The sequence below is a fragment of the Ailuropoda melanoleuca genome, chromosome 4 (assembly GCF_002007445.2).
Source record: "Ailuropoda melanoleuca isolate Jingjing chromosome 4, ASM200744v2, whole genome shotgun sequence".
Lineage (NCBI taxonomy): Eukaryota > Metazoa > Chordata > Mammalia > Carnivora > Ursidae > Ailuropoda > Ailuropoda melanoleuca.
In genome coordinates, this window is record NC_048221.1 from 97,641,565 (window position 1) to 97,713,653 (window position 72,089).

Sequence of the window (72,089 nt, forward strand, 5' to 3'; positions counted from 1 at the left end):
ATAGGTATGCATAGTAAAGAATTACTTTATAAAGAATTTTACAAATCATTATGAAAAATGTTATCATTATAGGAAAAAAAGGGCAAAGGATATGTGCATCTATTTCAAAATGAAGAAATAACTTTTAAAAAAACCTATTAGCCTAAGAAAAATACTCAACATTGTTGGAATTGAAAAGATGCAAATTTAAACAATGGGATATTTTTCACATACAAGCAAAGATTAAAATATTAGTGCAGTCAATGTTGGTGAAGATGAAGGGGAATGGAAATATGCTGTTGAGAGTGAAGGTTATAACTTCTAAAAGGCAATTTATGATATGTAACACAATTAAATATAATCATAGGAACTCCATATTTTGAATTTAAATCTCAAAAAATAGACGAGTAAGAGCCCATTTCTAAGTCTGTTAATTACAAAAATACTGACAATAAGGAAATTTGGAAAAGCATAAATTGAAACAGATGATTTATTTTAATATATTTGGAAACATTCATGCATTGATTTCATTTACTTCTGTTTAATGACAGAAAATGAATTAATGAAATATTGAGACAAAGCAGGTTATGGAATTTCCTATACAAGTATCCCATTCTGTTCACTGGAAAACATTTACAATAACAAGTACAGAACAAATAAAAATTACTTTTTATGGATTTTTTTTTAAAGACTGGGAGGAAATATATTTAAAAAATCATGATGGGGTGATTTTTAATTACCTCTTTTTATTTTTATGAGTTTTCAGATTTTTTTTACCAGTTTGCCTCTTTTATAATTAAAATTGAATTTTATATCAAAGAGAAAAACAAGCAGACCTTGAGATCATGTATCTGTCAGAGACCAGCTTGAAAATTTCACAGAAATCATGTAATTTGCTCTACTGAGTGGTTATCAACTTATGTGGAGAAAGCATTGGAGAGGAGGACAAATACATGATTTGAGAAGGAGGGCAAGTGCTTTTATCTGAATACTTCCATGTTCTGACTTCTGCCATACATAGTTATCAGAAACACACCTTATCCTTAAAATAGTGACTACATATTTGAAGAGGTCATGTGCCTCTGACCTTGGTGCTGAATTGTCCTTGTATTATTCTAAGGCTTTGGGTGTAAATTTGATAAGCATTAGAATCACTGCAGGCGGATGTCCAATTTTGCACTCAGAGGTTCAGATTGAATAGGCTTGGGGTGGAGCCTAGAAAGATGTGTTTTTATGCTGAAAATGTTGCTTGTCACCTACTGTAGGTGCCCCATTCCCTAAGGGCACAGATGCTTCTTCAATCTATTTTAGGAATGATGAATTAAATAAGAAAAGAAGAGAGGAGAGAGAGAGAGAGAGACTGAGCTACTGACTGGAGGAAATTAGGAGACTTTTGATCTATTTGGTTTTTAAGTGATTCTGATTACTGAGAAAGAAACAGGAAGAGAAATGTGTGCACCAAAAATGCAAAACTATTTAAGTATGCTCTTGAGAAGAAAAAAACTTTTTTTTTTTAAACAGTAGACAAGAAGAAAACCAGCTGGTAAGAAGCAGCATGAATAAAGTGTTGTCAATTCTGTTCATACCATTCAGCATGCATGATTTTTCATTTTTTAAATATTTATATTGATAGACTTTTCTGATTTTTACAGAACTTTTACATCATAATTATATTAATGACTTTATGATACTTCTGTGGAGGTTTTGAAAGTTATAAAAACATATTCTGTGGTAGAATTTGGGCTTTGTGTTCACCATCTCTATTCTCACTTTTTTAGCCACTGCTAAAATGTTTTCAACTGACCAAGCAACATTTCAGATAAACAGCAAGGCCAATTATATAATTATAAGCATGTTCAGGAAACCATTACAAGAAAATGCCCAATGGCTTATATCAGGGATTGCAAAGTCCAATAGATATTGTGGCCAGAGAGACAACAGAGGTGGTGGCAGGAGCCTGGTGAAGACTGTGGCAAAATGCCCTTTCTACAGATGACAGTTGCTAATCAAACCCTTCCCACTGTTGCCATGCCCATTGTGTCTGGCTCTTCTATATTTTAAAAGCAGCAGACATCTCAATAGCTATGTGAATCCCCTAATTTTTATATTTTAAGAACTACTTAAGTGTTTAAATAAATCACAGTGTGGGCCAAGCAAACACATCAAACGTGTCCCTGGGACAGCCACCTCTGGCTTAGATCAGAGCAAATAAAAGACATTCCCTTCACTCTCCAATTTCTTCCCTCTAGAGTTTATGGAGGGAACCACTAATCATTGCAAACAAGCTCTAATTTGGCAGCTTCCGAGAAAGATCAACATTTCCCTGGGCAAGTTATTAAGAGATTTATGGGTTAGAGGACCTTAACATGCTTTACTTGGAGGAATGGGAGCAAGGAAGATAAATGAATGGGAACCAAAGACATGGATATGTAATCTGTATTTGGAAAATATCGCTTGACCTCTAAGATTCTTTCTTTTCTCTATGCCAATATCTACCCCTCCCCCAACTCCCTGCAATTGTGCCAAGCTGTCTGCAATATGCTTTTCCACATCATTTGATGAACATAGCTTGATAGTGTTAGAAAAACTGCACCCTGCTAAGATGCTATATCATATTATTTGAATTGATGAGTAAAACGAGAATTCATTATCTTCAAGGCATTGAAATGCAGCCTGGATTACTCAGCTTTGCATCATTTTAATAGGAAGTTTGCAGCATAATCTCCCTTTCAAATGTAAGATTTCTTTAGAGATTGATAAGCAATGTGCATGACATGTTTTCATGTGTGTAAATCAGTCAAAAGTAAGCCAACTGCAATATCTGAAGAACTCCATAGATTTGTCAAAAGTGAGAAGAAAGGTATTGGGGAGATATGCATTACACTTAGCTCCTCTTTTATTACATTCTAGTCTTAAACCAGTTCTGAACTTGTAGGCAGATGGCAATGGGTAATTAAAATGCTAGCAAGATTATGGAAGGTGAAAGTAACTTCTATGTCTCTGTAATGACAGACATGAAAAAAATATGCACACAGTTTGCAATGAAATGATGCAAAGATGAGGACTAAAATCAAATATGTTGCTGGGTAAAATTGCATCCATTAAGGTGCTCTCTTTTCCTTTGTGTTCCACTTGAGAAAGACACTGATTTATATCTGAGGACTAACAGGAGCAAGGCAAAATTTTTCAAAGTAAAATGGAGACATTTATTTCCGGATATTATACAAGCAGTTTGGAAACCTAACTGTTGATTGCTTGTTGTTTTTATTACTGGGGATAAAAGGTGACATACATCAAAATTGAAGGAAAATAATCACAATAACTTTTAGTACAAATTCATTAATGCCAACTTGGGAAATTATACCATTAACTCCCACAAACTAAATGTTGAAGTGGAGAAATGAGATACAATCTTTGCTTTACATTTAAGACTTTTCCCTTGCTATCTTATTTTATTTTAAAATTATTGTCAGGGCGCCTGGGTGTCTCAATTGGGGAAGTGTCTGCCTTCAGCTCAGTTCATGATCTCAGGGTCCTGGGATCGAGTCCCACATCGGGGTTCCTGCTCAGTGGAGAGCCTGCTGCTTCTCCTTCTGCCGCTCTCCCTGCTTGAGCTGTCTCACGCGCTCTCTCTCTAAAGTCTTAAAAAAAAAGAGAGAAAAATATAAAATTATTGTCAAGGTAACGCATTTTACTGATCAAATTTTGAATGCCAGGTAAGACAAAAGAAAATTAAAATCCTTTGTAATCTCATCATTCAGAATAACCATGGCTAAATTTTAAATTATTATTATTATTATTATTTTTTTAAGATTTTATTTATTTATTTGACAGAGATAGAGACAGCCAGTGAGAGAGGGAACACAAGCAAGGGGGAGTGGGAGAGGAAGAAGCAGGCCCATAGCAGAAGAGCCTGACGTGGGACTCGATCCCATAACGCCGGGATCACGCCCTGAGCCGAAGGCAGACGCTTAACCGCTGTGCCACCCAGGCGCCCCAAATTATTATTAAATTCCAAATGGGATTGCAATATTATGCACTGCTTTATAACTCAACGTTTTTCTATTTTCTTTAATTTTTATATAACCATTTAAAATTAAAACATTTTCTTCCCTTGTGTGGATGCACCACAGTTAAGTAAATACTTGTATTTTAGGTGGCTTCCAATTTGTTATAATCAAATTACTTTGAAATTTAATTTAAACATTTTAACTTTATAGCAAAATGCCAGAAATGATGCTAAAGTATTTCTTTAGGGTAGTATAAGAAGTAAAATGAGGGTTTCTGTGTTAAAAGATTAGTAGGCTATCATGGTTTTTGGTACATCATGTTAAATTACAAATTTTAAGTGTACAGTATAGTATTAATTGTATGCACAATGTTGTACAACAGATCTCTGGAACATTTCACTTTGCATGACTCAAAACTCTATGCCCATTGAAGAGCAACTTTCTATTTCACCCTCCTGCAGCCCCTGGCAACCACCATTCAGCTTTCTGCTTCTATGCATTTGACTACTTTAGATACCTCATCTCAGTGGAATCATGGCAGGACTTGCCTTTCTATGACAGGCTTATTTCACTTACCATAATGTCCCAAGGGGCATCTAGGTTGTCACATATGACTGGATTTCCTTTTAAAAGGCTTAATAATATTCCATTGCATGTATATACCATATTTTCTTTATCCATTCATCCATCAATGGATATTTAAGTGTTTCTACCCCTTAGCTATTATGAATAATGCTGCAATGAATATGGGGGTGCAAATATCTCTTTGAGATTCTGGTTTTAATTCCTTCAAGTAAATGTCCAGAAAGGAGTTTACTGTATCATAGAGTAATTCTATTTTTAAGTTTTTGAGGAACCTCAGTGTTGTTTTTCATAGCAGCTGTAATGTTTAACTTTTCCATCCATAGTGCACAAGAATTCGAGTTTCTCTACATCCTTGACAAAATTTGTTATTATTTATTTATTTATTTATTTATTTATTTAATAATGGCCATCCTATTATGGGAGTGTGAGGTGATATCTTATTGTGGCTTTTATTTGCATTTCCCTGATGACTAATGATGTTGAGCACCTTTTCACATACCTGCTTGCCATTTATAATTCTTCTTTAGAGAAACAACTGTTAAAGGACTTTGCCCATTTTTTGGTTAGATTGTTTTTGTTGTTAGCTGTGGGAGTACCAAAAATGATTGTACTGGCTCTAGTGTGACTGGCTTCATGTTCACAACGGGTGTAGGAACCTCTTAACTGGATTCTGGATTTCTGAATTGGTTTGTGTATTGTCTTTGAATTGGTATTTTCATGGGGGAAGGAGGGTCTGAGGCTTCCCATTTTGCCATCTTACTGATTTCACTTCCCAATTTTAATTTCTTTTATGTATTGAGTGTAAGTTTTTAAAGCTTCATATGTGCTGCAGTCTTTTTTCCCACTCATTGTATTTTAATTTTGTTTATATACAAATGGACATTGCTTATACAATATTCATGCAGAAATATGTTGATCTTTTCATTTATGATTTCTGCTGGTGTCATGCATAGAATGATTTCCTCCATTCCAAAGGAAAATGTTTACCCTTATTTTTAAATTGTTGACAGTATCATTTTTATTTAAACTTTTAATTGATCTGAAATTTATTCACATGTAAGGAAAATGGTAGACATTGAACTTTGCTTTCCCCAAATACAATTTAATAATAAATCAATTTATTTTTTTGATAGATTTTATGAACCATATGTACCATGCCCTAAATAATGACATATGCATGGTATTTTAATCTTCTTGAATTTGCTAAGATTTGTTTTGTGACTTAACATATGATGTATCCTAGAGAATGTTCCCTGTATGCTTGAAAGAATGTATTCTGCTGTCATTGAATGGAATGTTCTGTATATATCTCTTAGGTCAGTCTGGTCTAACACATACTTTATGTTCAATGTTTCCTTCCTAACTTTCTGTCAGAATGATATTGTGGAGGGTGGGATTTTGAAGTGCCCTGCTAGTGTTGTATTGCTATCTATTTCTTTTTCTACTTTCAGATCTGTTTGTATTTCCTTTGTACATTTAGGTGCTCCAATGTTAGGTACATAGATATTTGAAAATGTTATATCCATTTGATGGATTGACCCCTTTATCATTATATAATAATGACCTTTTTGTCTCTTGTTGTAGTCTTTGGCTTAAAGTTTATCTGCACCTGCTTTCTTTGGCTTCCATTTACATGGGATATCTTTTTCCACCCCTTCATTTTTAGTCTGTGTGTATCCTTAAAGTTGCAGTGAGTCTCTTATAAGGTGGGTCTTTTTAAAATGAATTTAGCCATTCTATGTCTTTTGAATGGAGAATTTAGTCCATTTACATTTAAAGCAGTTATTGTTAGCTATGTTCTTACTACCGCTATTTTAATTAATTTCAGGCTTTTCTGTAATTCTGTTTTGTGTTGGTCTCAGCCTATTGATAGAGATATCTAGGAATGCCTGGAGCACTTACATGGGCCTGTACTACTTGTGTCAAGTCCCAATAGACATTTCCTCGACTGGAGTCAGTGTTATGCCTGGACTGGCCCTTGTGGTTCTTGTTATGATTGCAGGATGCACTTCAGCAACAACTGTTGGGAACTTTGAAAAAACAATATTTATTGTTCATGGGTCCTGAAGGGTACGTGGCATGGCTGGGGCCACACATTTTGCAGGTAGAGAGAAAGAGGTAGCACGGACCTGGATTCTGCATTTATTGGGGTTAAGGGTGGGTGTCTAGGACTTTGCAGCCTCACTCTTTATTGATAAACTTAAAATTAAATATATATATGCACACATATATATAAACTTTCAATTTTAGTATGTTTTCCAATAAACAAAAATAATAAAATAAAAAAATTACCTGTACATTTTTAATCACTGTCAATCTTTCCACACAGATCTAATCATACTGTTAATCTATGAATATGTATGTGTTTATGATTTAATGTATGAATATATATGTTTATGCATATATGCAAATACATAATTTTAAAAATAAAATTAGGTTATTACTTTTGGGGATAGTCTGTTATGTCAGTTCAAAATTTAATCGATATTAATGGAGGCATAACAATAGTTGCTTAAACAGATTAGGAGGTGTTTTCTTTCACGTAAAGAATATCAGAGATGGATAGTTCATGTCTGGGATGATTGATGGTGCCACAGACTCTTAGGAATCTAGGATTCCTCTATCTTTTTGCTTTTCCCTCTCTATTCTCTAAGTCACAACAAAGCTGCTGAAACTCAGTAATAAAGTCTGTTTTACAGGCTAGAATTAGAGGAAAAGTGACGAGGCAAAAGGAGCTTCAGATGAAGATATATTGGTCTTTAAAAAGCTCTCCTGGAAGGTCTTCAAACAACATTCAGTTACATATCATTGGTCAGTCCTTTTAGTTTTTAGCTGGCCTTTTTGCCTGTCCAGATAAAATCAAGGTTTTATTACAGGGGGGCAATGGATTATGGAAACTGACAATTAGTCTATGCTATTTCTGTTTACCATTGAATATTTTTCTATAACTACACATTTTTTTGGCTGTATATTATCTAGTTATATGGACACTATCATTTAACCAAGTCCCTGTGTTGGACATTAGTTGTTTCAGATTCTTCACTTCTATGAAGAGGGCTGTGATGAATATCCTCATAGTTGTATTTCTGTATATCTGGGTTTATATTCTTAGAATATATTTCTAGGAGTGGAATTGCTAGATGAAAGGATATGCATCATTTTAAGCCTTTTGATGGGAATTGCCAAAAATCAGGTTTCCTATCTTTGTGCATTTATCATTTCTTGACTTGTAATTTTGGACAAAATCCCATGATTTAGGATGGTGCTTCTCAAATTTTGTCTATTGCATCTATTTCCTCCTGCCATTAAAAAAATTCTTGTCAGAGTTAATGGGAAGACCAGCACAGTTTGTGATGAAATCCCATTGAGGTAGTCTAGTTTTGATTAAACATTATGAGTAAATTATTAAATCCTACAAAGAAAAGACATCTGCATTGCCATGTACATTAGCTTGGAACATAAACAAGGCTGCAGATAAGCTGGGGAATTGTTAGTGCTCCATGGAACACACTCAATCACCACTGTAAGAAAGGAAGAGATTGGTTTTTATGACCACTAAAATAAATTTCTTGTAAATGGTAGGAGTTTATTCTATGATATACTGAGATTTGTTTTAAAAGTGTAAACAGAAACATTTAGCTTTTATCAGCACCCCCCCCCGACAGACACATACACAGACACGCATACAGAGCCATTAAATTTGTAGGTGCAGTTCAGTGCCCATAAAATATTCCCAGGGTAGCATTTTGAAAATGTGGAGTGTAAGGCTTTACAGAAAATTACATCACACCAAGATGTGACTCTGATATGAAATTCTATTAAGATGAAATCCAAAGAGAAGAATTATCCCTGTTCTGTTCTTTGAAATTAATTTTGACTAAGCTTCCAGGGCAAGAGAGAGACCTGTCCCTCTTGGTGGGTGGAGACTTTTGGTATGCCAGTAGTAGTGAAGACATGTGAAAGTGTATGTTAGAATCAGGAATCATCAAGAAAAATACAGATCACCATGTAATTAAATTAAAATTAACAAATCCTTAATTTTGGAGTAAACTGAGGAAGCAAAGTAAAACAATAATCAGACAAATAATGACTGAAATCACACGCACCATATTATAGCCTCAACAAGAGATAAACAGATAAATCCTCTCTCACTCATTTTTCCCTTTCTTTCTTTCTTTCTTTCTTTCTTTCTTTCTTTCTTTCTTTCTTTTTGTTTTTTTGTTTTAGAGAGGGAGAGAGACAGAGAAGAGGGGAGGGGCAAAGGGAGAGAGAGAATCTTAAGCAGGCTCCATGCCCAGAGCGGAGCCCAACAGGGCGGGGGCTCAGTCTCACAACCCTGAGATCAAGACCTGAGCCAAAACCAGGAGTCGGAGGCGTAATCAACCGAGCCACCCAGGTGTCCCCTCTCTCACCCATCTTTATCACTCTTGGCCTATTTATATCCCTGTCCCTTGTTATTAAAGGTATTTGGCTTAAAGATTGAAAATGTATTTGTTAGATCTGGTAAATTTAGTCATATAAAGAACCTTTTTATATATGTGGTGACTATCATTTAAATTCTAGTATTTTATTACTGGATTTTCTTTTTTTTTCTTTATATATTTCTAAAGAAATCCCCAATAAATGTCAGTTTAAAGAAATTAAGTATTTTTTTCTAATGGACAAATGTATATGAAGCTTAATCTTACCTAAATTGAAAAAGAAAGAAAAGTAGAACCTAACCAGCTTAAAAAATATTCAGTTTTATGTATGGTTCAGTGTAGGCCTTTGAAATATTTGCTTTATTTTCAGTTTTGAGGACTTGGCCTCTTGGGCTCTCTTTCCTGCATCTACTACCTGAGATCAATCTTCACATCATCTCAGTTCCAAGGACGTCAGGAGCATATGTCTTGTTTTAATGGAATATCTCCCGAGATAAACCAGAGAAATCTGAGGTGACTCTACAAGGCTGCACAGTATATGATTTTGTATATATAGAAGATTGGATGATATTAGACATTGGATAACTTATTTTTTTCTTTCAGCTTTTTAAAATTTTTTCCCCAATTTTATTGAGATATGATTGAGATGCAACACTAAGTTTAAAGTGTGTAGAATGGAAACATTTACCACTTACAAAGAAGTATAATGAATAATACAGTTAACACCTGTGCACACAACCCAGTTTGAAAAGTAAAACATTACCAATACAGTTGAATTCCTTCTACGGTATATTCACATAATGGAATAGTAAACAGCAGTAACAATAAATGAAACATAGCACAGATATCAACAAGAATGAATTTTAAAAGCATAATGTTGAAATAAAAAAATGAAGTTGCAGAAGTACTACAGTAGGCCATCATATACGTATAGCACCCTACTGTAACATATAGCATATGTGATAAACTATATATAGTGTATCATATATCATATAGTGTATATGTTTATAGACATTATATATTATATATTTATTACATGTCTACATTTCATCCAAATATATAATATGTATCCCAATATAGTATATATGTTTATAGTTTAAAATATGAGAAACAGTACTGTATATTGCTTAACTTATTACTATATACTGTATATTGTAACTTATTACTATAACTTATTACATAAGTAGGTAAACATGAAGAAATATATATCTTGCTTATAGGAATATCGCTATCACTAAAGGAAAAGTCATGTTAACAGTACTAGCTAACTACGTAATGGAATAAAAATATTTGACTGCTTTAGGTTTTAAAAGTGAATATCAGGACTGATAATTAAATTCCTAAGAGTATATTGAGAGCTAGATAACATTGCTTGCTTAACCAGTGTTAGACGTTGAAATAACAATATTTTCCCGTTGATCCTCACAATCACCCTAAGAAGGCAGGTATTACTCAGAAATCACAATCCTATTACCTTCCACCCTTTCAGCCATTTCCCCTCCCCATCCCCACTCATTCCTTTTACTTTTGCCAATGGCTCCTCCTCTCTTCGCATTCCAACCTCACCATCTGCCTGAAGGGTCCACACAGCCTTGGAATCTATTTTCAAACTTCCTATTTTCTAAAACATGTCCCAGTGCCTTGTTACCTTCATCACCTCATCATCATGAGTAAGGATAATTATTCTCTTCTTTGGGTTAATTCATAAGTACCTCTGTTTTCATCCTTATCATAGTGTTTTAGAATTATTTATGTTATGGGATCTTCTCTTAGACTGTCTTATCCTTGAGTGAATAGACTCTGTCTTTATCTCTGGACTTCTGGAAGTTAGGATTATATTTCAATTTATAATATGTGTTTGTTAAATGGAATTGACCTATTTTCCTAAAAGTCTGGTTGGTGGGTAAGAAATATTTTTCTGCAGCAAAATAGTAAAAGAAGACTTTCTTTTGGGGACATAGCTTGCAATCTTTAATAACTCAGAGCACAGGGACTTGGCTCTCAGGATACGCCCACTCTCTGCTTAGATCTGAGGAGAGGGAGGGTTGGAAGGAAGGGGGAACTGGAAGGGAATCAAGAAGTGTATATGCCATAAGCTCACCTAAAATTATCCAGTCAGAAGCTGAGAGAATGCAAAGAATTGGGAAACACTGTTGAGTGACTTATGATTAACAAGGCTACGAGAAAAGAAAAGAAATAGGAAGAAAAGTTGTTGAGACGTAATTAGACGAACACAAATTTTTTACTTTATGACTCGTGTTTTCACTTGCCTCACCTTTTTTTTTCCTGCTTTTTTGTGAATTGATGGATGTGGAGGAGGCCCACAAATAAGCTAGAAAAATCAGGGTGTCTTATAAAATAGGAAAAATTGCAATCAGACTAAAATTCACTATTGAAAAACATGAAGGCTCAAAGTTAAGAAATAGATCATCATTAATTACTTATTTAATGTTTACTACTTATTTTAAGGTTGCAAAAGATTTAAGAAATGTAAGCCCTGGTCTTTGTTCTTAAGGTGTTATCACTTTGTTAGGAAGAGAAGGCTCATTTACGTGAAATAACTAGAAAATAGCATGGAATGTTTTGGTGGTGATTCTGTGTGTTGTAGCAATCCAGAAAGAAGAAAGGCCCTGCCAAGTGTCAACGTTGCCCTAGGAATGTGTGTGAATTATTTGTTCGCTCCTCTCAATAACTGAAAAGTACAGGCCGTTTCTTGTTTATGGATGAGGACTGTTGAGTGTCCAGGAGGTTAACAAATAGTAATAAAGCAAGACCATATAAACAGTCAATAGTAAATGTCTCTCACTTGCTTAAAAAATATCATTTTTTAGAATATCACATTTCCTACCAGATCAAGTCTAAACTGCTTAAGCAGGGAATCAAAGCTCTGCTGCTGAATGTTATGCTTCGATACTTCCAGGTGGCCAAGGTTCTGTTCTTGGAGCTGTTAGTACCTTGCCCTGTCCTTGGACAAGTTGCTGCACCTTAGTTGTTTTGTTGTTGTTGTTGTGCATTGTGGTATACAATGCACAACCTAACATTAACATAACCTAAAATTAACTATTTTATTTATTTATTTATTTATTTTTTTTAAAGATTTTATTTATTTATTCGACAGAGAGAGACAGCGAGAGGTGGAACACAGGCAGGGGGAGTGGGAGAGGAAGAAGCAGGCTCCCAGCGGAGGAGCCTGATGTGGGACTCGATCCCAGAACGCCGGGATCATGCCCTGAGCCGAAGGCAGACGCTTAATGACTGCGCCAGCCAGGTGCCCTAAAATTAACCATTTTAAAAGTGAACCATTTAGTGGCATTTACTATATTCACAATGTTGTATAACCACCACCTCTATCTAGTTCCCAAACATTTTGATCACCCCAAAATAATATTCCAGACCCATCAAGCAGTTGCTTCCCATTCCTTCCTGTCCCCTGCCCCTGAGCACCACCAACTTGCTCTCTGTTTCCATGGATTTACTTATTCTGAGTATTTCATATAAGGGGAATTACACAAGATGTGATTCTTTGTGTCTGGCTTCTTTCATTTGGCACAGTGTTTGCAAGGTTCAATCCATGTTGTTGAACCTTGCAAACACTGTGCCAAATGAAAGAAGCCAGACACAAAGAATCACATCTTATGTATCCGTGCTTGTTTCCACCTTTTGGCTGTGGTGAATATTGCTGCGCACCTCAGTTCTAATTGCAACAAAATGAGTGTTACAGACTAAATGTTCTTTGTCATCACTTCCATCTCCAATAATGGTTCTATAAACCTATTTTAGGTTTGAAAACTTCTTTTTACCCCACTTGACATTAAGTAGATGACCTCAAAATGCACATTGATCTTTCTTCCTCTCAATTTTTGTTCAGTTTCTTCTTCACTATTAAATAATTCTTTCATTAAAAAATATTTATCAAAAATCCTGCTCAATATTTGAGATTAAGGCCAAAATTTACCTTTCACAATCAGGCTTTCTTGATGTTCTATCTGCAAGTGATCTCTTCCTCTCTACACTTAGGATAAATTTTTGATTAGTATTAATTTCTCCTAATGTCATTTAATATCTTGTTCACATTCAAATACCTATATTTGTTGCTAGAATATTTTTATAGCATTTTTTGGAAACCAGCATTAATTAAAATTTAAGCATTCCATTTGGCTTTTACATCTCTTTAGAGTTTTTCACCTTTTTCAAAAAAATGATGAGCTCAAGCTCCCCCAAATGCTCAGGAGATTCCTTCTTCAACAACGAAGTTCAGAGGGTTTATGTAGCTATACCTAGGTGTTTCTATTGTTATTTCTGTAAATTATTTTTAGTGTAAGAAGAACTTAATTCTGGGCCTGAATTGTAGCTCATTTTATTCCAATGGAGCAAAGATTTGTCACCTGAGGTCTATAAGTTAAATTTTTTTGATTTGTTTTTTTTAAATCCATGTACTTTGAAACTATGCAAAATTGTAAGTGCTGTGGACTTCCCAGGGAAGAGATTTATACTTTTCATTAGATTCTAAAATGGGTACTTCGTCCTATTCATTGCATCATGGGAAAATTTTGACTCTTCTTCTGAATAGCAGAAACATTTTCCAGCACTGTTGCTAGGACTTTTTATGATATTGTAGTGGCATTTTAAACTTACTTAAAACATTTTCTATCTCAACCATCCTGCTTTTTTTATTCCTGCCTACATTACTTCAAGCTCCCTTTCATCTCTGTTGGCTTTCTTGTCTCATCTGTCATCTCTTATTTTATATTTCAAATTTTATTGAGAACAAAGGGAAAAGTAGATCCTGTTTAAAATGTACTTTTGTTTTCTATAGTAAAGCTCACTCCTTCTAACGCTTCTTCATCCCTTTGAGCACTACGTTAATAATGCCTTATTTTTTCCCAATTATTTCCAGAGACTTCATGTTGATTTTTATCTGCTTCTGGGTCTGATATTTTTTTCCATATAATATGGATAATTTTCTGGAATCCCTTCATTTTTCAACTGGGTGCAGCTAGATTTTTTCTCTTCGGTTGTAAGCAGGGTTATAATACATTTAATTTGGCACTGTCCATTCAGAGGAGTGTGAATGGGCCTATGGCTCAGGGAAGTCACAATATGAATGTGTAAATATTTGTAAATTCTCTGTTTGGATTTAACCCCTAGGGTAGGTAAAATAATGGTCCCCCAAAGATGTTCACATCCTAATCCCTGGAACCTATGACTATGTTAGGTTACCTGGCAAGGGAGAATTAAAATTGCACATGGAATTATGATTGCTAATCAGCCTGCTTTAAAATAGAGAGATTATCTGGGATTATCTCAGGTAGGCCCAGTGCAGGCTTTAAAGATAGAGGAAGAGGGCCATCAACTCAAAAATTCAGGTGACTTCTAGAAGCTGGGAAAGTCAAGGAAACAGATTGTCCTCTTGTGCCCGTACAAGGAATGTAACTTTGCCAACACTACAGTTTTAGCCTAAGGAAATCTGTGTCAGACTTTTAACCTATAGGACGATGAGATAATAACATTTCTGCTGTTTTAAATCACTGAATGTAAGGCAGTTGGTTATACCAACAATACTTTGGCCTGGCCTTTACTCCAGATATACTCTGTGGCTGTGTCCAGACTTCTTCCATGTGGGAGAGGAGTCCTTCCCTAGCAAGGTAGAAAGTCATCTCGCCATTTGATTTGACACGATCACAAGAAGGACCTGATCCTCCAGCACAGCTGCTTCACAACAGTGTTATTACACTGCAAAGAAAGGAAATCTACATGTTGTGCTGTTGTGATCTCATCTGTCCTGTGGGCCAGACTCATTCTTCAGCCTTTACTAAGGTGGTAACGACTTTTGCCAATTTCCTCTCTCTGAATTTTCTTTGACACATTTTTTTTTAACATGGAATTGAGAATTTGACTTGTGGTTTTTCTTCATTTTGCACTACTCTAGAATTCCTCTATCTTTCCAGAAAGGAATGGCCCTTGTTATTTCTTCTCTCCTCCATTTTTTGATCAAGTCAATTGTAAAAATTCAATGGGGTTTTAGACTGCTCAAGTAACCCTCTTACTTAGAAGCCCCTTTTATAAAGTCTGCAGTTCTGCTTCTCATAGGATCATATTAATAGAAATTAGTGTGTAAGTAAATTCTGGGACTTCTATGGATGGAAATTTGTCCCACGCCCCCAAGTATATGTTGAAACACTAACCCTCAATGTCACTGTATTTGTAGATAGGGCCATTAGGAGGTAATTAAGGTTAAGTGAGATTAAAAGAGTGGGGCTCTAATCTGATAGGATTGGTGGCCATATAAAAACAAGAATAAATCTCTTCATGTGTATAAAGAAGATGTCACGTGAGCACACAGTGAGAATGTTACTGCCTACAAACCAAGAGAAGAGGCCCCAGAATAAAACCAACTTTGCTGGTGCCTTGATCTTAGACTTCACAGCCTCCAGACCTGTGCGAAATAAATTTCTGTTGTTTAAACCAGCTCGTCTATGGCATTTGTTGTGGTGGCCTGAGCTGACTAAGACAGGAAAACGTGGGATTTAGAGGACTGTGTTCTGGGGGCATTCTCTGCAGGGTAGGAGTATGACTGGCCTGTGTGTAGGCAAGAAAAAAGATTATTTCAAGACATTTCTTTCTGGAGATCCAAGAGGCCTCAGCATGGTAGATTCTTCAGGTTTCTGTCTTTTAGATGACACATTTTTTTCCCAAGGAAGAATTGTTCCCAAAGACTAGGCATTGTTTAGAATTTTCTACCTATGGCACTTCTCTGTCAACATATCTCAATTTTTTATAAGATTGCAGCTTTAAGGGTGCTTCTTATGATAATATTTGAAATTCTTCCATGTTGCAGGTGACTTACTTCAGCCTCTGTAGAAAATACTAAGAAAGTAAATGTTTGTCATAAGACTTCTTGCCAATGCTTTTGCAGCGTAACAAGATTGATGGATCAGGTTGAATGAGGTAGATTTTGGCTTTGAAGCCAGGCTTCATTGCTTGCCAGTTTTGCAAAATTGTTGAAGTTGTTTAACTTTTCTGGGCTTTAGATTTATCATCTCTAAAATGGGAATAACTGTTAGTTAGCATGAGGGCTAAAAGAGATAATGCATTTTAAATAATTTAGCGTAGTTCCAGGTACATATTTAGGGCTCAGTAAATGGCAGCCATATTATCTATCTAAAAGAAGCAGTTGGTATGTGTTTCACTATCCCCTTCCTCCAAATATGTCCCTCTCAGGTACAACCTCTCTTTTTTCTCACCGTGGATTCATAAACAGTCTCTTTCCTGCAAATACATAATTTGGCCACATTTAGTTAGTTCTCTCTCACACACGTTCTTGCTCTTGCTCTTTAGGACAAACCGCATTTTTTCCAGTTTTAGGGGAATACAAAACTACAGTGAGCTGTGCAATAATAAGAAATAAATATTGGTCTCTGCCCCCAGTTCCTGACAGAGGGCTCCTAAAACCCTTGTAAATTTCTAAGTGATAAGAGCCCTAGGAACATCTTTTATTTTAATTTTTGGTTTTTGACGCCAGTTCCTGACACAAGACTCTTAAAAACCTTGTGAATTCCTGAGAGATAAGAGCATGAGGAGCACCTCTGGGTGGGCTCCTGGATGGCTTCTGGGATGGGATGGATCACCAGAAAGACCAAGTCATTGTTAGAAGCTTCAAATTTGTAACCTTACCCCTCATTCTCCAGAGAGAGAAAAGGGGCTGGAAATGGAATTAATGGTTGATCATGCTTACATGAGGAAGCCTCCATAAAAATCCAAAGGTTCAGAGAGCTTCCAGATGGGTTGTACATCCACATCCCAGGAGAGTGACATACCACAACTCCTCCTGGAAGGAAGCTCGTGTGTCTGAGACTCTCTCGTATACCTTGCCCCATGTATCACTTCCGCTGACTGCTCGTCTGTATCCTTTATCATGTCCATTAATAAACTGACAGACCTGTGTTTCTTAGAGTTCGGTGAGCTGTTCTAGCAAATAATTGAATCCAAGGTGGGGATCATGGGAATTTCTGATTTGTATCCAAGTTGCACAGAAGTTGTGGGTAACCTGGGGACCTACTACTTGCGATTGGCAGTCTTGTGGGACTGAGCCCCTAACCTGTGGAATCTGATGCTTTCTCTAGGTGGATAGTGTCAGAATTGAGTTAAATTGTAGAACACACAGCTGGTGTCACAGCAAATTGCTTGGTGGGGAAACCCCTGCTCATTTGGTGTCAGAAGGTTGTAAGTGTGGTAGTTGTGTGAGAGTGAAGGGGATACATGGGAGGAAGGACTGGGTTTTCCCTGTATAAAAGCAGAGCAGAAACAACAGGAACACATCAGTGTTTTCTCTCAGCCTGGAGCAGACTTGCTGTGCTATTGTTAACGGTTCCCTGATTTTCATTTTTTTTTCCACAAAAAGACACTTTTTGACTTGGACTTTTCTTAGCTCTCTGTCTGCAATTTCTTAATTAAAAAAGCCTCCATCTTGATCTCATTTGTGAATTTTCTTAATTATCCGTTTTGTTAATGTGATTAAAACTAACAGTAATTTGACATTGTCTATAGCAATTGCTTTTGAAGGATGTATCTAAATTTTATATTTAATTTTTTATTACATTATTTATCTGTCATAACCAGAAACTGAAATATTCCATATATCCATAAACACATATTTCCAAATACTCAAAACCTTTTCTTTCAGTTTCAAGTTGCTTTTTGTTATTTTTCGTAAAATATTTCTAAAGTTTAATGTATCCTTACCTGTCCTCTTCAACAGAGTACATTTTATTAAATTTAATACTTTCCTCATGGCTGTAATTCTTTGTTATAATAAAATATTTTGATGATGTAAGGCCCTCATGGTTTTTTCAGAAGGCAGTACTCTTTATCTCTTTTCCTGCCGCCCAGATGCATTTCTTTCTTCTATTGTTACTCTTATTTCTGATCCATTTGAGGTCAGTGATACGCATAGCAAGGCTTGTTGAGAGCTTTTGGGAAAGAAATTTCCTCTCTCTTAAGAGAAGTTCAAAGGAGAAGGGAGTCTCTTTTTTTTTCAAATGTCATTTGGTAGCTGGTAAACGTGGAACCTTCATGAAGTATGGCTGAGTATGGCAGATCCTGGGGAACTTCAAGGAAATAGAACCTGAGCTAAAACCTGCCCTACTTGCATAGTTTACTCATTTCCTTGATTATTAATGACTAATTTGAATTAGGTTTTCTCCCACTTTACATCAAAAGATTTCTAACATTATTATAGGATATGGAATTTATGTCATCTGTTTTAGCTATTTGAAAAGTTCACTTTTTTCTTGATCATAAGAAAAAACTGAATGTTTTATAAGGGCTGTGTTGCCATGATACATGTGATATTTCTTCCTTTATTTAATTTTGTAGACCCAGAACTTTTCTGGAATTTCAGATGTCAGCTATCCATATCAATATCCACCAGAGTCAAGAACTGGATCATCTTATAATCATCAATACTGTTACCTAGATAATTGTCTAAGAAATAACATTTTCTAATTGTCTTTAATTACTGCCTATGTTAATAATAATTCCCAAGGAAGGACTAAAATAGGAATATCTATTCATCTAAAATCATGATATGTCTAAAATTATCCCTTAAATTTCAGCTTTCGTGAAGCTAATTTATGTGAAAACAAAGTAAATAAATGAATAAATTTAGATACACTTTGTATATAAGTGGGCACAAGAAAAAGTTGTTTGAGGAAACAAATAAGACATTGTTTCTATAGACTGTTTCATCCTGACTTGGTACAACTTCAATTTTGAATATTTCAAGACACCCTATAAAATGTTAATTTCACCCAAAATTAACTTTAAATTTCATCTCAGAAGAACAGTAAAAAACCATTGGAAAAAAGGAATTGATGCATAAGGCTCTCTGAAATATTCATTGGAAAAAAATGTGTTGCTCTTTCTAATAGGGAGCGGTTTTCCCAACTGTGAGTCCAGTGATGTTAAAAATTTTATTTTAAGCACTTAAGCTTATGACTTTGATCTTTTGTTCCTTGGGAGGATTAATGTACTATGGTGTGAAAAAGAAGTTTGAGATATTTTACTGATTTCAGTTGATACAGTAGAAAGAAAGAAAATGAAGCATTCGTCCCCACTGAGAAGGAAGGAGTTAAATAGTGAGGGTGCAGGAAATCAAAGATAAATCCTATCTACTCTCTTATTTTTGAACACAATGGTTATAAGCTTCTGGCAGCTATTGTGTACAAATTTGAAAGGCTGTGAAATTTTGCCCAAGATTGGAAAGATTGCCAATGGAGTGAGAAATTGGAAAAGCCAGTTGGGGTTTCCTTCAGAACAGTACAAAAAAAAAGAAGCAGTATTTGTGACTTTAGGAAGGCCTTCCGTGTCTCACTTTGCCATTTACTTGCTTGTGAATTAAAAGTTTCAATAGGTTTTGGTAAAATCACTCCCCAGGAGCATATTAACCATTTAGATTAAAAATGAAAATCTGAAGGATAGACTGGTATTCCACAACCTGCAGCTCTAACTCACTCCAGGTTCAAGGGAGAAAGACCTCAGTTTTCCAGAATCTGAAGAGGATTACTACAGCTAAAGAACCTGGCTTTTAAAATGATTGCTTCCATAACTTTGCTATTATTCATAATCTCCTCAAGAACATGCTTGCTGACATTCCTTGGCATGTGTGTCCCCTTCTTTAAATATCTACATGACAGTCTATTGGGTCAAAGAAATGAAAATTTTAATGTTTTGACGCATGGTCAAATTGCCCTCCAGGAAGTGTATACCAGTTTTCTCATTCACCAGTAATGCTCCTGGCAACATTTTTGTAGGCACTCTGAAGGGTTTCATTTTCTAGAGCATGAATTTTATGAACATCAACTGGTAGATCACTAGTCATTCTGAAAATGACAAGCCTTAACAACCAATTGACATGAATTTAAATTATCTTGGTTTTCACTGTTGTAAGTTCCTGTTAAATCATAAAAAAGTCTCACTGGCACTCTCAACAGAAACTTGAGCCAATGTAGGATCTCCCTTTGGATATAGTTGTGCCTGGGATAATAGAATACTGGCCTTGCTTCATTGAGCATATCACATTGGAACTGAATGTGCATAGCTCAGCAACACAAAGCATTAGGTGTCATTATTAACAATTTTGTCAGTTTTATTGCCTAAACATTTTTTTGGATCTCTCTCTCCATCCTCCCTGTAACGTGCATTTAGGTTACTGCCTCCTCTTACTTGCACCGCTATGGTAGGTCTCGTAACTCATCCTGAATGTACTTTTGCCCTCTCAAATCTGTTTTCAATACTGAAGCTAGGGTGATATTTTAAAAATATAAATCTGATTGTGTCAACCATCTGCTTAACTAAAACCTTCAATGAAATCTCATTACTCTTTAAAGAAACAATCTGAATACTGCCTTTGAAACTGCATGTGATCTGATGCTGGGGCACCTCTGTGGCCTCATCTTGTTCTTTGTCCATCCTTCCTTTCTGCATTTCAGTCACACAGAAATTTTGATTTCCCAAATCTGCCATATTTACTTCTGTGTCAGGATATTTTTCACATACAGTTTCCTTTTCCCGATATACCATTCCTTTCTTCCCTGTTCGTCTCATAGTCTGTTCCTTACATCCTCTAGCTATCATCCCTAATGTCATTTAAGAGTTTCCTTGATCCCCAGACTATATCAAATGCTTCCCTTGTGGTCTTTCAAAACACCCTGCCATTTTTCCTGTAGCACCTACGGCAGTTTGGATTTACATATTTGTGTTGCTGTTTGACCACTCTCTGTCTCTACCATGAGGCTGTACACTTTATGAGATGAGAAAATGTGTCTATTGTTGTGTCTCGGGGTCCCAGGAATGCCTGTAACTTAGTAGATACTCAGTAAATATATGTGAAGTAATTGAATGCAAGACTTCAGAAGATCTGCTTCCAAAGGAAAAGACAACCAGAGTGATATTATGTAATAGAAAAATTTGAGACCAACCTGTAGGTTGATGGTTCCTAACCAGCAGTGATTTTGCCCTTCAGGAGACATCTGGAGGGCATTGTTTGGAGACATTGTTGGTTGTCACAGCTGGGAGGTACTACTGGTATCTAGTGGATACAGGACAGAATGCTGCGTGAATACCCTTTAAATGTACTGGAAAGCCAAGGTTGAGAAACCCTGCTGTAGAATGAACTCTCTTTGAAAGACAGAAAGTTGACCCAGAACAGCGAGAGAAGACTTTAGTAGTTTGATCTTGGTTATTAAGAACAGTTATAGACGAGTTCAATAGGTTGATCTTGGTTATTAAAGTCTTTAGTTCTGCTAACTCAATGGTGCTCAGCATTGAGACATTTCTAGAAACATGCAGGGGTGAAATTAAAATTATTTAACAATCAGTATAGCAGGGAGAGTGACTAATGAGAATGGATGTTGTTCAGATAAGAAAATCAAAACAAGATGTCACTACGAGCAGAATATCAGCCTTGGTTATAAACTATATGCCATCTTGTAGTTTCTTAGAATGTTAAAAACCTTAAGATATTTACTTGCAAAATAAAAATAAGCAAAGTGCTTTGTTAATACCAACTTACATGACAGTCTAAATTACATGCCAAGAATAATTTCATCATGTTTTCTGTCTTGCTTGCTCATGCTTATCTCATGTTGATTCAGTAAGTGGCTCTAGTTTACCCCCTCTTTAAGTTATGTTTCCTTTGCTTCTGCAGAGATTATATACATATTTCTGAGGATGATGCCATTCGCCCTAAATAGTGAATTCTAACCAGATCATGACATTGATTTTTCTTAGGAGACGGAATATCTTGCAACTCAAGAAAGTGATTATGACCGGTAGATAGATGTAGGCAGCTAAAGAAAGGAATATGGAAAGACAAAAAAATTGACGATAGAGAAGTCCTTTTGATTATAGAAAACAGGAGGAAATGATAATATTTTGAATCAACTGGTGCAGGACAGGGAGATCAAAGAATGTAGATACCAATAAGAATAGCACTGAACTTGAATCCAGAATAAGGATTGTCTCAAAATGCAGACAGACGAAAGGGTATGGTGCACTTAAGAGAAAAGTGTAAGAATGGCATGAAGGTGGCAGGTGGGGTCATGGTGACACAGAAGATGAACCACATAAGGGAAAATAGAGGCAGAAGAGAAGAAGGGAAAGCATGGTTGACTCTTGACCCTGTTCGTTTGGGATTTGTTAGTTGACTCCATGGGTTTGCCTTTGGTGCCTCAGGATCAGATTTAATTAAGGGATTGGGGTCAGTTCATTTAACTGAGCTCCCTTCTGTGGGAGCTCAATCCTGAGTGTCTCAGGGCTAATTCCCCACTTACATGGGCACTGTACTGGGGCAAAGGAAACAATTTAAGGTTACACCTAAAAAGTCACATCATCCTTACCTTCTAATTTTTATTTCTTGTTACGATAGCACATAAACCTATTATAAAAACAAAAAGGACATGTCAGACACAAATATCAGTCACCTGCCTACCCTCCTCACCCCTTGAGTTCATCACCTCAGACATAAGCACTTTCAACTTTTCCGCTCTTTCTCCTTGTATTTAAGTCCATATTTCTATTTTTATGTTTATATTCCTTTTTCTTAACTTTTCTATTTTAAACACTACCTATACTTCTTACTTTGGAAGATAAAGTTTTTTCTCTTACCTTACTTCCTACCACCCAATTTCATTACCTCACAGTTTTTGGTTAAATCCGTATTCAATGTGTAACTTGTTATTAATTGGTAAATATTATTTATGGCTGAACCAAGTATTATTATGTAGCATATTATTAGACGCTTTTTATATAATTTGTTTTTTTTTAAATTTTCTTTGAGTATAGTTGACACACAGTGTTACATTAGTTTCAGGTGTACAACATAGTGATTCAACCTCTCTATACATTATGCTGTGCTCACCACAAGCGTAGCTCCCATCTGTCACCATACAACGCTGTTACCATACCTTTGACTGTATTCCCTCTGCTGTGCCTTTTATTCCCGTGACTTACTCATTCTGTAACTGGAAGTGTGTAACTTCCACGCCCTTTAACCCATCTTTTCCATACCCTCACACCCCCCCTCTTGGCAGCTATCAGTTTATTCTTTGTATTTGTAAGTCTGATTCTGCTTTTTGTTTGTTTATTCATTGGTTGTTGCTGTTTTTTTTTCTTTCTTTTTTTTTTAGATTCCACTTATGAGTGAAATCATATGGTATTTGTGCTTCTCAGCAGATTTATTTTACTTAGCGTAATACCCTCATTACTCTGTAAGTTCATCCATGTTGTTGCAAAAGGCACAACTTCATCCTTTTTTATGGCTGTGAAATATTCCTCGTGTATGTGTGTGTGTGTGTGTGTGTGTGTGTGTGTGTACACACCACATCTTCCTTATCCATTTATCTATCAGTGAAAGTGTAGGGTTTTTTTGATCACTTAATAGTGCTATTATTTTATAACTTATTTAGTTTATTTTGAATCAGCTAAACAAAGGCTGTGTGAAAATATATAATAAATAAATATATGCATATGCGTGTATACATATATATTGGTATATATGTGTACGTATATATGTATCAGTGTATATATGTACATATATTTTATGTATGTGATTTTCTATATTGTCAGCCTGTCATATAGTATTAATAGATTCCATTTTTTCCCTTGAAGACAGCTGTTTTGTACTACCTAACATTCGCTCCGATTCAAGTTTATTTCTCCTTAAGCCCTCCTCCTCCTGGGATATCCATTTCTGTCATTTTTACATACCTTGTGCCTTCCATTGCATTGGCTTACCTCCTGAATCCCATTCCTTGTTTATTCTTCTCATTTGTTGGAACACATTCTCTAGGAGATTTCTGAGAATGGATGTGTAGGAAGTGGGTTTTTGGGAATTTGCTTATCTGAAAAGGACTTCATTGTATCACTACAAATGAATGATATTTGACTTTACATAGAATTTTAGGTTGAGTGAAATATTTACTTATAATTTTGAAGGCATTGTTCCATTATTCTCAAGAATCTCAAATTACTTTTGAGATGTCTGGTACTTCTTACTACTCTTGAGGAGTCTTATGATAAAAGACTCATATTCCTTTTAGGATCTATTGTTTATCCCAAGAGCTCTCAGATTGCACGGTGATGAGCACTTAAAAAATAATTTTCCTGGGATGCCTGGCTGGCTCAGTCAGTTAAGCGTCTGCCTTCAGCTCAGGTCATGACCCGAGGGTCCTGGGATTGAGTCCCACATTGGGCTCCTTGCTCAGAGGGGAGTCTGCTTCTCTCTCTGCCTGCAGCTTCCCCTGCTTGTGCTCTCTTTCTCTCTCTCTGACAAATAAATAAATAAAACCTTTAGAAATTTTTTTTTTCCCTGGGGGCTCCTGGTTGGCTCAGCTGGTTGGGTCTGATGCTTGATTTTGGCTCAGGTAATGATCTCAGGTTTGTGAGAGGGAGCCCGGCCTCAAGCTCAGTGCTCAGCAAGGAGTCTGCTTGTCTCTCTCCCTCCCCCTCTCCACCTCCCCCTGTTCTCTCTCTCTCTCTCTAAAATAAATAAATAAATAAATAAAATCTTAAAAAATATAATTTTGCCAGACATTCAGTGGGTCTTTGACTTTGGAGACACCTAACTATTAACTGTGGAAAACTTTAACTTTAAAAATAATTTTTTTTCAACATTTTCTCTGTTCCTACTTCCTGTAAACATCACTTTGATGTTGGATCCTGGATAGATGTTTGGTTTTATTATTTTTCTATCTCTCAATTCTGATTTCTACTTTTTGTGATTTCTTCTTTACCTTTCAATGCTTTCATTAACGTTTCTCACTTTTCTACTATGATTTCCTCTTTAAAATAATGTGTTTTTATTTAATTATTTCCTATCATTCTACTGACACTATTAATGATAGGATCTGTGATAATATAAATGTATTATATTACTAATTATAGCTTTTCTTCTTATTTCAGCTTTATGTTTGTTTTCTATGAGCTCCTTGCTATGTTGTTTTTTTTAATTTCTGTCTTTCATGGTAGGAGATTTCTTAAAGGTCTGGTGATTATTGACTACGGACTCACATGGGGGACTGAGGCAACTCAAAAGCCCACTGGAAGTTGGGTATATGGGTGGACTTGTCAGTGGTGTGTTTACATGTGTGCCTACTTCCCATGAAAAAGTGCTAAGGAAAGTACACCCACCGCTCACCACCTTCTGTGGTGGGGCTGGGAAGTTATAGTCACTGGTTTGCCAGGACAGGGGACCTGAAGGTCTCACTACTCCTTATAAAAGCTTTTAAATGATCTGATTTTCAGTCTTTTGCCAAACCCCTGATACCAAGTGACATGAATTCTTTTGGTATTTTTCATGTGGCTTCTTGTTGGCTCACCAGCCCCCATCCTCCAGAAGGTTAAGTTTCTGTTTTCAACTACCTATTGATTTACCCTCTTTAACATCTGCTTTCTGATTTTGTTGGTTCCTCTCATCTGCTATCACTTGGTATCTCGTTGTCCTTGTCCTTGTCCAACTAAATTTTTTGTCTGTTTGTTCTTAGTATGTCATTGAGAAGGGTTTTTTTTTTCTTCACAGATAAACACCAATGTTCAATCTTCCATGTTTAGCCAAAACTCAATCTTAATTTTGTTGATTTCAAAATAAATGCACAGGCACTTCTATAACATGCTAAAGCGACAGGAAATTGAACTACATTCAAGTTACACATATTTAGTTATAATTGTTTCAGGAAAATGAATAACACCAAACAAAATGAGAGAGAATGAATTTAAACAGGTGATTCTGCTCACCACATGCTTGATGACATGCCTCAGAAATCTTACTCAACTGGAGAAATAAGTGTTTCTCATTGCAGGAAAAAAATATGCCCATTTTGGATTTACTGAAATAATATTAGCTATTTTCCTAGGCTATTTCTTGAGAATTAGTTGAACCAAAGCGTTTACCTTTAAACCTAATTTCAGTGCATGAAAAAGTTCTGTTGCTTAGGAAGATTTGGGGGGTCTTAATAAAATTCATTTGGGAGGTTGCTTAATAAGGCAGTTAGTAAAATACTATAACTCTTTCATAAAACCTAGGCTTTTGTTCAAGATTAAGATGAAACAAATAAAAAGAAAACAAAAACATCTCCGATTTAAAAGAAACTCTAAGAAGTAGAAGCTAAGTAGCTTGCTGAGCAAAGAGAAGGATAAATACCAATTTTAAGATATTTTTTATATCACCTATTTGTCATCTTTGTTATTTCTCTTTCTCTTTATATGGTCCTCTTTTAGATTGGAATAGGATCAAGGGTGGGCTGTTAATCTGGTTTAGTGCTGTCCAATCTGGGATTTTTTTCTCATCAAATACCAGCATGCTGAGTTAGGATGTACCATAAGGGGAAACTAAGGGAGCCTCTGTTCTGATCTAAGGATTTCTTCTGGAGCATTTGTGACTGGATTGACAGCTGGCACAATTTTTCATGGAAGCCCAATTCACAGCTAAAGAATTAAACTCCCTTAAAGTGGCTCTTTATTCCAAGCCGATCCAGAATTAATTTTTAAAAATTCTTTCCTGTTTGTAATAAAAAACTTAAGACTATGACATTTTCCTCTGAGTATGGCTTTTGCTGTGCACCATCATAATTTAAGCAATAAAGAACTCACTTTTAATCATTACATATCCTGCCTTTCATAGACTTTATGAATACTTGATATGTTTTTGAAATTTCTGAAAGTCAGGAAAGTTTATTTTTAATTAAAAATATGGAAAATAGGAATAAAAATGTAACAGGGACCCATATTCTTTTTTGTACTAATAACTGCTTAAAATTTTTTTTAAAAAAAATTCCATTTAGTTAGCATATAGTGTATTATTAGTTTCAGGGTAGAATTTAGTGATTCATCAGTTGCATATAACACCCAGTGCTCATTCCATCGAGTGCCTTCCTTAATGCCCATCGCCCAGTTACCCCATCCCCCCACCCCGTTCCCCTCCAACAACCCTCAGTTTGTTTTCTAGAGTTAAGAGTCTCTTATGGTTTTCCTCCCTCTCTGTTTTTATCTTAATTTATTTTTCATTCCCTTCCCCTACATTCAGCTGTTTTGTTTCTTAAATTCCAAATATGAGTGAAATCATATGGTATTTGTCTTTCTCTGACTGACACTTATTTCACTTAGTATAATACACTCTAGTTTCATCCATGTTGTTACAAATGGCAAGAGTTCATTCTTTTTGATGGCTAATATTCCATCACCCACACATACATACACACACACACACACACACACACACACACACACACACACACACATCATATCTTTTTTATCCATTCATCTATCAAAGGACATCTAGGTTCCTTCCACAGTTTGGCTATTGTGGACATTGCTGCTATGAACTTGGGGTGCAGGTGCCCCTTTGTTTCACTACACCTGTATCTTTGGGGTAGATACATAGTAGGGCAATTGCTGGGTCATAGGGTAGCTCTATTTTTAACTTTTTGAGGAACCTCCCTACTGTTTTCCAGAATGGCTGCACCAGCTTGCATTCCCACCAACAGCATAAGAGGGTTCCCCTTTCTCTGCATCCTTGCCAACATCTATTGTTTCCTGAGTTGTTAATTTTAGCCATTCTGACTGGTGTGAGGTGGTATCTCATTGCGGTTTTGATTCGAATTTCCCTGATGCCGAGTGATATGGAACATTTTTTCATGTGTCTGTTGGCCATTCGTCTGTACTCTTTGGAGAAGTGTCTGTTTATGTCTTCTGCCCATTTCTTGACTGGATTTTTTGGTTTTTGGGTGCTGAGTCTGATAAGTTCTTTATGGATTTTGAATACTAGCCCTTTATCTGATATATCATTTGTGAATATCTTCTCCCATTCTGTAGGTCGCCTTTTCATTTTGTTGATTGTTTCCTTTGCTGTGCAAAAGCTTTTTATCCTGATGAAGTCCCAATAGTTCATTCTTGCCTTTGTTTCCCTTGCCTCTGGAGACGTGTCTAGCAAGAAGTTGCTGAGGCCGAGGTCACAGAGGTTGCTGCCTGGGTTCTCCTCTAGGATTTTGATGGATTCCTGTCTCACATTTATGTCTTGCATCAGTTTTGAGTCTATTTTTGTGTATGGTGTAAGTAAGTTGTCCAGTTTCATTCTTCTGCATGTGGCTGTCCAATTTTCCCAACACCATTTGTTAAAGGGACTGTGTTTTTATTTTAAAGTTACCATAAATAAGCATTTATCCATTATATATAGTTCTGTCCTTTTCTTTTTTATCAACATTATGCATTTAGGATTTATCCAGTTAGGGGCACCTGGGTGGCTCAGTTGTTTAAGGGTCTGCCTTCATCTGGGTTCATGATTTCAGGGTCCTGGGATTGAGCCCAGCATCAGGCTCCCTGTTCAGTGGGGAATCTGCTTCTCGCTCTCCCTCTGTTCCTTCCCCCTGCTTGTGCTCTTTCTCTCTCAAATAAATAAATAAATAAATAAATAAATATCTTTATTTAAAAAAAGATCTTTCCAGTTGGAAATATATAGCATGAATTCATCCATTTTATCTGTTGGAATGTGCCCCTTCTATGAATATTCAAAATTTTATATATATATATATTACCTTAATGATGGGCATTTAGGTTGTTAATAAGTTTTATCACTGGGAACACAGCACAAGTGTTGCAGTGAGCATCTTTAAGGACATGTAAGAGATACTTGTCCTGAGGAACGTAACTGGAGATGGAATCGTTCATTGGGTTTGCCATTATGTCATCCACTCTGTAGAGTATCTATCTTTATACATACAGGTTCCTTGCATCCTACACCTGCATTAAGGAGACTTTGTTGGTGGAGAATTGGTACAGCCACTATGGAAAAAAATATGGAGGTTTTTCAAAAAATTAAAAATGTAACTACCTTATGATTCAGCAATTCCACGTCTGGATATATATCTGAAGGAAATGAAATTAGGATCCTCAAAAAGTATCTGTACCCTCATGTTAATTGGAGCATTATTTACAAGAGCCAAGACATGGAAACAATTTACATATCCATCAATAGATGAATGGGTAAAAAAGATGTAGTATATATACATAATGGAATATTATTCAGCCATAAAAAGAAGGAAATCCTGCCATTTATGACAATATGGATGAAACTTGAGGACATTATAGTGAGTGAAATGAATTAGAGAAAGACAAATAGTGTATGATCACACTTATATGTGGAATCTAAAAAACACCTGAACTCATAGAAACAGAGAGTAGATTGGTGGGTTGCAGAGGCTATATGGTCAGGGAAATGGGTGAAGATAGTAAAAGGGTACAACTTCCAGTTATAAGTTGTTGAACAAGTTCCAGGATCTAACTAACAGCATGGCGTACTGTATCATATACTTGAAAGTTGCTAAAAGAGTAAATTAAAAAAAAAAGGGGGGGCACGTGTTTGGCCCAGTCGTTAAGTGTCTGCGTTTGGCTCGGGGCATGATCCCAGGGTCCTGGGATTAAGCCCCGCATCAGGCTCCCTGCTCTGCTGGGAGCCTGCTACTTCCTCTCCCACTCCCCCTGCTTGTGTTCCCTCTCTCGCTGGCTGTCTCTCTCTCTGTCAAATAAATAAATAAAATCTTAAAAAAAAAAGTGACTGTGAATTGATGGATGTCTTAAGTAACCTTATTGTGGTAATCATTTTACAATATATACATATATAAAATAATGATGTTGTACACCTTAAATTTATACAACATTGTGCCAATTATATCTCAGTAAAGCTGGAAAAATAAATTCATTAGAAGGAATTAAAAAAAAAACAACTTTGTTCTTTTGCTTGTGTCAGTTGCCCTCTTTTAACTGCTACTCATCTGACAATACCAGTGTTTTTAAATCTCCCCTTAATATTGTCTTCCTATCAATTTCTTAGTATGTTCTTAATAGTTTTTACTTTATTTATTTTAAGATTTTATTTATTTATTCCACAGAGAGAGATAGCGAGAGAGAGAGAGAGCACGAGCAGGGAGAGCAGCAGGGAGAGGTAGAGGGAGAAACAGACCCCCCGCTGAGCAGGGACCCGGTCCGCTGTGGGGCTCGATCCCAGAACCCTGGGATCATGACCGAAACTGAAGGCAGATGTTTAACAGAGTCACCCAAGCACCCCCATTTTTACTTTAGATATTTTGATTCTGTGTCATCTGGTATGGCATCCATATGACAATTTGATTTTTCTCATAGAATGCATTTTAGTTTAGATGTTTCTCTATTTTTGATTTTAATCAAAATAATATATTTTCTTTTTTATTATTGAAGTGTATTTTATTACTGAAGTAGCTGACATATAATGCTATGTTAGTTTTAGGTGTATAACATAGTGATTTGACAATTGTCAGAATGGCTAGTATCAAAGACAGTAAATAATGCTTTCTTGTCCGTTGGCATATCTTTGCTTATTCTTTCATCTTAACGTTTTTGAGTCACTTTATAAAGAATGGTTTTCACTGATTCCCATAAATCAATGTCTTCTTCTGAAAAAAAAAATTAAGGAAGACCGTATGCCTTTCACATTTGTTGCCAAACAGACACAATCATGGCTTTTTTGATTACCTGATGCTTTTGTTATAAGCTTTATGTCTTTTTCTATATGGACTGATTATTTAATTTTTTTTCTTATAATTTGGACTGTGTATAGTCTGCTTTAAATTCTAATGATTATTTTCTTTTTAAAAAATAAATAACTTTATTTATACTTTTCTAATAATCCAGAACAAAAAGTTAACTGCAATTCCTGAAAGTTCTTTAAAAGAAGGTGTGGTGAACTGTATACCTTCATTCATCCTTTCCCTCCATTCATTTCTCATCTTGCCGATACAATCTGGGATTTTTGTTACAATTTATTATTTATGAAGTACATTGTATATCTTTTTATTAAAAATAATTTCTACCATATACTCTCTTTTGTATCCTTATATACAATAACTCTTTTTATTTACTTGTAAATTTTAACAGTTATTATAAGCCTGGTAGTTCTTTTATACTAAACTTTCTGCACTCATTAATTCTTTCATTTGGTCCCTTTCTTGGTTTATGGGTGAATATCTTCAAGTAACAGAAAGTCTTTGACAACTAAAATTTCAGGATATTTAAATACCCTTTACTGCATATCTATTGCTTTATATGTGAATGTCAATTTTTCAGTATAAAAAATTCTTAAGGTGCAGTTTTCTCCCAATCATCCTGCTCTTGACATTTCTCCATTTGTTTTCTGTTAACTAATGTACAAGGAGAATTGTGAGGTTATCTTGATTTTCTTCCTTTATAAGTGAATGTTTAGATTGGTACATATAAGAGTATTTGTCTTAAGATTTTTATCTTAAGATTTAAGATTTTTATTTTAAGATTCCTCTTAAATGTTGGCCAGTTTTTAAAAGGTTAAACTCAATGAAATTGATATCTTTAATTTTGGTGTCCGTTTTTTTTTTAAATTGATGTGTAGTTTTTTTTTTTTTTTAAAGATTTTATTTATTTATGTGATGGAGAGACAGCCAGTGAGAGAGGGAACACAGCAGGGGAGTGGGAGAGGAAGAAGCAGGCTCCCAGCGGAGAAACCAGATGTGGTACTTGATCCGGGAAGGCCTGGATCACGCCCTGAGCCGAAGGCAGACGCTTAACGACTGCGCTACCCAGGCGCCCCTAACTGATGTGTAGTTGACAAACAATGTTAGAAACTGTCATTTCATAGGTCACAAACCACTAAATAGTAGCAATTTCACATAGTCCTTCTTGTATATGGCACAAAATTTTGATCTGTATGTTAAGATCTTCCTCCATCCCTAAGAAGTTCTAAGAAGTTACCTTTTATTGCATCTTTATATATTGTTACTTTTAGTCAGTTTTTTGTAAAGCGGATTTATTATCTTCTGTTACAAAAATCCTCTTCTCTTTGATTGCTGTCTTTTTGGATTTTGCCCATTTCTTTTACCTTTAAAGAAAAAATACTTTTTAAAACATATTCAAATTTCTGATTCAATCAGTTTCCTTCCCCTTTTGTTGTTGTTGTTGGTAATTCTTACCGGACCATTTTCATCACAGTTTGTAGCCTCGTGGTCACTTGCTTTATAGAGTATATGTTTCATTTAATATCTGGGGTGTAGAAGGTAGATGCTGTCTAAAATTTACTCATATTTCCTATGGTAATTTACTTTAAAAATATATTCTAATTTAATTCTTTCATATAGTGCTGTTGCAAAATTTTTTAACTTATTGAGTTCTTTCCCCAATTTCCTCTTTTACAAAATGGGGTGGGTCTATCCTCGTCTACTCTTACCCGGCATATGAGGCCATTTTTTTCTGTTAATTGTGGGGTGGGAAAGATTTAGGATCCTTCTTCTTAGGCTGGATGCATGGATAATTCAGGTTTATACCTCTAGGTTTCCAGCAGACTGAATTTTAAGAGCAGGAAGCTAAGCAATGTCAAGTTCTGGCAAGGAGGCTGTCTCTTTGCAACTTTGTTTTAGTGCCTGGTAAAAATTATATAGCAGGGGTGAAAACATATCTGGTTTCTGGTTTGAACTAGATTTTGTTCTAGTATTTGATAGCCAATTCCAGTTTCTTTCTTGATGTCACTGTTGGCTGAGTAGAAAAATGTCTTGCCTCATTAGAAGAATGACCCTTCAGTTAATTCAACACAATGTGTTTCAGCCCAGTGTTTCAGGCCAATATGCTAGGGCAAAACGGGGTCAAAAATATTCCTACTGCTTGCCAACTTTTATTTGGGTGTTCATGCACCTGGGCTCCCAGTCGTGGCAGAGCTGCCACAAAGACTACTGACCTAAGGGAACGGTCTCTGGTTGATCGGTCTCATCTCTCTCACTGCTTATTCTTAGAGTCAGACTCAGTCAGAATTATTGCTGAGGCTCAAAATGGCTTCTTTAATTTTTTTCTGAAACAATGCACTGCTTTCTCCAAAAAGCAGTGGAGTATATGATACAGTGTGTAGTTATTTCCTTCAGTTCTGCCTCATGTACACTATGTATGACAGAATTCCCTAAAATGTGTGGGGTGAGTCTGGGCCCTAGTTTCAAGTTTCAGGACTCTCTACCCCCGTGCTCTACATTTTTGTCTTTATGGGGGTGTGAGGAGAGTTAGCAGGGTGATGGAAGGTAAACATATACCAAGTCCTCTGCCACATTGTTCCTGGAGCTATCTCTTTGATACTTCTGAATTGGGGATGCCGTGGCTGTGAAAGGTGAAGATAAGCTCCTAAGCATTTGTATTGGGAACTGTTTCCTGAAAATGGAAATTACACTATGTAACAGATGAGACCACCTCCACCTTGACACATGAAGATAGATTTTTGGACACTGGGATTTTATTATGAAATAATAATTAAGTCACTGTTGTGTGCATTTTTTGCGATCTGTGAAATGACCGTGAAATATGTCAAATTTTTCCAGGAAGTCACCATGAAATCAGCACAAAATTTCCATCAAAAATGGACCACTGTTGATATTAGAGATAGGATTTCTGGAGGCATTATATCTGTGCTGCTCTAATTAAATGTTTCTTGTCAGAAGGAAAAGCTTTTGTTACTTTTTTAGAACTAATTTCATAACTGTATGGCCTGGGCATAGGAGGTTTGCTTGAGATGAGATGGCAAATACAGTCCTGTGGGGTCCTGTTGCACTTTTAGTTAGGATCTTGTGACTGTAAGTAAAGAGACCTTTAATAAACCTTAATTTAAAGGACAGAGTTTGCCTTATGTATTTATAATCCAATATGACTTGTCTCTTTTTACTTCCCCCACACAATCTGTTTTATCCAATATGGGCTTCCTTTAGCTTTCCCACACTCAAAACCTACTACTCCTATGGTTAGGTGTTTACACTCTCCATCGTGTGCCAAGTCAGATGCTTTAAGTTAAGAAAGGTGTAGAATTGCTGGTCTAGCTGATCATGCTAAGCAATCTACATGTCAGCCTATTCACTCATCTTTAAATTCAACTAGAATCACAAATCCCAAACTACTTTAGTCTCAAGTGTTAGAGGCTATCCAGGAACTATTTACATTTAAGTTTTTAAAGCTACTTATATTCAAAACTTTTTAGAAAAGTATTCATTTGAAATGGGTGGTAGTAACCTGTATATGTTAATAAAAGCATCCAGTAATTAAAATTTGTTTGATAATTTAAAAATTATCATGGATATAGTCAATATTTAGGGAAAATATTTTACAGGGGAAAATATTCCCCTTGTATTGTGAGGTAAAGATAAAATTCATGTAGAGGATTTTTGTAAATTCGTTTTTATATATTCTTACATATTAATTGATAAAATCTGAAAGGATATATACCAACATGTTAACAGTGCTTTCCTTTGGATGATTTTAATGCCTTTCTTCTTTTTGTTTATCACTATTTCCAATTTTTTTTCTATATAAACATGTATTACCTGTGTTCCAAGTGTAAACGGAAGAGAAAATTACATATAACACATATATTTTAAAACATTTCTAATTTAACTCTACTTGCTGCTAGCAATTTCATATCGTTTGGCTTGGCTCACTGAGCTTCTCAAATGATACCAGGCTGTTTATATTAGAGAGTACTACAAATTGGATAACCAAAAATCTCCTAGAGAGAGCCCATAAAATGACATGGTTGGATGGAAACCTGAACAGATGGGCTAACTCTACCATGTGCTGTATTAACCCTGCTGTTCTCAGACTCGTGGCCAATAACACATTGAAAAAGTACAATTCTAAAAATAAGTTGGTGAAATGGAAGATGGTTAAGCAGTTTAATCTGTGAGTTGGGACTTAGTGGACAGGCACTTGTTGAAATGCTACACTCTTATTAAGACCATTTTTTTTACAACTATGAAAATACTTGTGCTTCAGAGGAGTTCTGGAAAGATGAACTCTAATGGGGGATGAGGGAACGGTAAACCAGCATGTTTCCAAGCGGTTTGACTGGAGTCAGTATATTACACTGGAACAGAGTAAGTGGAGCCTCATTATGTATATGATGATGATAAGCAAAGGGAGAGTGGAGTTGTAATTGGCTAAATAAAAAGGATAGGATGGCTTCCTGATCTGCATGTTCCAGTCACTGGTTGGCAACCAGTGGCAAAAATACACATAGTACTGTAGAAAAAAAAGTTTCTGTTAGCCCCACTGTCCAATCATCCACCTGAATTAGAAAAAAGAGTTTAAAGAACTGTGTTGTCAGAGTTTAAAATAAAACTGCAAGTAAGAATAGAAATCTGCAACGTTTGGAAATACTCTTAAATAACTAGTTGATGGTCTATTCAATGTCAACAGAGACCAACAGAGTCATTTAGTAGTATAGTAACAAGAGAGGAAGGGCAGGAAATTTCATTTTGAGCAGGGAGCAAGTATAGAGGCTGTGTTATCAGAAAGTCTGGTTTCTTGTCACACATCTGTCATTAGGAAGATTTATAACCTTGAAAATATATTGCTTATGTTCTATGATATAGTGTCCTTTTGTTAAAAAAAAAAGAGCTAAATAGATGAAATTCAAAGTCCTTCCCAATGTTAAGATTCTGTAAAAAACGTACATGTTAGAATTAGTTACTTCAAGTTGAAGTTGTCTAGAAGGATCTCAACCCACAGAAGATGAAGTTGTGATGATATGGTATCCAAAGGCCATTTCTTAAAGACATTTTGCAAATTTAATGGTTAGCCTGATAAAGGGAGTTGGGATGTTAAGTTAGAGAGCCTCTTATCTGAAGTATAATGAAAGAATGGTCCTCTTTTAGTCACACTTTGTGTTTAGTCATGGTTGAAGACCTGTGTGGGCTTCAAGTCCCAAACTCTGATTAATGATTTAGCTCTATCCAACTCACTTCTGCTTTTCCCTGCCAGAAACCAGACTACCTCCAAATGACTAATCTGGCATTGCTGTTGGTGAGAAACCAGTCAGGGTTATCTGGAATATATTGAAAGATTACATTCTTTATTTAACCCCAAATCAAAAGCATAAGCGCAGTCACATTAGGATAAAATGATATCAGAAACTAATTTGGGTTTTCTTGGAAGATTTGAGTTGAAAACCAATGGTTTCCAGCTTGTTCTTGGGAACTACTTTTAGATGAGCTTCCAAACATGCAGTATGTGATTTTAAAGAATTTCAAGACTGCTATTTTATCAGCATAAAGATTTAAGTGGTTACTGGTAAAACTGATTGAATTGCCTAAAGAAATTTCATGAGTTGATAAACAAAACAACACAATATATAGTAGCTATAATACTCATTTCATCTTGTTTAAATATTTTCTGTTAATAACAAATTAATACCATCCCATGAATCTTTGCTATGAAGGAAAGGTAAGAGGATGGAGATATAACTATGAGAAACACTAGAAAATAAAATGACCTTTAGAAAGAAAATTAAAGTTATAAGTATTTAATGGAATTAAAAATAATAGAGATGGCATCATTGGGCATTGGATTTATGCAAAAAGGGGTCATTGAAAGCTAGAGAAAGTAGGCTCAATGACATGGTCAGGAAAGAAATACTGTTTTTATTACATATTTCAATATGATAAGGATGCCATTGATTTATAAATTGGAGTGGATCAGTGGTGATGAAGAAATGAAATCTTCTGGGGATGCCTGGGTGGTTCAGTCGTTAAGCGTCTGCCTTCGGCTCAGGGCATGATCCCAGGGTCCTGGGATTGAGCCCCGCATCAGGCTCCCTGCTTTGCTGGGAGCCTGCTTCTTCTCTCCCACTCCCCCTGCTTGTGTTCCCTCTCTCACTGGCTCTCTCTCTCTCAAATAAATAAATAAAACCTTTAAAAAAGAAAAGAAAAGAAAAGAAAAGAAAAGAAATGAAATCTTCTCCCAGGAGATGTTGGTGATGTTACTGAGAGATGAAAAGAAGTGTGGAGATCACAGAAGAGGGTTTTTGCTGGACAGTATCTCCAGCAAAGAAGTGACACATCTTTTCAGAAAGGGGTAAACTGGATGCTGATAATAGATCAATGATAAGAACTTTCCTCAAATGATATATTTTTAAAGATCAGAAGAAAAAAAGCTATCTTTCAATTCACAATGAAAAGATAGATGATAATGCCTGAGTGGGGAAATTATAAAACACTGAAAGAGGAATTAACACTCTAATCTAGAATAGGCCAATAGAGTCTACAAATTGAAATCGGCAAAATGGGCAGCCTGAAGGACACAGTTATGAGGAAACATCCTAGATTTAACGGGGGAACATATCTAATTCTCCACTTATGCTATTCATTTGATGACTCCAAACAACATTTCCTCATTCTCTGCTAAACTGGAAGCTTTGAGTAAAACTTCTGGGTAAAGTAATGATCCAGACGTATCTTTATTTCAAGAATTTCATCAAACTCTTAGTTGCTTCAGCAGTAACTCTAAGCATGGAACTGAGACAACTTCCTTTGACTGATAGAAATACCAGGATTATAGTTTTACTCTCAAATATTTAAGGGACAGGAACATTTCTAAAATCTCTTCTATTCAACCAACTCTTGTCTGGTACTCCTGACTGACTATTAATGATCATTTCCTGAACACTTTGTCTGTGCTAAGCACTTTGCATACAGCTGTCAAATCGTACAATTATTTACAAATTAAATAATTAAACAGTAGAGAGGCTAAATGACTTCTTTGAGTCACAGAGATAGAAAATTCAAAGTAGAGATTCAAACTCAGTCAGCTTGTTACTGAAGCATCTGCTCTGTTCACCTCTCCTTGTTCTACTGCCATGCCCAAGCTGTGAAGAATTGATGGCAGATGTGGGGGGCCCCGCCGCATCTTATACTTAAAGTTGATTAGGGAGTTGAATGCATGGGAAGGAGCAGAAACAACCCACATTTCTACTTCCAAGAGTTTTAAGTCTTGTCCTTGAAGAGACCTGAGGTAAGACAGTGAAGCAAGTTTAGGTCCTTACTTTTCTTCTTAGGGTTTGATTTCCTCCCTCCAATCCTAGGTCTCATTATCCCCAAGGATAACCAGCACTCCCCAGCTGGAAAGTGACCAGGAGTTTGGATGTTATGCTGCTAATGCAATGTGTTTTACTTTACAAAATTTCTGAAGCCCTAAATCATTCAAAACTCAAAAGGGGGAAGCCCAAGGGGAAAGGTCCTGACCTTGGAGAAGGGGTACTTTGAGGCAGAGAAATTTTCCCAGAACTCCTTAAATCCCACCACAGAGGTCATCAGTTGGGTAAATACAACACTGACTCAGTTCTTAGTACATAAAACATCTTTTTTTCCACCCTTGAAAACCCTTCAAACCTTGTGAGTGTGTATTTTTCCCTAGAGTGCATCCTCTCTATAACTTAAAAAAATGAATTGCTGTGGCAATGTTTGCTTTGAAGGTATCTTCAGCTGATGTACTGACCCAGGAGAAGCGGTAGAAGCTTTTATTCTCTACATCAATTAAACTAGGGAAACCAAAGGTGTTTCAAGCAAGACAATTTCTATAGAGGTCCCTTAACAATTAAAGGATGGTCAAAGAAAGCCCATTTTAAAACAGAAGTTACTTGCTCTCCATCTGTATCCCATGAAACTCCATATCTTAAAAATCCTTGCAAACAGTCCAGTTTATATAAAGATGAAGAAACAAAAAAAAAAAATCAAAACTGTTTAAACCTTCGCCCAAAATATTTGTCCTCATTATGAGTACTTTGTTCTTTCTGAATAACTAGATTATCTACAAATCTTTGTTTGGAATAACTATGGATGGAATGGAGATCGATTCTGGAATTTTTTAACATTTAGTTTTTACGTTTTGATTCAATTATAAAAGTTCACAGTTTTCCCAACATACGTGTTCTTGTTTCACTATCTTGCCAAGACTCTGTAATAAAAAATTGGAGCCGCAGATGCAAAACAAAGAATACCAATGACAAATTACTAAAGAAACTTATTTTCATTGTTCTGTATCTCTTTAGTCTCCCTGACTCCTGCACCTGTGAGGGAGATTTTGGACAAAGTATTTGGAGCCATTTGGGGATTTCCTCAAATCTAACATTTTGTTGGCTGTGATTTGTACCCCATTATGTGCTACAGTGCACTTTATTTCCCACATTTGGCACTCACAGGGAGCCATGCTTGGTATTCTTTAAAGGGAACAAATAGATGAGCTAATTGTTTTAAATGCCTCCAATGAGATAAGTGGCAGGATGCTGGAATTGATCATCTAATTACCTATTTGCTATTGCAGAGAGGAGGAAAATCCAGTCATAATTAATGTTTAGGGAATGCAAAAGTTGCCATCTTAAATCAAGGTAAGATATAATAATCACATGGAAGTCTTATTACAGAAAAACACAAACAATTTGCTAGACGGTAGGGGATTGGCTGCTTAGTTTTATAACTAATTGAGTGTTGGCATCTGTGGTATGGTATTACCAAAGAATTAGTCTGGAATTTAGTTCTGATTTATCTGCATTTGCATTTACAGAACTTTGGGCGCCATTCCACTTGATGTCTAGAGTGGAGTGGCGATAGAGTTCTCAGTCCAGGGCCAGCCACTCATCCATTAAGTATGCCCTTTTACTTGCCAGAAAGAGGCAATGGCAAAGTACTACCTCTGACTAAGCAAGCTATGACTTTAATAATAAGAAAATTATGGAAGGATCTTATGGGTTTTACATAAGGAAAGTATCTTCGGGATATATACAAGCCTGCAAAACAACATATCTTCGTTTCTAGTAAATATGTTATTTATTCCATCAATAGTCATTTTGTGATCAACTCAGGGGAAAGACAAGATTGTCATAGACCAGGGAGAAGTTTAGAAGGGAAATATGTAGATAAGTGGTTTATTCATTTTCTTACTTTTTTTTTTTTTTTGCCATTATCCTGACAAATCTGGAGAGTCAGCTGGCTAACGTGCTGGGTAAATGTTAAGTGAGAAGGTTATTACTATACATTTGTAATACTCACTGTTCTTTCATCCTGGAAAGACCTCTTTATTTTCCAACCCATCACTAAGGTACTAAAGTGGAAGTCTTTTCCCTTGGGCACACCTTTGCTCGCCTCTAGAGTGATTGGGTGTGGTCTAGAAAGGAAGCGGCCAAAGGGAAAGCTTAGAGGATCTCTGACCCATAGGCTTCTGTACCCAGGCAAAGTTGACATTATATTTGAATGTGGACCAACGCAACCTATGATCAGCAGGGAGAACATGTGATAGAGCATCAAGCTCCCAACACTTCTAAAAGCTAAAGAAGCACAGATTTATTAATTCCCAAAGATAAGGGCAGTCTCAGGCAAACTTGAAGGTATGGCCACATTAAACAGGCTATTGCATTAGAATTGGGAGCAATAATGAAGTAACTATTCGTCTTGCCCTGTCTTCTTTCTTGCACATAACTCCCTAGGATGAACCTCACAGAGGATGGGTGTGATAGAACGGAGTTTGAATTTTAGAGATCTTGGGTTCTAGCCGTCTGTCAGTCTCTTTCCACTTGGGAAAGAATGAACTTTGGCTATGTTTAAGATCCCAAGGCTTGGACATATATACTAGGGAATGGAAAGGGATGGGGAAGGTAGGACTTAGGTGATAGGACAAGTCTCTAGTAATTATATTCTAACTATAAATGCAACCATAGGACAGCTAAACTGGGTCCTACTTAGCCAGCAGGATGTGATATTTATGGGGATAAGTTTCTACAGGCAGAGCCAGTTCATTCAGCAACTTCATCTGTGGGAGCATCTGGCTTATGTTCTCCAAAATCCTGCAAGGTGGCAGAGCTCTCAAAATGTGGTTTTGTCTATGGCAGATGGAATCTGTATTAGTGGGGGTTTAGGGTTATTATGAGAGCAGGACAGGTTTAACCAGGACTTCAAATTGCAAATGAGGCTGCAAATCAAGTTGAAAACATCTCTTGTGAAGTGCCTAGGAATTGACAGAGGCAAAGATTGGGATTCGTTTCTAATGCTAGGACAGACTATAAATTTCTGTTGCTATTCCAATTTGACAGTGGGACCTGTTCATGTTTTTAAAAAAACGTTGAAGATGTGGGAAAGATAGGATATGCTTAGATGTTCCACTGACATTCTAGAAAGACTGGTTTTGCATTTATTCTGGGACTTTAATTTCTATGTTATTTATTTGTTTGTTTGACAGAGAAAGAGAGCACATGAGGAGGGGAGGGGGCAGAGGGAGAGGGAGAAGAAGGCACTCCACTGAGCAAGAAGCCCAATGCAGGGCTCGATCCCAGGACCCTGAGATCATGACCTGAGCCAAAGGCATACGCTTAACCGATTGAGCCACCCAGGTGCCCCTCATTTCTATCTTTTTAAAGTAAAAATGAGTATCACTGAAATACAGTAAATTTAGTGATTTTCCTAAGGAAAATAATTTGTTTGGCAAAATTGCTTTAAGATGCTTTTAATAAATTGTAAAATCACTCTCAGTTGCCAACACTGACTCAGTGTCAGTACGCTAGCAGTTTGAATATTTATTTTTCCCAACTTGCCTTCAGAAAAAATATATAAAGTCAGGGAAATCCTTGTATTTATTATATGATCACAAATGTGGTTAAACAAGCAGAGCAGGCCTATTTGGCTAAAAATAAATTAGAGAATAAAATTCTGAAAAATAAACATTAATACTGAAGAATTTTGAAATATGCTATCACTTAGGGTTCATGAAAGTTACTTCCCCATAGATGAATATTTGAAAAATCTGTAAATTAAAAAAATAATAACTTCTAAAATTCTACAAAGTCACCATTGAGAGATATGGAAGATTGTTCTAGGTCCCCCCTCTAATGCCTGACCAACAAGCAAAAAGCCCATAAAAGGACACAAAAAGCCATATTGCTGTCATCCTATACAATTTTTAAAAATTAATTTATTGAGGTAAAAACACTTAACATGAGATCTACTCTCTTTACAGATTTTTAAGTGTATAATACATTATTGACTTTAGGTACAATGTTTTATGGCTAATCCCTAGAATTTATTTTCCTTACTTAACTGAAATTTTATGCCCATTATTTAGTAATTCCTCATTTCTCCCTCCTCCCAGTGTTTGGCAACCACCACTCCACTCTTTAATTTTATGAACTTGACTATTTTAGATAGCTCATATAAGTGGAATCATGTAGTATTTGTCTGTGACTGGTTTATTTCACTTAGCATGATGACCTCAAGGTTCACCCATGTTGTTGATTACTACAGAATTTCCTTCTTTTTTAAGGGCAAAATAGAATTCCATTGCATGTATTCACCAAATTTTCTTTATTCATCCATCTGTTGATGGATATTCATTCATCTGTTGATGGATTGTTTGAACATCTCAGCTAATTTGAATAATGCTGCAATGAACATGGGAATGCTAATATCTCTTTCAGATTCTGATTTTAATTCTTTTGGATATATACCCAGAAATGGAATTGCTGGTTTATGTAGGAATTCTTTTTTTTTTAAATTTTTTGAGCAAACTATGCTGTTTTTCATAGTGACTCTGCCATTTTGCATTTCCACAAAGTGTAAGAGGGTTCCAACTTCTCCATATCTCACCAACACTTGTTACCTCTTGTCTTTTTAAAAATAACTCTCCCAAGAGATATGAAGTGATATCTTACTGTGATTTTGATTAGCATTTCCCTGGTGATTGGTGATGTTGTCTGATTGAGAAGTTTAATACATTTACATTGAAAGTAATTATTGATAGAGAAGGATTTACTATTGTTATTTGGGCAGTTGTTTTGTTAGTTTTGTAATTCTTTTGTCTGTCTTTTCTTCTCTTTCTGTCTTTTGTATTTTTTTGATCTTTTGTATTGATATTCTTTGCTTCCTTTCTCTTTTTGTTCTGTATAACTTCTATAGGTACTAAAATGCCTATAGGTACTAAAATGAGTTAGCTATAATTTTAGAGGCAATTTCAAACATCTGTGAATAAATGGAAGATTTGGTAAGTTCATGGGGCTACATGGGGTCTTTGTGGTCAAAACAACTACATAAAGTGCTGGGACCTCCTCTCTAGTGATCAGGAAAAATTGTTCTTGAGGTCTGCAGCCTTTGAGCATTGAGAAGGTCACATCAAATTGCTGGGTATGATGAATAAGTGGGTAAATGCTTTTTAACCTTGAGATCATTGTAATTAAGAACAGAAATAATGAAGGTAATTTAAAAGACCCTTGTATTAATATTTTCTCTTAACCTTAGGCATGTATTCAGTGCTTAAAATGTAACGATTAAGAACATTTTGGTATATTAGACTATGTACAAGACTTTTTGACACCAATCTAAAATAGATACTTGAGTAGTTGATTTGGACTAGTGATTTTAAATTAAAAGGTATATGGCACTTTTACTAATGCAAATAATGTTGAACTGTTAAGAGGAATGAAGTTATTATATTTGTAAGCTTAACTGGTAAGATTTATAAAAATTCCTTAGTATTTGAGGAAGCTTTTGTTAGATAGACAATTGAAATGCCTAAAAAAAAAAAAAGGTTGATTGTACCTATAAATTTAATTTAAAAAGTTTAAAGGAACTTAGTTAACTAAGTTCCCTAAAAGGCGATTTTCAAAATTTAGTAGATTTATGAAAAAAGTAAGATTTTTAAGGTGTATCTTAAAGTGTAAGGAAAAACTATGTTTTTAAATTTATAACTTTACATTATTGAATTTCAATATTAAAAAAATCAAGCAGTCCAAATCTTTTTTTTCCCCTGTGAATGAAAGTTACTTTGAAGCTTACCAGAACATTTATTTTGGTAGATGAGAGAATAAACACCTTGAAAATGTATATAAAAAAGAAAAGAGCAAGATAATGATGCACTATGTGTCCCAATGATAGTTGATAGACAATTAAATCATGCAGACGGTAAAACTGTGGGGTTAGCTCAGAGACAGTCCACTGTGTCTGAATTGTTCTGGTAAAGCTGAATTAAAATGTGTCAAATGGGGGTGCCTGAGTGGCGCAGTCGTTAAGCGTCTGCCTTTGGCTCAGGGCGTGATCCCAGCGTTCTAGGATTGAGCCCCACATCAGGCTCCTCTGCTGGGAGCCTGCTTCTTCCTCTCCCAATCCCCCTGCTTGTGTTCCCTCTCTAGCTGTCTGTCTCTGTCAAATAAATAAATAAAATCTTAAAAAAAAATGTGTCAAATGATCCCCAGCCTCGTCCTCACGAATTGGGTTAAACAGATCTTTAAAATTTGCAAAATGTGGCGGTGATAGAGACAGAGGTGACTTATCAATAATGCTTTGTTTAAAAATGAGATGTTCTCTGATGTGAAAGTTTCTGATAATGTTATCCTTCCATTAATGTGAAGACGTCAGTGTGTTTTATTGATTTATAGTTTTGTATTTATTGTTCGTTAAGTGTGGAACTGTGCCCCTTGACTGAACAATGTTTCTTGCTCAGTACTGAAAAATGACCTCATTCGTTTGTAAAGATTAGTCACATTTTAATGGGGACACATTCAACGTTTGTACAAGAACTCCCGAATCTTCTCAAAGCATTAACGTCACACGTGGGTGAATTTCAATTACCAATGGTGCCGCTAATTCAGTGTTCTCCTTATATTATGATCACAGATGAAGGTGAGTTTTAGATGGCCAGTGACTAAAAGCATTGAAGCAACTGATATCGTTTGCTTTCCTTTTGTATCTTTTTTGCTCTTAATTGTTGCTGCTCCTAATAAGCAAGATGTGCTCTTTCAAAATCTGCTAAGCTTTGAAAACGTAAGGTCATTCCTCTAAGTGACTAAGTTAATGCATCATGATTATTTCCTATCTGGTGCATGGGGAGCAAACAGAACCAGGGTTTGAAGTTAAATCTTAGGGAAAGGAAACAGATTTAGCTCTTTAATGGAATAGGGAAAGTGGTAAGAGTTGAACACGAAACAAAAAGAACTCTTGCTGGAGAAGCAGAATTCCTGAGCCCTTGGACTGGAGGTGCTTTCCTTTTCTGTGCTGGTAGCAGGATGTTGGGAGAAGATGCTTTTAAATGTTACTTTAAACATGGCAGGGTGAGCAGATCAAGGAAAGGCTTTAGAATCCATTAGGGTGCTCTTAAGACCTCTCACATTACTAACCTGGAAAGTTATTTCCTCCAGTGTAAACAAGAGATAAAAATATCTATCTTGCACTGTTGTTGTGTAAAGTGCTGATCACAGTGCTGATACAGACCAAGAACTCAATAAAAGGAAAGGATTTTGAATGTTAATGAGAGAGGTTAAAACCTGCTCAGACAAGTAAGAAGCCACAGACTCTTCCCTGAGATTCATTTTCATCATTCTTAAGTCAGGTATAATGACCCTATTCTCTGCCTTACTGTGAGTATTAAATCAAGAGAGCATATGAAAATGCCTCACACAGAGCCTGGTTCATCATAGGCACTAAATGAAGCTTTTTCCCTTCATCCTCTTTACTTACAGATTTGGGAAATAAATGTTTTCTTAGTGCCTTGGTGCTTGTGTTTTAAATTTAGAAATTTACAGAACAGTACCTCAATATAGTAAAACAACATTTTCTAAAGAACTGGGTTGTAATTAATGATCTACATTCTGGGGTAAGTTAAATTAGGAATCCAGTGGCTCAGAAGTTCAGGATATGCTTTTTTTGAGGGGAAGCGATCACATCTGCAGAATAGAAAAATAAAGAACACGAGACAGATATAATCTACCATCAATCAATTAATAGAGTTCCAGCCTTGGGCATTGTGGTCTGGAGGGCAAGGGTGTTGGCTGACCAACTCCCGAAAAAGCCATTGAAATAACCTGTTGATGAGCAAAACCACATTTATTGAACCCGTTGTAATAACGGAGCACATCTTTGACAGAGTTTTAGTAGTATCCGATCGGGGGTGTTTTATAAGACTTAAAGAGTCTTTTGATGGCAGGACAGAACACAGTGACTCGAGTAGACGAAAGGTAGAACTTTTTGTCACAACTGCAAATGAGAAAAGGCTGCCAGACAGGGTCACACATGTCCTGAGAACAGGTTTAGAGCAAGCTGGAGCTATAGGGTGCAGCTTAGATATTCCAAGCAGGAAGGGGATAGCTAGGCTTTGTAGGTTCCCTGTAGACTGGCTAATCTGAATAATTTTTCCTGGGATCCAGGGCAAAGGGATGTCTCTAGTTGTCTGGTATCTGACTCTGGGGTGATTAGGGCAGGTGCACAGTGGCCAGGAGTGACCCAATAAGGGAAGTGGTTGGGGTATGAACTTAATCCAAGAGGGGAAGCTTCTGGACTATAACCGTGGATTCAAACCTGGGTCAAGACAGTGTTTAAACAAACCAAACCAAACCCAGACTGTATTACAGAAGAATGTCAGGGAAAGAAATTTATCCTGTTTTGGGGTCTGGTCTCATGTGGTTTAAGGTGGGTTTTCATGGCAGGGATTGATTGGTTTTGGGTAAAGTTTATCACATAATAATTTCATATTGGGGAAGCATGGAGAGATGAGGATCTTGAAACAGATTTTGATAAGTAAACTGTGGCTTGGTGAGCCAGCTGTTTGCCCAGGAGAATAATCTATAGTTTTAAGAAGGTGGCTGTTTGCCTTGAGGAGGAAACTGTTTACCTGGACACATATGTTTTCTGAAATAGTGAAGCTATTTATTAGTTTAAAGTCTTATTTTCTCAGGCTAGAATTTCTTGGAACAAATAGAAAACACAGGTGGTCTCTGCTCTAAGTCCAGATATTTAAGCTATGTGGATTAAGGTAGTCTCAGTTCTCATCAGAAAGAGTATGACTTGGTTGCTTATAGGAATAATATAGAGTATACTTAAGGAGACTACTAATATACATGAAATAATAGCAAACCCACAGAGCAATGATACATATGCTTATGGGGACATAGGAAAATAGATGTGAATTTTCTGTATTTACATCTATTAATATGTACATTTATATGTGTTATTCTATAATACGGAGCCTATACCTTGAAGATTTAAAGGAAAAGTAGGTGAGGCAATGTGTTGTACTTGGAAAAGAACTGAAAGAAAGGAAGAAGCCTTAACTTGACCTTAACTTACCCCTGAGGTGATGATTTTACTTGGGCGAGTCCCTGAACTTAAGGGCGAGAACTTCTGTTTTTGTTTTTCCTTTGTAACTATGTGCAGAGCTTAACACAAAATTAATGATCAGTTTTGTGATAGAGAAACGTTCATGGGAAAAAATGGGTACTGAACTGGGCAATACATGGAGTGGAACTGGGGGGAAAGAGAAGGTGTAGAAAGTGAGGGGTTGAAAAAGAGATGGTCCCTTCAGGGCACAATGAGATATTGTGCTTCCCAGATCTAAGAGGAGTTAATAGTAGGGCTGGAGCGATGAGAGGTTGTAGGAAACAGAAGGCCTGAAAACACAAGGTTTTACATTTGACGTATTAACAGTGGTTCAAATTTTCTGTGCAGCACTCCTGATGACAGAGGGAAGGAGCCAGCCCCTGCAGTCCCAGGACAAAACTCCGAGGGATGATGGTAAGCCCCAAATTTCCATGGTCTTCTGTTTTATCTTAAAAATGTATGGGATGTTTACATTCTACATCAGAATTTATCTGTGCTAGTTTGGTTGTAAGAATATTGCTTTCTTCCAAACACTTGAATAAAAATATCATTCCAGGGGTATGCTCTATGTTCTTTTGGGCACATTATTGTGTCTCCCCCACTCTCTGTACCCTAGGGTTATGCCAAACTTTGTCTGAGGCAGACTTGAGAAACATTTTAATTTGATACATAACTGGATCACCAGACATTAAAAGTTATTTGCTTCTATTATATTGTTCCTTTACTAAATTTTTTTCAAGTGGTCCTCAGACAAGGTTTGGCATAAACCTAGAGCACAGAGAGTGAGGTGGACACAATTATGCATTGGCAAGGATAGCACAGGAATTGGCCATTTATGTCCTGTGGGCCAAATCCTGTCGGCCACCAGTTTCTGTAAATAAAGTTTAATTGGGCACGGACATTCTTATTTGTTTAGATAGTTTCTATGGCTGTTTTGTGTTATCATATACAGTTGAGTGTTGCAACAGAGAAGAAATTGCCTGCAAGATGAGAATATTCACTCCATGGTCCTTTACGGAAAAAGTTTGCTGCCCTCTGCTTTAATGTAAAGTGGCACCAGTGGGGTTGAAGGAGAAAGCAAGCAATATGAGAGGAATCACGAGGAAACTGTTGCCCCCAAAAACTCCAAACAAAAACCTGCTTTGCGATGTATAGGATAAAGAGTTTGAAGGAAATAAGATAGTTACACTTTATTTACTTCACAGGCAACTTGAGGTTTTCAAGCCTGGGTGACTCTGAAAATTGTGGTGTCATTGGAAGACACAGGGTGATGGAAACAAGAGCCAGTTTAGGGGAGCTCAAGCTTTTACATATTGATTTTTGAGGTGACAGTTAACTCCAAAAATCACCTAACAAGGTGCCAGAAATATCGGATTTTAACTTGAATGCAAGATGGTGACAGAAGATTAAGATTCAGAAGTCATCAATAGCAGATCGAGTCATAGTCATATAACTGACAAGAGCAGTCAGTGTTTTTAATTGATGAAAGAAAAAAGAAAGTACAAGGGCAGTTGCTGAGATTCACGCACTGAACAGGGTAACACAAAAACTAAATTCCTGCTTATGCCCTGGACAACCTCCAGCCTGCCATCTAGTTCGTCTAGTTGTCCTTTGATCCTCTGTCAATTGAATATAAAAATAAAATAGTCAACCCTTATGAACTGTTTCAAGAAAATGGAATAAAGAATTTGAAACACTTTCACAGCTTTGAAGAAATAGGTACTGTAGGCAAATTCTAGGGATTATGAGTATTATCCAGGAAAACTTGCTCTGCCTCAGATATGTAATGCTATGGGTCAAATTATGCCTTTTGTGAATGCAGTGAGCTGTATAATGTATAACTGTAACTCTATCTTGATACCAGCATTAAGAATGAGATTCTACGCCATTTCCATGGGAGAAAAGGTGTGTGTTTCAGAAGGGCTTACAATTTGATGGATTTCATCAGACTTTAATTTAGTTATGTAGCTAACATAGATGATCTCAATACATGATAAATGAGTGCAGATTATTTTTCTGATATTTAAGGAGCGTATAAATGAACCGTTTACATTGTCTTTAACTCAGAACTGGTAAAATCATAGTGGACTGAATGAGCATCCATCCCTCCTGGCAACCCTCATCCTTCTTTGTTGGACCATGGCATAAGCAATAACCACACCTATTACTCCCCCACTCCGGCCAATAATTTGTATCCTCCCAAAATAATAATTTGGTAAATTACTTACTACCAGAGAATGGGAAGTCAAAGCCAAAGTAGAAGACCTATGTTCAATGCTTTCAGTTACTTTGTCATTGGTTATGATACTCAAGATCCTTTAAGATAAAAAAACAAAACAAAACAAAAAACTGTCAGCTATTTTGGGGAGAAGGACAAGCAGGCACAAACTCTGCGTGGTTGTCATTAATCAACTTGCAATCCCTGAAGACCAATACATGTGCCTTTATGATACTCTTACCATAAGCCTTTGGTCACTGGCATTTTCTTTCTAACTGTATTTTATTTTATTTTATTTTTTAAGAGAGAGAGAGAGAGAGCACAGGTGGGGCAGGAAAGGGCAGAGGGAGAGAATCTTAAGCAGGCTCCATGCTCAGCATAGAGTCCAATGTGGGGCTCATGACCCTGAGATCACGACCTGAGCTGAAATCAAGAGTCAGATGCTTAGGCGTCCCTGGTCTCTTGTTTTTTAATATTACGAAAATAGAGATGAAGTTATGGAGAGGGGAGGAAAAAAAAACCTTGAAAAAATTGATGCAGCTAAGAAAGCTCATTAAGAGAAGAGGCTTTATTATTTATCTGCCAACGTTGATTCCAAGGAGAAACAATGCCATTAGCGCTGTCTTAGGTAATCAATATTTACCTCGATTCTTGCAGCCATTCAGAAAGAAAATGAATTAACAGAAAATAAAACACCAGCTCCAAAATATAAGTAAATGCTGGGGCTATGGCGATGTGGTTTTGCTGAAAATCACTAGGAAAGGTGTTCTAATCACATGCAGAGAAGCAGAGCAGACATGGCCTCTGTCCTCTTTAACCATCCTGAGGTTCAAAGCCCCTCCATCAGCCACGGGAAAAACAAAAACAAAAATAAAAACAGATCCTGCTTGGTCCATGAGGAACTGTGTTCAGCTTCGAATAAACGTGACCTAATGTAGTGCTTTAAACAAATTAGACTTTGATTTTCCAACGTAGAGAGAAGTCTGAGGTACCGGTTCTGGCCCGGTGTGTGGCTCCACAGGACCATTAGGGACACAGATCTCCGCTTCTCTTCAGCCATCGCAGCGTGCAGCTTCCGCCACGTGGGCCACAAGAACGACCCTCTTCTCCCCTCCCGCTCTTCCCCTCCTGCCCCTACCTGGCTGTCTTGTCTGAGTGTTCCAGGCAAGAGAAGGGCAAAGGGGTGTGGGAGAAATGGCCCATGCCAGCTCAGTTTGACCCCCCTTTGAAAACATTTTCCCATTGTTCACATCTCATTGGAGAGAACTGTGACTGTACCCTAGGGTGACCATTAGCTGCCAAGGAATGCTGAGAATTTGTTTTAGACTGAACAAAGGCCACCTGAACAAAATAAGGATTCTATAGAAAGGAAGAGGAGGGACTGGATATTGGGTGGCAGCTAACATTCTGTCAAATGTGCACATTTCACGTCTCCAAATACCCTTTGAAGATGCCGCTGCTTTGTCCCGATGTTGTTCAGATCTGGGTTTTATGTTTATAGGCAGTCTGCAGGTAAAGAACCCGGCCATATACTAAGTTCGCTGATAGGGTTGGTTGGTTGGTTGGTTTTCCCTTGTAGGATCCGTACAAAAAGGCAATATAAAGAGTTCCGAGATGGAGGGAAAAAGAAAGGATGGAAAGAGAGAAAGGATGTTTAAATTTCTCTTGCTTAACTGATGCTAGAGTCATTCGTTTGTTTGTTTTTGATTTTTTAAAAAATTTTATTCATTCGAGACAGAGCCTGCTCACGCGCACAAGTGGGGGTGGGGGTGGGCAGAAGGAGGGGGAGTGGCAGACTCCCGGATAAGTTGGGAGCCCCATGCCAGGGCTTGACTTGGGAGCTCCACGCTGGGGCTCCACCCCAGGACCCGGAGATCATGACCTGAGCCAAATGCAGAGGGCGCTTAACCATCTGAGACACGCAGGTGCCCTGCTAGAGTCATTCCTCCCCCTGACTCATTCCTTTCACCTTTCCTCATTAGAAGGATCTGAGGTCAAAACTGCAATGAGGGGGAAGTGGATAACATATCTGTTCCTGTCTCAAAATATGACACATTCCAAAGAGTCCTAAGCCCTTCCTTCATTTTAAGGTAAACCTCTACTATTATATACGTCCATTTCCAGGCACTGCGAAGAATCCTGTAGTTAAATGAAGTTGCTACTTCTGTCAGAATAGAGAAATTATGCTTAAATTTTTAAAATAAATGGTATTCCTTAGAGCACTTTTAGACTTATGTGAAAATTACAGAGTTATGCAGGAAATTCCCATATACTCCACTTTCCCCTACTATTAAATCTTACATTACTGTGGTCTATTTGATACAATTAATGTACCATTAATTGGTTCCTCTTGGTTGTGGTGGTTTCTTAGACTTGCCTTGTTTTTGTTGTTCTCCACAGTGTTGTGGAGTACTGATCAGGTACTTTAAAGAATGTTCCCCTTTGGGGTTTATTTGATTTTTTGCTCATGATAAAGGTAATAGGATTGGAGAGGATGACCACCAAGGTAAAGTGCCATTTTTATCACATCATATCAAGTGTATACTATCAACATGATTTATTTTGATAAGTTAATGTCAGCTGTTGATGTTGATCTTGATCAATAAGCAGAATAGAGCTTGCCATGTATCTTCATTGTAAAGTTACTCTTTTCCCTCCATGCCATTCTGTGTTCTTTGGAAAAAAAGGCCCCATGCACAACCCACATTTAAGGATAGGCATTTATGCTCTGTCTTCTTGAGGACAAAGTATTTACATAAATACTTTGGAACTCTCCTATATGGGAGATTTGTCTATTTTCCCCAATTTATTTATAGCAGTGTGGCCTCATGAATATTTATGCTATAATTTCAGTTATGATCCAGTGCTACGTTATTTTTTTGTCGTATTGTTCCAGCTGTGGCCTTTGTGAGCTCTTTCAATTGACTCCTGTGTCCCTTTGACATACCCCATTGCTGTCGGGTTTATTTTATAAGCACTTTTCTACTTTCCTCNTCATGTATCTTCATTGTAAAGTTACTCTTTTCCCTCCATGCTATTCTGTGTTCTTTGGAAAAAAGGCCCCATGCGCAACCCACATTTAAGGATAGGCATTTATGCTCTGTCTTCTTGAGGACAAAGTATTTACATAAATACTTTGGAACTCTCCTATATAGGGGATTTGTCTATTTTCCCCAATTTATTTATAGCAGTGTGGCCTCATGAATATTTATGCTATAATTTCAGTTATGATCCAGTGCTACGTTATTTTTTTGTCGTATTGTTCCAGCTGTGGCCTTTGTGAGCTCTTTCAATTGACTCCTGTGTCCCTTTGACATACCCCATTGCTGTCGGGTTTATTTTATAAGCACTTTTCTACTTTCCTCTTTCTCCAGGCTTATCTTGTCTATTTCCTGTCCCTGTCCTAGAATCAGCCATTTCTCCAAGGAGACCTGGTTCCCTTTTAATTGGAGAATGATATTAGAAATAAGATCTGGTCTCCAGGTGTGCTCATTGCTACTGACGTGTGATTCTTCTAAGCTCCCTCAGCCAACAGAACAAGGAATAATATGAGTGTATACCAATCCTTGTATATACCTGTATTTATAAATATTGCTAATATTTAGCCATATGTGTCTATATTAAGTGAAACATAGATTCATACTGATGTATCTAACTCTAACCCATCACCACGTGTATCATTGTAGCCCCCTTGCCTTGCCTGTGTGTAAACTCCCACTCTAACAGTGAGAGAAACCAGGCTCCCATTTGTCATTTATTTACTTACTTGTTCAATTCTAGTACACATGCACAGCAGCATCATGATTAACTCGTATCCCATGGGAAACAGCTTTATCAGCTAGAGCACAGTGCTTATGATCAGTTTATTTTGCCTTNGCAAGGAATAATATGAGTGTATACCAATCCTTGTATATACCTGTATTTATAAATATTACTAATATTTAGCCATATGTGTCTATATTAAGTGAAACATAGATTCATACTGATGTATCTAACTCTAACCCATCACCATGTGTATCATTGTAGCCCCCTTGCCTTACCTGTGTGTAAACTCCCACTCTAACAGTGAGAGAAACCAGGCTCCCATTTGTCATTTATTTACTTAATTGTTCAATTCTAATACACATGCACAGCAGCATCATAATTAACTCGTATCCCATGGGAAACAGCTTTATCAGCTAGAGCACAGTGCTTATGATCAGTTTATTTTGCCTTCAGTTTTACAGACTCTATTCATTTACAAAATTATTTAATTCAGCACATTTTTCCTGACCCCCTTTCAGTGAGATTGTTTCATTCATTTGTGATATAGTTAGGTTGCTTTGTCACATTTCCCATTCCATCCTGAGATTTCCCTGACCACCTAAATGACTTTTTATTAAATTTGCCTACATTAAGGTTTGTTTTTTGTGCTGTAAGTATCTGTGGGTTTTGGAAAAACATAGTGTCATGTATCCATGATTATAGTATCATAGAAAATAGCTTCACAACTCTAAAAATTCTCCCTTATGTCACCTGTTCAACTCTATTCTTCCTCCCCTTAAACTCCTGGTAACCACTAATATTTTCACTTTTCAAGAATATCTATAGCTAACCCTAATCCTAGCACTAACACTTTTCAAGAATATCATAAAACTTGATATATAGTAATATATTATATATACAATTATATATAATTACAATTGTATAAATGCAATTATATAATGAATATAATACATACAATGATATAAATACAGTTCTATGAAATATAATTGTGTACATAATTATATATCTATATATATATCACAGAGCCTTTTCAGACTGGCTTCTTGCCCTTAGCAATAAGCATTCAAATTTTATCCATGTATTTTTTTGTGTGGCTTGATGAGTCATGTCTTTTTATCACTGAATAATATTTCACTGTATGGATGAAGCATAGTTAATTTATACCATTCACTGATTGAATGACATATTGGTTTCTTATAGTTTGGGGCACTTATGAATAAAGCTGCTAAATATTTGCATGTATGTTTTCTGTGGAAAGTAGTTTTCAAATCATTTGGGTAAATATAAGTGCCATTGATGGATCATATGGCAAGATTTTGTTTACTTTATAAAAAAACTCCAAAACAACAAGAAAAAACCCCCTGCCAACCTGTCATCCAAAGTGGCAGTACTGTTCTGTGTTTATACCAACAATGAATAAGAGCTCTTGTGCTCCATATCACCAGTAATTGGTATTGCCAATGTTTTAGATTTTATGAATCTTATACCTAACAGTTTCAGTTTTCAGTTTTCTAAAGATACATGATGCTGAGCATCATTTTGTATGCTTATTTTCAACCTGTATGCCTTTTCATGGATAGACATTTGGAGCTTTTGCCTTTTTAAAATTGGGATGTTATGTTTGCTTATTGTTGAGCTTTAAGAGTTCTTTGCATAGATTGGTTATAAGTTCTTTAGCTTATGTGTTTTATAAATATTTTCTCCCAGTCTATGGTTTGTCTTTTGATTCTCTTAGCAGTATCATTTGCAGGGCAGATGTTTTTAATTTTAAAAAAGCCTAATGTCAATTTTTCTTTTAGTGATTGTGCTTTTGGCGTTGTATCTAAAAACTCATCACCAAACTCAAAATCACCTAGATATTTTTCGATATTTTCTTCTAGAAATTTTGTAGTTTTGTGACACAAACATATGGAAAGATATTCCATGTTCATGAACTAGAAGAGAATTAATATTGTCAAAATGTCTATATCACCCAAAGCCATCTATAGATTCAATGTAATCCCTATCAAAATTCCTTTGACATTTTTCACAGAAATAGAAACAAAAATCTTAAAATTTATATGGAATTGCAAAGGGTAATCAAAGGATAACCTAGACAACCAAAGCAATCCTGAAACAGAACAAACCTGGAGGTATCATCAGACTTTCTGATTTTTAACTATATTATAAGCCTGTAGTAGTCAAAACAGTAATCCTGGTATAAAAATAGACAGATAGACAAATAGAACACAATAAACAGACCAGAAATAAACCTTCTCATATATGGTCAGCTAAAATTTGGCAAGGGAGCCAAGAATACTCAATGGGAAAAGAATAGTCTGTTTAATAAATGGTGTTGGGAAAGCTGAAAAACTACATGCAGAAGAATACATTTGGGCACCTATATTATATCATTCACAAATGACATAAAAAACATAAGCAACAAAAACAAATAGAAATAATCAGGATTAAACCAAACTAAAAAGCTTCTGCACAGCAGAAGAAACAATCAACAAAATGAAAAGACAACCTACAAAGTGGGAGAAAATATTTGCAAGTCATCTATCTGATTAAAGGTTAATATCCAAAATTTATAAGGAAGAATTCAATAGCAAAGAAACAAACTTATGAAAAAACGGGCAGAGGAACTGAACAGACATTTTTGCAAAGACAAACAAATAACCAACAGGTACATGAAAAGATACTTGACATCATTAATCATCAGGGAAATGCAAATCAAACCCACAATGAGATATCACCTCACGACTGGTAGGATGTCTATTATCAAAAAGACAATAGATAAGTAGTGTTGGTGAGGATGTAGAGAAAAGGGAACCCTTTCGGTTGGTGCACTGTTGGTGTAAATGCAAATTGGTACAGCCACTATGGAAAACAGTGTGGAGGTTTCTCAAGAAATTAAAAATAAAACTATCCTATGATCCAGCAATATCCCTCTGGTTATATATCTAAAGGAAATGAAACCATTATCTCGAAGAGTTATATGTACTCCCATGTTCACTGCAGCAGTATTCACAATAGCCAAGTTATGGAAGCCGTGTAAGTGTCCAGCGATGGATGAATGGATAAAGATCATGATATACATTATATATCTGATTATTACTTGTTTCTGCTATTTAAGTGTATATATAATTTAATTATATATAATATATAAAATCATTTAAGTATGTATATGATGCATTATTTCTCAGCCATGAGAAAGAAGGATATGCTTCATTTGCACAACATGAATGAAGCTGGAGGGCATTATGATAAGTGAAATAAGCCAGACAGAGAAAGACAAATGTTAAATGATATCACTTATATATGGAATCTGCAAAAGCTGATCTTAGAAACAGGAAGTAGAAAAGTGGTTGCCAGGGATCATGAGGTGGGGGAAGTAGGAGATGTTAGTCAAAAGGCATAATCTTTCAGCAAAAAGATGGATAAATTCTGAGCATTTCCTGTACAGCATGGTGATAATACTGTTATACTCCTGAGAGTATACTTTGCTAAGAGAGTAGATCTTAAGTGTTCTCACCATAAAAAAGAAATGGTAATTATATGACCTGATGGAAGGTGTTAACTAACCCTACTGTGGTAATCATTAATAATCATTAATAATCATTAATAATGTGTAAGTGTATCAAATCATCACATCCTACGTAGACTCTAAACTTACTTCATGTTATACGTCAATTAAATCTCAATAAGGCTAGAAAAAAATAAGAGACTTTTTTTTTTGGCAGTGCAGAAAAGAAATTTCTTACTTGTTGTTTTGTCTGCAAAGTCTCTTATTTCCTTTTCACTTTTGAGTGATTTTCCTCCCTGAATATGGAATTCTGGATTGGTAATTTTATTCTTTCAACACTTGAGATATTTCATATTCTTGTTTGCATGTTTCTGACAAGAAGCGTGATGCCATTCTTGATGTCATTCTTTTCTTTGTTCCTCTGCACAAGGTCTTTTTCCTCTCTCACTTCTTTCGAGATTTCCCCTTTTAGTCCCTTTTTCTCAGGTCTTCTGCAGTTGAATATAATCTGCCTTGGTGTAGATCCTTTGGTTTTTTTTTTTTTTTTTTTTCTGGCATTTTGCGGGACTAGTGTTCTCTGGGCACTCTGGATCTGTTGTTTTCTGTCATTAATTTAGTTAACTTCTCTGCCATTATTATTTAAAATATTTCATCTTTTCCATTCTTTCTTCCTTCTCTGTCTGATATTCTCCTTTTCCCTATGTTACACTTTTCTGTTCTTCTCATTCTTTTTTTTCTTTTCCTATTTCAATTTTGGGAGTTTCCATAGACATAATTTTAAGTTCAGGAATTCATTCCTTGGCCAATGTCCAAGGACAAGGACCTATCAAAGGCATTCTTTATTTCTGCAACAATGTTTTTGAGTTTTAGTGTTCCTTTTCATTTTTCCTTAGTATTTCCCTCTCTCTGCTTACATTACTCCTTTGTCTACATTTTCTCACTAGAACCTGTAGCATTAATCATACTTATTTTAAATTCCCTGTCTGAAAATTCCCAAGTATGTTCTGTATTTGAGTAGTTCTGAATGTAGTGCTTACTTTGTCTTTTAAGACTATGTTTTTTTTTTTGTTTGTTTTGCTTGCCTTTTAATTTTTTTTTTGAAAGCTGCACATTATATATTAGATAATAGGAACTGAGGTAAAAGACTGTTAGGGTGTGGATTCATGTTAATCTGGCTAGAAGTTAGGCTGTGTTTGTTTGCCTGTGGTTGTAGGCATCAGAAACTTCAGATTACTCCAGTGCCTTTGTCTTTGTCTTCTCTGTTGTAGCTGGCTTCCCTAAGAACACCGCTATAGATAGAGTTTTTATTTGCACCTTTTTCAATTTTTTTAAAAAGATTTTATTTATTTATTTGACCGAGATAGAGACAGCCAGCAAGAGAGGGAACACAAGCAGGGGGAGTGGGAGAGGGAGAAGCAGGCTCCTAGAGGAGGAGTCTGATGTGGGGCTTGATCACATAACGCCGGGATCACGCCCTGAGCCGAAGGCAGACGCTTAACTGCTGTGCCACCCAGGCGCTCCACACCTTTTTCAATTATAATCCACTTTTATCATACTAGAGCCTGTTGGTGTGGTGTTAAAGCAGGGGATAGGGGAAGCATTCTATAATCTTATGATTAGTTCTCAGTCTTTCAATGGGCCTATTTCCCTGAACTGTGAACTTTACTTTTAGTGGGCCTATGTTTTTGGGCTGTGAATTTCACAAGTGTTTCTTAGCTTTTTTCCCTTTCCTTTTGGTGAGACAGAAAAGCTAGAGGAAGTGGGAGCAAGCTAAGTACTCTTCCCTTGGGTAAACCCTCTGGTAAAGTCTTTTTCCTTTGGGGGAAGGTGTTGTTATGAAGAATCCTCTTGGCATAGTATTTCTCCATGGTAACTTTTGCCCTTTTCTGTCTAAGCCTGAAGGTACCTCCCCTAGCTGTTTAGTGTGACAACTTGGAAGCAAGCCCTGAGGTAAAATGCACATAACTTTGGCCCTCAGGAATGTATGGACTATGCTAGTTCACACTTGGCCTCTAGAAATTTGTCAAGGTTACCAGTGAAGTGTTGCTCTCAGTTGAGGGCTCCAGTAGCATATGCTTCAGGTGCACACATCTTTGCTGTGACTCGTATTCATGTGTCTTTAGGGATTTCAGGGTGGTGGTTTACCCCCCAGCCTCAGGTCTCTGACAGGTGCGAGAGAAGACTTCGAGTTTTCATTTCTTCGTCTTTGTCTTGTCTCAGAGATAGGAGTGGTGATCTTCAGGCGTCAGAGCTGAAACTGGAAGTCAGGAATTTACGTTTTGTCGGCGGCAAAATACACCCTTCTGAGCTCTTATTCATACCACTGTTTCTTTGGTAAGTGCGGTACATACCATACAGGTCAGTACACTGTCTTTATTACACATCCTTACCCTTGTGATTCATCAAGGCCTCCTCCATTCGTGCACCCCCAAAGAAGATTCCAAGCTCAGGAGCCACAGGAGGGATTCGTCTTCTGGAGCAGCTCGTTCTGCCTCTGCAGACGTCCTCACTGGAACAACACTGACGAGCTTATATCATTCCAGTTCCACAATGTGGGACTTATTAGGGCTTTCTGCAATCTCTGTCTTGCCTTTTGAGTCATGATCTGTTTGATGACGTTCCAGAGTCTTCTGGAAAAGTAATTCCAGCTGCTCAAGATGCTTTTATCAAATAGGTGCCTTTGAATCAACATCAAGAAGGATTTGAGTAGAGTGGGATGAAGATCCAGACTCCAAGATCCAGCAGGTTTTAACAGGAATTTATCTTTACTGCTAACTATGACTCTGAACTACAGCATGTAATCTGTTGTTCTCTGATTTGGCTGGATTGGTTGGTAGGAAGGTTGCTGCTTACCCAACAGTGATTGCTTTCTTTTGTTGGCTTACCCTTACCTAGTATATTAGGTATTAGTTTTTTATGGCTGTGTAACAACATTACCACAAATGTAGTGGCTTAAAACAACATAAGGTATCTCACTATTTTTGAGGGTCAGGAATCTGGGTGTAACTTAACTTGGTTCTCTGCTTAGGGTCTTACTTACAAGGCTGCAAGTGAAGGGTTGGCCAGTACTGGGGTCTCATCTCAAGGCTCACCTAGGGAAGGACCTACCTTCAAGCTCATGTGGTTCTGGCAGAATTTAGTTCCCTGCATGGCAGGATTGAGTCCTGCTATCACTTGGAGGCTACCCCTGGATTTTTGCTGTATGGGCCTCCTGACATGGTCACTTCCTTCTTCAAAGACATCAAGGGACATAATCTTCTTAAAAGACAGATGTAACACACCTATGTAATGTAATCATATGAGTGACCTCCTATCACTCTTGCCATAATCCATTGGTTAAAAATGGATCACAGGTCTTGCTCACACTCAGGTAACAGCATGAATTCCAAGACAGAGATTGTGGGGATCATTTCAGTCTGTCCACAAGGAATTATCCTTTTATGTCATGCTTTTAGTGACGAGCTCTATCTGCTTGAGCCACATGATGAGAGAAAAATTGCTAAAGGTGAGCCTCATTGAGAAGCGAAATGTTTCTTACACTCACTTTGACAATTGAAATATTAAAAAATATGTAGACTATATATAAATAGTAATTACACAGTTTTTAACACAAGATAGTAATTACACATTTCTTAGCTATTGATTTAGAAAATACAGAAGGAAAAAAGTCACTATAAAGTCAGTAGTTTTTTTAAAGAGATGTTTATTATTTATAATAGATAAATATATATAATTTATATAATTATATACTAAATATATAATATAAATTATATAATTGATAACAGAACACACATACATTTGGAAAATAGTGGCATAGTCATGTAGAAGGTAATGCTGCTAATTTTACAAACCACGGTTGGACTATTTACAGATTTGTAGAGAACCTTTTTCATAATTCTGTTCTATTCTCAGGGGAGAGCTGTCATCAACATGAAAACCATTTCCCTAGTGAGAAAAGGAGAAATTCATTCCCAGGAAGAGAAATGCTAAAGGAAAAAAGAAAATACTCCTGACTTTCAACTATAATATATATTACATAACACAAAGAGTAGGGAAGATAGATATAATTTTCTTGCAAGATTGCAAATCAGAATATTGATGCACTAAATTGAAAAAAAAACACATCATTTTTTCCAACTAAAGTTTTTAAAATGTCACGCATTGTGGGACATACCAGGGGTTGGATGGCATGGGAAGTGTTCAAAATAATATCGTGCGCATATTCCTACCCAAAATGATCTCTGATTAGCTGGTACTTACACCTGATCATTACTTGCTGCTATTTAAGCACCTAAGGATGCAAAGGAATAAACAAAGCAAGAGCAAATCAGAAAAATGAAAGAAATCCACTTCAAATGGGTTAACATAATTACTTAAGCCAAGGAGTGACAACAAAGTGACAAAACACACTTGAAACATAGATGTTTTTGTAGCCTACCTTCTGCTTGTACACACCTGTGCATTTTGTAAATGGCTCCATATGCTTAATCAAAAGAAATCTAATTGCCTTAATTTACTTCATCCAAAAGTAGAAGAGTAAATTATATGTTTAATTATGAACTTTCCACTTTGGGCAGCTATAATTAATGACTCAAGGAATTGTGCAATAAGCCAAGAGCAACCTTTTATTACTCCTGAGGTACCTGAACAACACCAGCGTTTCAGAGCCAGTCAGCTTCTATTAGTACAAGAATCAAAATGCCTACCTGAGGCATTAATCACGAAGCACCTCTGAGCAGAGAGACTTTTAATTAGATAGGCTGCATACCATCCACATGGATCGCCTGCACCAGGGGATGGTAATAAATGTTCTCTCCTAAGTAATGATGACAACGGAGTTTTTTATTTTTAAAATTTTTTAGCGAATGCCATCCTAAATTTCTACAACCTCACGAAGATGTGGTCTCAGGTCTGGTACATGGGGGAATTTCTCCCTCTAAATCATTTCTCAGGAAGTCAATTCCTTCTGAGACTGGAGTCGCATTTGTGTTTTCTGCTAGAATTGACTTGTGCAATGAGGAGAGCCCTTGCATCTAGAGATCCAACTGATATTTCCTTACACATTTAGGATTTCACATTTTTTTAAAAAAAATTATTTATTTTAGTGGGGGGGGGAGAGAGAGAGAGAGAGAGAGAGAGAGAAAGAGAGATTATGCATGCATGAGCAGAGGGAGAGGCAGAGGGAGAGAATCTTAAGCAGAATCCCAGATGAGCACAGAGCCCTGGGCAGGGCTCCATCTCAGGACCTATGAAATCATGACCTGAGCTGAAATCAGGAGCTGGATGCTTAACTGACTGAGCCACCCAGGTGCCCCAGGATTTAAGAGAACCATATCTATCTACCATATGGAGAGAATGACTTACAGCTTATTATCAAAACCTGGACCTTATTATCTATTCCAGTACAACATACATAAATTGGGACTCTACTGGGAAAAATTAGGAGTCACTCTCCCTCTGTATGGAAAAAAGCCAGTTTCTTCCTTGAGCACAAAACGTCTATGGATTAGGCATAATATAGCTTGACTATTTTTGCATAAATAGTACTATTTGTCATAGAGAATGGACTTGGGCATTAAAAAAAGATCTAGATTTGAATCTCAGATATGTCACTTGATAGCTAAAAGGATTTGGACTAGTTATTTAATCTAAGTCTTAGTTTATCTTTAAAATGAGAAGCCTTAAAGTAGTTATGTAATTATTAACTCAGTTGTAGTAATGATAAATAAAGCCTTTGGTATAGATAATATACTAGATTCTCAGCAGTTGAGATTTGTTGTAATGATGTATATATGTGTAAAAGCATAGTAAATATATTTTTGATAATTTTATTCACCTACTCAGAATCTAACTAGCTTAGGCTGCTAATGTAAACTTTAGTCTTGGCATGTAAAAAAATATTTAAAAAGAAACCTTCTATTGGGCGCCTAGGTGGCTCAGTCATTTAAACATCGGACTCTTGGTTTTGGCTCAGGTTGTGATCTCATGGGTTCAGGGATCAGTCAGGGAGGGGCTCTGTGCTCAGAGGGAGTCTGAAGAGTCTTCCCCCCCCCCACAATCATGTGTGTGTGCGTACTTGCACTCTCTCTCTCAAATAAATCTTTTTTTTTAAGCAAACTTTTATTGAATGATGGGTCTACGGATTATTTTCTAGTTGCATTTCCCCACTGCCTTGGGAAGCTGACATCTAGAAAGTACATCACCTGGGCTCTCTTGCTTATGGCTTTCAGTTAGTTTGGTCAATGAGAGATAATAGCAAATGATTTGACCTCCAGAAGAGAAAAATTTCAGGGTTTTATTATTCTCCTTCCTTCTTGTTTCACCATGGTTCCGGCTGTGCCTGTGTTGTTGTTCTTAGATAGTGTTTTAAACTTGAGCTTGCATTAGAATCATTAGAGGGTTTGTTAAAACATGGATTTCTGGGTCCTACCCCAAGATCTTCTGATTTAGTAGATGTGTAATGGAGTACAACATTTGCATTTCTAATAAAGTCTCAGGTAGTGGTGATGCTGATCCAGAAACATCTATTTGACACCAAATGCTCTTAGATAGCAGGTCCCCGGGGTCAGCTTTCCTTCATAGCTCTAGCTGTCACTCATCTCTGATAACACTTTTCACTCCTCTTCAGGCCTGGTAAGGTGACAATCACCCTTCTTCTGTTGCTATACCCTGGGTGGTGACACACCATCCTCTAGAGTCCCTTACCGGATGACTTGCCCACAGTTCCAGAAATTCCCTTTCATTATATTATCTTTCATTAGTGCTGTTAAGTATACCAATTTTTTTTCTTTCTGGACCTTAACTGATACAGTGGGTAAAGAAATTACTCAACTATTAAGGATTTTAGAAAATAATTGGAATTGTTGAATTTTAACTTTTTAAAAATTATTTTAGAATTTTATGTCACCTAAGTCTGTCATTTATGTCATAATTCAGACAACTTTCCAAATTCAAGTCAGAAAGAATATTGGGTTTCAACCCATTGCATCCATACAGTCTCTGCAAATGTAAATGAGGTAAAACAACAACAAAGAAGTATTACCCTAGAAGCCTTCCATTTCAGATCTATTGCCATTTCCATAATAGTTAGAATTTGAACTGGAGTTGTTGTGACTTCATGTAATGATTTTCTAAAATCGAAATGTCTTAGTCATTTAGTTTCTATAAATGTGTCATTTTCTGAAGAATGTTTTAAACAGCTTTAGTAGTTTAGAAGTTACTCAGCATAGATAATTGTATTATTGCTAAAAACTACTATAAATTTAGTATGTTTCCCCCCCCATATTCCCTAAACCTACTAATTATGATTAGAAATGTTTTGAAACTTCAAGATCAAGACTTAAAAGTCTCTAAAAAGATGAGTTTTCAATCCCCCTCTCTTATCTTTTGTTTCTGGGTAAGATTATTACCTGTGAGAGTTATTTTTCCCATTCTATGAAGAATGTCTGTTTGCTGTTAAAAAGATTACTCTTAACTGGTCTCTTGCGGACCATTCCCAACAAAAGACGAGTGCAGTGAAAAGAGGGAAAAGTTCTTTAAATGTAGTGAAGATACAAACAATTTCTCTGTAAGATTTTTTTAAATGAGGCAAAAGTTACAATGAGGGTAACAGAGGTCAGCTGTGGTGCCTATGGGGGCAGCAGCAGTCAGAAGGCTCAATAAAGTAGAGCCATCTGTCCTCATGACAGGGTCCTAACATCTCCACACCTAAGATTTTGTGTGCTCGATGTTACTTTGTGGAACTTTGAAGAATGATGGTTGTCCCAACCATCAAAATAAATTCTAAAAAAGCAATCTCACATTTTTTCAAAGTAATGTCAGAAAGGTCTCTCCTTCCCCAAGTCCTGGATATAAACAATCCACTCTGTCTAGAATTTCTCAGAGCAAGAAATGGCTCCGTTTTATGTTGTGTTAGGAACTACACGAAAATTTTTGAGGCCAAAAGGATGTGTGGTGATGCATAAATTTAGAATTTCTTGGAGACCACAGAGTTAAAACACCAGCAAAGAAGAAGACCAAGTGCATGTATCTGAAATTCTAAAATACATAATTAGTTCGTTTCACTTGGAAAGTATCACTGAGGTTTTTTTTTTTAATTGAATTTAATTTTTTTGATGGAATTGGCGCTAGCACCAATCTTTTGAGGTTTCTTAGAGGGGTAACAATAAAAGTGACGTACAAAATTTGTTGCCTAAACTCCACAGTGAAGCATCAGATATCAACAGTGAAATTAACATTTTAAAAAATTCTATGGATTAGGTAAACAAAGCAAATATATAAACACACTTCCATTTTAATCATCTCTGTGACTGATTTCAAAATTAATTGTACCACAATCTGAAAATTTGGGCTATTGAGACTTTCCTTAAGGTTTAAGTCAATTTTGTTCATGTTCCATGATTGCTTGAAAAAAAATGCTTTGTATATCTATTAGATGTGGAATTAAACCTATGCCCATTAAGTCAGGCTTATGTATTGTAATTTCATATCTTGTTGGCTTTAATGACTTGGTCCTGCTGGTTGTATCAGTTTCTAGGAAAGATATGTAGAAGTTACTATTTGTAGGTTTGTTCATTTCTCCTATTAGTTCTCTCAATGTTTGTTTTGTAGAGTTGGATGTTTTGTTTTGGATCCAATCAGTTTTAAGATAGCTGTTTCTTCCTAGAAACAATTTGTTTTTTATATCACAGACTCTTCTCTTTGTCTCATATATCGCATCTTATCTATCAGCAAATCCTGTCTGTTTAAACTTTGTAATATGTACTGAATTCCACCATTTCTGAGCATTGCTGACATAGACACCCCTGGTTACAGCCATTATGATACCGTATTTCTTCTAGATTATTTCTGTAGCCCCCTACTTCTACCTCTTCCACTCTTGTCCTCCGAGGGTCTATTCTCCACAGAGTTCTTCCACTTTTTCCAAGAGGCTAGAGTCCCCCACAGTCAAGGCACTGTCCATTGTGCAAGTAATCCTACAGAGCAGCTCTACGTTTGCATTCAGTGGGGGCTTATGAATGTCAGTAAGCCTGGAATTGTTTTTATATCAGGTTCTTAGCTTGCAGTTTTTATACCATGCTGGCATTATAAATTTGGACCCATATCTATAGATGGTGAGGGCCTGGGGTTTTCATTTATTGGAGGGGACTTTTTTTTCCCATCCAAGGAGCTCTAGTGAGGTGGCTACCATTTTTGGTGCTTCCCAGGGATAAAGAGTGAAGTTGCCCTGTTTAAGGTGAGTCAGAACTTGAGTGCAGCCCTTAATTAAGGGTGTTTGTTTTTCTGCTTCATGTGTGTCTCTGTCAAGTCTCCAACCTACAAGGATGGCAGAGCTCTAGTCCTCCATCTTCAAGGTCCAAGTCTATAACTGAATCATTGTGAGACAACATACCTTCAGCTTATCCTTAACTTTTAAATTCATATCAGGATCCCAGAAATCTACCTCTGTTTGTTTCCGGCTAGGCTATGTATTTTTTTTTAAAGATTTTTTATTTATTTGACAGAGATAGAGACAGCCAGCGAGAGAGGGAACACAAGCAGGGGGAGTGGGAGAGGAAGAAGCAGGCTCATAGAGGAGGAGCCTGATGTGGGGCTCGATCCCACAACGCCAGGATCACTCCCTGAGCCGAAGGCAGACGCTTAACCGCTGTGCCACCCAGGCACCCCTAGGCTATGTATTTTGGTGTGTGTTTGTGAGTGTGTGTGTGTGTGTGTGTGTACTTTTAGGTATTTTTAATCTGGAGTTTCTAGCCATAGTTTGTAGTAGGAGAGTAGTCCTTTGGTGACAACTGAATGTACTCTGCTTTGGGTTCCATAATAATTCTCATTTATGTTCTTAGATGTCTTTGATTAGATTAGGATGATATTTACAATTAATTTTCAATATTTTTCTAACCATTATTTAATCAATTAAAATCCTCAGCAAACATTTTTAAAAATATTTTTTATTTATTCATTTGAGAGAGAGTGTGAGTGAGAGCATGAACAGGGGGTGAGTCAGAGGGAGTGGGAGAAGCAGATTTCCCACTGAGCAGGGAGCCTGATATGGGGCTTGATCTCAGGACCCTAGGATTATGACCTGAGCTGAAGGCAGATGCTTAACTGACTAAGCCACCCAATGCTCCTTAGCAAACATTTATCGAATATTTTTTGCCTGCAGGTATGTTAGACCATGAGGAATCTGTAGCTAACAAAACATACCTCTTCCATGCACTCATGAACTTAAAAGCATAGTGGAAGAAATTGATATTAAACAACAAATAAAGAAAGAAGTAAAATTACAAATCGTGATGAATGAATCAATGTTATGAATAAAGTCATCTTGGGGAAGAAATAAAGCAAAATTGGGATAAGGAACTTAATTTAGATAGGGTGATTGGAAAAGACTTCTATGACCTCCAAAAAGAACCAGAAAACAGCTCCATAGAAATGCCTATTACAGTTCTGAATCATTTATTAATGACCTTTAGGACTTGAGGGTATGATGTTTGGAATTAATTAAGAAAAGGCTCAGATCTCAGGTTTTACTCAATAGACCTCAGTCATTACATGGGTTCAAATATACCTTAGGTTAAATGCCACTTGGTTGTTAGAAGCTACACACAGGAAACAAAAACAAACCACAAAAAATTGACAAATATTATATGGCTGGCATGTGACTCCTACAGATAGTAGTTGACATATGATTTAAAATGGTTTTTCACCTTTTTTGGAAACTGGTATTTTTTCAGTTTCATTGAGGTGTAATTGACAGAATTATAAGATTTTAAAAAGTGTACAACATGATGATTTGATATATGTATATATTGTGAAAGTGTTCCACTATAACTAACAAATCCATTACCTCACATACGTACTTTTTTTTCTTTTTCTTTTGGTGAGACCATTTACGTTCTCCTTTCTTAGCAAATTTCAATTATATAATACAGTGTTATCAAGCAAATTTCAATTATATAATCACCATGCTATACCTTAGATCCTCAGACCTTACAACTGAAAGTTTATAACCTGTCACCGACTTCTCTTTATTTCTCCCCCCCACCAGCCCCTGGCAACCCACTTTCCTACTCTTTGTCTTGCAAACTTTTATGATTTTAGTCTCAGCTCATGTTTATGGACACGTATGTTTGAGACATGGTATATACTCTATCTTCTTTTATAAATATTCCAATGCAAATTAGCATAACAAAGGTTCTGAAGACTTTAATTTCATTTCAGGTAGCATTTCTCAAACTTATTTGGCTATAAAATGTTGCGGTAGAAGGACTGAAGTCCCTGTTTCTTGCTGGCTGGCAAACAGGACTTATTCTCAGCTCTAGGAAATGTCTTCAGGCTCTAGGCACATGGCTCTTTCAAAACAGGGCAACTCATTTCATCAAAACTAGTGAGGGTGTCTCTCTTTAGTCCAATAAGATGGAATCTTACATAATATATCTTATTTACGGGAGTGATTTTCCCATTATTCTTGTCATACATTATAACTTAATTATGGGAGTGTTATTCCATTGTATTCACAGGTCATGCTTACATTCAGATGAAGGCAGTTTTGCAAGGTACATACGCTAATGGCAAGCTAACGTGGGGGCCCTCCCAGAAATCTTTTTAACACAGAGCCTGATTTGGAGGGTGAGGGCCTGAGAGGAGGTGAGCCTCAAGCATTGTAAAGACTAGTACTCTCCTTATAATGCCTACAGGAGAAATGAATTTGATAATTTATCGCTAGAAAATGAAAATCTTTAAAGAACCATATCACTGAACTGGTGTGTCTCTTCTTCTCCTAATAAGTATGAAATGATCATTTTCCCCACTTTTTTGGAACAGAGTGAATTTGAAGCCAAACTACATATTATTTTTGTCTTCAACATTTTCCTCCCTATTTCTGGATGACCCTTTTGAGGGTGAAATTTATAATAATTTTGAAGAAAGGTTTATGGGATTAGAGGAAAAGAAATGTAAGTTATGTTCTTCAGAACCTGATTTCTCCTACCCACATTACAAAACATTCTTCTTTTCTTCCCCAGAAGTAAGGCTATGAGAGAGATGGAAAAAGATGGGAATAAAGTAAGAAGAAAGAAAAGTCAAAGCCAATACATAGAAAATAAATGAAATGAGAAAATTGAAAAGGAATTTAATAATGGATTGGGATAAGGACATTTGTCCTTCACCACCGGGTAGGGTACAGAATGAGGTGTCCCTAAGGGAGAATGTGGATGCCAACTTTTCACCTTGTAGTTTGTCAGGAGTATTGCCCAGTGAGGTGAACTAATTCTTACTGCTTTAGGGAGAATGCCTCCTAGATGATGACTACTAGTTTAATTCATTATAGAATCTCTACCTTAAAGAACAAAGAGTATTGAGATACAGGATTAGCATTCTGAGGTTTAGCTCCTGGGGCTGCATATTAAAATATAATGTATACATATTAAAAACTAACCTACAAATAAAATATGATGCAATGCACACTAAAATATGGGAGGCCATTAGCAGAAGTAATGTTTTGAAGAAGTGGACACAAGTACACAAAGAAGGTGATATTTTCCTACATCTTAAAGAATGAAGTGTTTTAGGTAGAGAGTGGGCTGGCACGCGAGTGGGTGGGAAAGATCAAAGTTGGTGAGTTTAGTACGCCATTACAGTGTGACAAATCTCAAAGCTCAGGTGTAAGAATCACCTTAATGAAGAGAAGTTTCATCAAGTAAATTAACAAAGACAAGGTTAATTTGTGCTATTAAGAGTTCTTGGTAGCAGCCCATTTTTCATGGCTTAATCATAGAAAGAGGTAAGTTAGTACTAGTGAAAAATCAATTGGAAGGAAAGCAAAGTACATCTGAGAGATGATGTTCCATTCAGTGAATCCCCTGACCAGCCCACAAAAAAAATGAGAATAGCTTCATAATGGCAATTTCTTTCTCTCTCTCTTACTCAGGCATGTGCGTAGTAAGTATTTATTAATTTCGTTGAGGAGACAGCTTGTTTGTGGCTTGCCTGGAGCAGAGCCGTAAGAGATGGGGATGCTTGCACCTGATGCCCCTTTTATGCTCATAGAAATGAGTCCTGGGAGGCTTCTCTATCTTAACAATGCTCTGCTAGCCTAAAAGGACCCTTTTAAAACCCAGATGTTATAATTTATCTCCTCAGTAGATGTATGTTTACTATACATTACTTGTTTTAGAACTAAGGGAGAATGATAGTAGTCTGAATTATTCCATTTGAGGAAATATCTTTTTATCAAGATTTTTATTGGTCTGATTTATGGAGTTAGTTTATGAAGCCAACATATGGCGGGCTCTTGACCTCCAGGCTCTGTACTCAATATCTTGCAAGGGCATATTATTATTATTAGTCTTCATATTACTTTTTTATTCATTTCTTTTTGACACAGAACTGATATATAAGTTTACTATAAGTAGTTACTGGTAGAAAGAATTTATTAAAAAGTTCCCACTATTTCCAGCAGTATCTAAAAATAAGCACTAAATATTTTATGTATACACGAAGTAGTTTATATTCTGTATACTTATTTATTATTGCTGATGTTGATTAATAAATAACTTTCCACATATATAACTATATATCCAAAACAGGGTTTCTTCACATTTCAGAGGATCACAGGACACTTTTAAAATGGATGTAAGTCCAAGTATAGAAAATTTTGCATGTAATTTTAGAGAACTTATGAATTCTCGAAAACATAAGGGGCTACATGGATTTCAGAATAAGGACCCTTGACTCAATTCATTATTTTTAGTTTATTTGTATATATTAGATACTTTCTGTGGGTTCAGAGCCCCCTTAGGCTCTATTTCTGGGAAGTTTTCCACTCATGGCCTTTTCAGAAGGAGGAAGTCTAGTAAGTATACTTAATCCTCTCTCTTCTTTTTCAACTGACTAGACTGGGATGGACACATAATACAAGAAGGTCAATTCACTAGCTGGCTAGAAACCTGTTCCATTTTTTCCCTCTAGGAAATCTGAGCTCAGAAACATGTAGATTCTAACTGAAGAAAGACATGAGATCTATTATTGGAAGTGCCTTGTGAGTGACACACAGAATAAATAAGGGTAAATCCACAACTAAATACCCAAAAGTGAAAAGTGTTACTATAAGAGATAAAAAGAGAATATTACATCTACCCTCCCCAAAAAAGCCCCAGGTCACCTACAGAAGAATAATAAGAAATGTGTGGGGAGACATTCAGCGGTGGCAGTGGATGCCAGAAGATACTGAAGGACTAGCCTTAAACTGGAAGCTTAGAATTATTGCAGCAAAAATGAGGATGTCCAGACATAGTGTTATTGCAGTTTTTTCACTCAAAAGCCAGCTCACCATGTGTCACTTTAGAGCTGTCATCCACTAGTCAACACATCCTGTCCATGCGTTCAGAACTCCCATTGGCTTTGTGGGTTGAGATATTTAAGAAAAACCTCCTACGTGAAGGACCAAAGGAAACGAATATGTAGAAAAACAAAAAGGTCATAGAAAACAAAGGCAAACTGGAAGCTAAAGAAATCATCAAAGAAAAAAATTATGGTTGATCAGGAATAAGGGATGATCCCCGGATCTTCAGTAAGAGCAGGATGCTACAAAAGGAACATTCCCACAGCAAATAAACACTCTTAACTATTAAAATTATGGTACTAGAAATGAAAAATGTAATAGAAGATTTGTAATATAATATTCAGGAAATCCCCCAGTAAAGAGAATTAAAGAAAAGGTTAAAAATAAAACAAATGAGATAAAAGAATTAGAAGTTTGGTTCCAAATTTTTCCAGAGAAACAAAATGAATTCCAGAAAGGGAAATAGGGAAAGGAGTTCTCCAGGATGGAAGGACCTGAATTTAGAGATTAAATGATAAACAAGCAAAAACAAGATTTGCCCTATAGTTGTTCACTAATTATAAAGTTATAATTGTTAGGACAGTATAATTATTATGACAAAAAAAGGGATGTCAGAAAAGAATCCAGACATACACAGAAAGTTGACAAACGAAAAAGGTAATTGTAGAAATCAGCGGGGAAGGTTTAAACTCTTGGATAAATATTTTAGAGATAATTTGTTATTTGTAGAGAGAAAATAAAATCAGATTTTCACTTCATGTCATACATACAAATAAATTTCATGTGGCTTAAAATTTAAATAAAAAGCAAAACTGTAATACATGAGAAGAAAAAAATTATAACCTTGGATTAGGAATTATTTTCTCAAACAAGCAAACTAAAATGTACATTTAATACAGGAAAAGATCAAGATGTTTGAGTATAAACAATTGAAATATTTTGTTTAAAAAAAAGACATCACAGGGTGACTGGGTGGTGAAGTCTGTTAAGTGTCCAGCTCTTGGTTTCAGCTCAGGTCGTGATCTCAGGGTTGTGAGGTTGAGCCCGGAGTTGGGCTCCACGCTCAGTGCAGAGTCTGCTTAAGACTCTGCCTGCCTCTCACTCTGCCCCTGCTTGCTGTGCTCTCTCTCTCTCTAAAATAAATAAATTAAAAAAAATTTTTAAAGACATCGTAAGTAATATCTAAACACAAACCAGAAGGAAGATAATTACTATGTATATCTCTGTCAAAAGATAGTATCCAGAATTTGTGCTCTACTGACAATTAAGAAAAAAAAATGGAAACATGA